The following is a 72,089-nucleotide window of genomic DNA, read 5'->3' as shown; positions in this document are numbered from 1 at the left end:
ATAATAATAATAATAATAATAATCTGGTCTGATCTGATTTGATCCGAACTTATTTTTTCTGATCTGATCTGATCTGAACTTATTTTTTCTGATCTGATCTGATCTGATCTGGTCTGATCTGATTAAATCTGAAATAAGTAATAAGGTCCTGAAATAAGGTGAACTAAACAGGGCCTAACACATGTCCGTACATGAGAAGAGATTGACCGCACATAAGTCTGACGGGGTTGTATCCTAAAACTAATTGGTGATAGGTAGAGTAGCCCACCAATATTATATGTTAGTCAATCTCTCTCTATTTCTTCCGGCCATGTGGGACAATTAGTCTCAACTCACATGTGAGCTCATCTGTTTCTCTTGCTATTTAGAAAGGTCACCACTTCCTAGCTTTGAGGTTAAATACCCCTACTTGTGGCAATCAGTTTTTTGTGGTTCTTGCTCCCAGCAGTTCTTAAAATCCTCTCCATCTTGCATGATTTAATTCACTGGGCGCTCTCTTCTTGGGTGTTGATAATAGGTCAGGAAGATCGGCTCTGATACCATGAAAAATAATGTGCAATCTCGTCTATTCTCATTATTTCTTAACGTATATATATATTACAAGGAAAGGCTAATTAGGTAACTCCGTATATCTAGAATATTACAATATTAACATAATATACTATCGTATACTTCGTATATGTTATCGTAACAGAATTGGTTGGTTTTATTAAGCAATAACATTAGTTGAGTGTTAATACAAAACACTATTGTACAACTAGTTGAGAAACCCTTTAATCCACTAAAATAAGTGTAACTTACAAAACAGTATATTATTGATGAGTTGATGACTAATTGATCTTGTGTTTACTTATTACTGTTGGATATTTGCTTCAAACTCGAGATAGGTTATTACTTCTAAAATGTCAACAACTTGTTAATGATTCAGATACACCTAAGAAATTTTGTTGAAACCTGTAGACACCTACTTTTGTCCCCATTCCCGAAAGGGAAGGTTCGATGATGAGAACGTAAATCTCCACTTGACAACGCATCTCCTATAAAATAACGAATCTCAATTCCCCTTTTCATTTCACCCGAAACCTGCTATTTATGGAAACCTGCTAAAAATAGTAACTGCCGTAATGGGCAGCTGTTAAAAGTGGCAAGTCATAAAAGATAGAAACCTGTCAGAATTAGGTGTTGCACTCCAACATAAATCCTAAATGAGATAGAAAAACTGCGAGAATCCTATTCCTAATATGATTCAAAAATAAGAGTTACGTATTAATTAAAATCCTAACGAGCCTAGAGTTCGTAACGGGGCCAGACGCATTCCGTCATGAAATTGATACGCACTAAATGACTCGATTAAGTCTCAAACACTACGGATTTCAGGAATCCGAATCTGACAAAGAAACGGCCCAAACAGCAATTTCAACGCCCAGCCCTGGGCGCTGAAATTGCCTGGATCATATTTTCAACGCCCAGAGCTGGGCGCCGAAATCTTTGACGCCCAGGCCTGGGCGCTGAAAATACTTGGGTACGTGTTTTTTCCTAATTCTTTGTGGATTAGAACTCTGCAATTCTATCTTTCCACGAACTCTTCCCTATAAATACAGCCCCAAATTCGACGTGAAAGAAACAACACACACAATTCATATTCTGAGTATTGACTCTAACCCTTAGCCTAAGCCTCACGCTGCGAAATTGTTCACGCGTTCTGTCGCAATCGATCCATAAATCGAACAGAACGTATCCTGTCCCATAATTTGAGATTCGTTAAATAAAAAGGAGAAATAGCAAAGTCAAAGTGGTTAGTTTTCTGAGAACCGTGACGCACCTCTCAAGGGTGCGTCGTAATGTGTCCCTTTTCGATGATTTAATTGCTTTCCTCGCCCTTTTTATGAACTGTTAAACTAACTAAATCTGATTGTTCTACCACGCCTAACGAATATAATATTTTTGGGAAATTGGATTATCATGCTAGGTCCCTTAATGCAATCTAAATCAGATAATCGCGATCGATCTAGTATTATATGTTGCATATTGCTAAAATCAACTCAGATTAGTTTAATAGTTAACGCATGTCCCTTCAATTATTTATGCTGAGCTAGTAAGGATATCCTGCCTCTGGAGTTATCGACGAGCGAAGTACTCCTCTCGGTAGTTACAGTCCCCCGAACCCTCAATCTCTACCTTGCGGGTGTATGTTGAGAGATCCCCACACCAGGGATCACAAGGGAACCTACGGCTGTCGTGGTCAAACATAATTGCACTCCCTTTATGTCACGATAACCGCGTTTTGTCAGTTTTTCTCATTGTTGTTAAAAACTGAATGTCGACTCCTATATTACTAGTCAATTGGGTGTAAACTCGCAGGAAATCCAATTACACTTGATTGAATAAAAAAGAAGCGTCACACCCACGAGGGACGAGGTCATGCATTAGCCTCGGGCTTTTTCGACCCCCTCACAGTGGCGACTCCACTGGGGATAGTGAAGGAAATACTTGTGCTTGTAGGTAATCAAAATAGCCGAAGGGTGAAACGATCCTACCCCGCGTTTATTTCCCCATCAAGTTGGGACGACCTGAAAATCAGCATATTAATGTGAACGGGCAGAACCGCATAACGAATCTCGGCTCCCTCGGGAGTTGGGACTAAGGATACCTTTTTTCGCCAATAGGGGGGTGCATACGCCGCGCATGTTGCCCACTCGGTACTTGTGCAGGTAGTACACCTATCCCGAACCCAATCGCTCGCTCATTAGGTCCCTCTCGCCTGCATGCCCCCTTGGCTTGCACTTGCGGGTTGGCCTCTTGGGCGAAATTCGTCTGTTGAAGACACTACCTCGACCGGGGCATGTGTTGGATCTACGATAGAAGCGGTACCAAGCCAGGCGCAAGTAACTACCCATAGAAGCCTATCATAAACTACATGACATGCTATTATCGCCTCATGATGAATGTTAGTTATGTGTAGCGAAATATGTGATTGTGTGTGACAAGCTATCCTAGAAAAAACCAACGACCTTAAAAATTGCCCAAACATTCATAGACTAATTTGCCAAAGAGTTATACCGAAATACGTGTTCTGCAAACCCGAATGATCGCCACAAAAAAAGCGACGCTCGGGATGGCCTGTAACGAATCCCACAAACGCTGCACAACGCGCAAAGGACGTTATTAGGCAAGCACGCAAATCGAAGTCGCATAAACAAAAGTAGACGCAAACAGAAAACGAGAACCAACCAGGGACGCATTTTCAACGCCCCTGGCTGGGCGCGAAATTTCTCACGCCAATAGCTAGGCGCTGAAGTTGCTGCCTGGCCTTTTGGTCAGGCACAGCAGCCTCGGTGCCCACACATGAAGAAAATACGTAGCAAAAAAAAAAGTTTTCGTGAAAAAAAATTGCTACGAGGGCGTATGAAAAAGCACTCGATTTCAAAAGCGACTTATAAAAAAAAATAATAATAACTCTTTGTGTCGTTGATAGGCTTCCTACGACGGCAATGTTCAGCTCCAAAACCGAGCACGGTAATTGAAATAACCTTGAATGTCACATGGGCAAAGTATTCAAAAAATAATGTTCAAATGAAGTTTTCAAGAAAAATAATGTTCGAAAAAAAATAAATCCGAGTCTAGACTAGGCTATGCCAAAGTACAATCTAAATCCTAAGTCTCAGTTGTCTTATCCATAGAATCGGTCCTGATGCTTGGTGTCATTCTGCAAAGTTAAAAGGTTAAACCATATTGAGTCTCCCTTCCTGACATTTAAATCAATGAGCACCCATATGTAATTGTCATCCCTTGCTAGGAATCCACGGCCTCAATACTCTCTCTCACCAATAAAAAGAATATATTATAGTATTCGCAAAATGGAAAACGGTCACATTCTGGAAATCATTCCCCCATAGTCGCACAACCCCCAAAGTGAACCTAAGGTGTTAATACCATTGGCAAAGCAAAAAATTAATGGCCTCAAGGCTTATGATCACATCGGGTCACGACTATCATAGTCCTCTCGAGCCACTCGCTCCTTGAAATACTACTAAGTACGGACTAAAAGATTTTCCATGAATGCAACATGACCAACCATGAAAATACCCAAATCGGCATGCCATAAGACTACCATTGGGGTAAAAGCAATACACACTAAGAGAGAAGCCGCACTAATGATTCTAGTCTTGCAAAAATGAAAATTCGATCTCCCCAATTAACTACCTTGCCAAATTTACACAAAATGGCGCATGACAAATGAACACCCAAGGGTTAAAATCTAAAGTGTCAACCAACGAAAGTTATGGTCCAATTAGCCTAAGTCTGAGAGTCGCTTGGTCAAGTATTATAGGCTTATGCCACGTCATTATTTTGAGTGTAGGCCACCTCCTTATACTCCTACACGGGTTATAATCAGAAAGATTAATGAAAGTTCGAGTCTAAATCACAACTTCCAATTAAATCCAGAAACTGGAATCTGAAAAGAAGCAAAAAAAGTTATTTTCGATGCAATTCTTTCGTCAAATTTCAATAAGGTAAAAACAAGGTTTCGAATCTACGCTATTTGCACACTTTAAGAAACGACTAAATACGCTTGCAAAGTAAGACAATTAAAAGGTCCACCCTAGGCCTATTAAAGCTAAAAGTCCACTATAGGCCTACCAAACGAGGCTCACTCAGTCTCGCCTCGTGACTCAAAGACCACAACCATCTACCTTTTAGCCTAAATAAAAAGGGGAGGGAAATCTCGAGCGAAAAAGAAAAAAAAAGAGAAAAAGAAAAGGGAGAGCGAAAAGAGCGAGCCATGGAATACTTATCCCATACCTCCCAAAGTGCAACATTTACCCGAGTAAACGAAGGAAAAGAACTGAGTCAACCAATCCAAATCATAAAATTCTACGATGTCTACCCTTTCCAATCCTTATGCTCTTAGACGCCTTCGCTCTGGGGTCCCTGTTCAGCTCATTTAACCCATCCATGTTCTCATTGCCATAACCCAAGAAACCATTACTTCAACTCTTGTTTCTGAACTTGTTATCAACTGCAAACCACGTACGGCCATTGACACGTGCGTCATACCCATTATTTCCAAAACCTGCTCTTACACCACCATTAGCATAATGACCATATAACTTGTGTGGATACATCCTGTTGATATACCCTTGAGCCGTCCCCATGCTACTCATTGGCCTTGGTTGATGTAAACTCATGACACTAGCTTGAGGCTGGAAATTGTGAGTCCTAGCAGATATAATCCTCGTGCTTACCTATACAAATTATCCTATCTTATTCAACCCATCTTTCAAACCGTCTTGAGTCACGAATAAAAAAGAAAACAAATGAAAAGTACACAAAATAATAAATAATAAAAAAGCCAACTTTGCAAAAGCGCCTCTAAAGTTAGTCTAAAAAGGAAAAGAAGCATTTAGCGCACCAAGAAAGATCCGCCCAGAAATAATTTTCAGCGCCCACAGCTGGGCGCCGAAATCTTTAGCACCCCAGCCTGGGCGCTGAATCTCTCTGCTTGCCAAATTTTGTCCAGAAGTGCTCGTCATTTTATCCGCACATGCACGGAAAAATAACGAACACTTGGAGGGGTACAACACGTATTCTGATATACGTACCACCAAAAAAATACATGTACTCAAAAAAAAATATAAAACAAATTTTTGGCTTACGGCAAAGCAACAGATTAAAATAATAATAAACTTCACTTATTCTACCGTTTCAAATAATATGTTTCCACCTCAGAACATACTTGTTTAAAATCGGCATTCTATGAAACCATATCCTAGGCTAAGAACTACGCAAGACCTGATTCCAAATTAAATCTATTTAAGGCTGATACGTAGGCAATCCATGATTCGGTCCAACCAATTTGCAAAAATATTAAAGCCTATAGAAAAACAAGAATAAAAAATAGAAGTCCCTTATTGAAATTTAATTACTTGCAATCCAAGTGGAAAGAAAAAATTTAAGTCAAAGGAAGAATCCAAGTCGTCAAGATGCCAAAATTAATGAGCACACATCGAAAAATAATAAGGGCACATACTCTTGCCAAGAAGGAGCACTCACACTCCTAGGCACTTAGCCAAGACTCAAAAGACCGCTTTGCCTCAATTGAATGGGGGCTAGCGCAGCGTCCATGACCTCTAAAGTACTCGACCTGACTTAAAGCGAACTAACTCACTTAAAGACCTCCTTTCACCACTAAGACACAGTCATAATCGCCAACAAGTAATAAAGGCAGTAAGCTTGCAATAAAGAGGATTATTCTACGGCGTCGCCCCATCGTTCCTTCGACCTCAGGGCACCCGTTCATGGTAATTCGAATGCTTGCTAATCTCCTTTGAAAAAAAATCAGACATTGTCAATAGGACTTGGCACTTAACCAAGGCTCACCCTACTCAGACATATGACACGGGCATCTAAAATCGAAATCTGAAAGCATCATTAATTAGAAGACATAACAGCAACTGGGGGCTAAAAATTGAAATGAAAGAGCTAGGGAAAGAACAAATATACCTTGACCTTTTGTACGGACATACACCAAGTAAATCTAAGTCAATTTGAAAGCGGTTTATATTCCGCAATTCTGGAAAAGATGGCCCTAAAAGCCTAAAGCATACGCCAAACGGGCACAAGTATATCTTCACGCCTGCACCCTGGCTTCCAGCAAATCCTTAGACAGCATTCCAAAAATCGTAACAGTATTTTGATTCATTCATGTAATCCTGTACGAAACCTTCTATAAGTCAACTTACTTAGGACACCTCGGACTGTACACAGTAGGATTCGGATTTTAAATAATTTTCAAATGATTTTCAAAGACTTCTTCGAACATAATAAAGTGTCGTTGGTTTAATTTAAGTATGCGTTTATCCCGATGTTGCAAGTGAGTCAAAAAGATTTCTAAATATGATTATGGGTAAAGCAAGGCACCTAACTTTTGGTCAAGGCACACTTCCACATGTTACTACCTTGACCATGGCAATGTCGCATAATACGACATTTACAAGAGAAGTAGCAGGTCACTACTCGAACGTACCTCGCACTAAACGAGTCTGGTTCAAACTATTCATGATCCATGTCACCATGAATGCATAAAGACGTATGAAAAGCATTATAGCACCAAGCCAATCCTGTAGCTACAATTGGGGGCTTGAGAAGAACACTCTAAAAGTGCTCGAAATGACGATTTTATCGCAAATTCTCGACGCTAATGCTATACATACATCATAGGGGCACAATCCTAAGCTTTGATCGTGTAAAACGAACCTTAGAATGGCTACAACCCCTCCCACATTCTAAAGCACTACTTAGAATATATAAAGTCACCCCACTATCAAGGGTAACTGAAAATCGCGAGTCACCAAAACTCCGATCAAACCACTGCACATAACGCTCGCCCTATAAAGCGCCCGTTACACAGTCTACATCGTTCCAAAGCAAAAAATCAAGGATAAGAACTGTCAAAATATACCCAGAAATCATTTTCAACCCCCAGAGCTGGGCTCCGATATCTTTCACGCCCCAACCTGGGCGCTGATTCTTTCTGCTAGCCAAGTTTTGCCCAGATATAAAAATAAGAAAAAAATACCTATGAATCCTCGCATCGAACGAAGTAATAAGCCGTGCATACCCACGCAGAAGGTGCTACACTTGTTCGAGCACCTGAACAAGGCGTGATAAAGTACTCCAATGCAAAAAATGATAATGATATCCCAACGCACGCCGTTAGGCCACACCAGCCTACGTCGCACCATAAGTTCAGCCATCCCACGGTGCAAGTCTAAAAAACGAGAGTAAGGCATATTGCACTAATGTAGGCACGACCAAGAGCACGTGTAAAATAGGCAAAGACTACTTATCACCCAAATTCAAAATGCAAGCCACACGACTTCTACATTAAGGATTAGAGTAGCAAAATATTACCTACCATGAAAGGGATAGCTCGCACCTACACGAGCGGAACCCCAGGGCATCTTTCTCGAAAGAACCTACAAAAATCGTACGCCAGAAGGAAGCATCCCAACATTCATACTTAGGGGCTCCAAGCTACGAAACAACCATAGAAAAATAAAAAACCTCGAAGCAAATGTTTGAACAATCAAAAGGGCACGATGTTTGAGCCCACTTCATGAATGGGCCTGAACCCTATCAAGCTTCTAAGCAAACTATTCAAAATCAGTCATTGCTCAAAAAAAAATGATTCAAGCAAACTGATTAATGGATTGCACGCAACGGTCATTCTATGAACGCTCGTTCACACATACATATCATCATTCACGAACACGATCAAAAAAAAAGAAGAGGAAAACGAATGAACAAGAAGCCAACTGTGTCATCAAAAGACCAGCCCAAACAACACTTTCAACGCCCCACCTGGGCGTGAATTATTTCAACGCCTAGGCCTGGGCGCCGAAAATGAACCAGGGCTCAAAAAAGGCCCTAACTTCTGTTGGGCCCTGCCGCATCCATTCGACTCAAAAATTACCGATTTCCTTACTGAAAGTCGCACCTCACGACTTTGTCAAGAATAGCACACCACTACAAAGATCGCTCGGACTTACGAGCACGATCCCAAAACACGATCAAGGACATTACAAAATGCGTATCCCCAAGGAACCTCTTTGACAAGAAATGACCGTCAAGCACGAATGCTTGGGGGCTCGAAAGAAAATATATATTTAAAAAAAAAGGTATGCAAAGTTAAAACAATATTCCCAGACTACGCTGTACAAAGTCCCGTGTTTGGATAATCTCAAAAGAAAAAGAACCGGTTTACGACCTCAAGACAAAGGTCGCCGTTGATACTTATACATGGTCCCCTAATCAAGGACCCAGGTAATGGCAAAATTGAGCCATAAAGACTAGCTCAAAAGCATGAAAGAAGATGACCACAAGACAATGGTCCGTTTAAGCATGTTGTCAACCCACATTCAGGTTGCAACTAAATTCGAGCATCCCTCGAAAGAATTCGCTCCTGCGAGAATGAATAAGAAAAGAAATTCTCAAAAGAAATCACAAGAAAAATGAAATAGGGACTTGCCCACCTCAATCGGGCAAGATCGCGGCACGCGAATCCCAAATCGAAAAAACGAATTCAGGGACGTCCACCCTCAGCGGACAGGGCTCGCCCACCCTCAGCAGGCGGGGTCTGCGTCACTAGCCGCGCAGGTCCTCAGTTTTTGAAAAATAGAATCTTCAAAAACAAAATGAAACAGGCTCGCCATCTTCAGCCGGCGGGGTCTACGTCACAAACCACGTAGGTCCTTATTTTCAAAAAAAACACAAAACAAATTTCAAAATAGATTCGTCCACTTCTATCGGACGGGGTGTCCATCCTTAGCGGACAGGTTCGCCATCTTTAGCCGGCGGGGTCTATGTCACAAGCCGCGTAGGTCCTTATAAACAAATTTCAAAATAGATTCGTCCACTTCTATCGGACGGGGTGTCCATCCTTAGCGGACAGGTTCGCCATCTTTAGCCGGCGGGGTCTACGTCACAAGCCGCGTAGGTCCTTATTTTCAAATTTCAAAATAGATTCGTTCACTTCTATCGGACGGGGTGTCCACCCTTAGCGGACAGGTTCGCCATCTTTAGCCGGCGGGGTCTACGTCAGAAGCCGCATAGGTCCTTATTTTCAAATATTCAAAAACAAGATTCGTCCACTTTTTCGGACGGGGCGTCCACCCTTAGCGGACAGGCTCGCCATCTTTAGCCGGCGGGGTCTACGTCGCAAGTTGCGTAGGTCCTTAGTCGCTGCAGCGATAACTTTTTCTGGTTTTCCCTTTTCCAAAAATTAAAAGGATTGGTTTTTCGTTTTTTCCAAAAAGAGCGATGTGCTGGATTTTCCTTTGTTTTAAGTCCCATAAAAACAAGGGGGTTTCTCGTTTAGCTAGCCCTGAAAATGAGAATCTTTAAAAATATTTTTACCTCGTGATTGGGCTTGGCCAGGCCCAATTACACTTTATAGCTTTGATTTCGAAAACATCTGTAGCTACTCCCAATGACAAAGTGAGAGAGTTTCTGCGCACCTTTAGATCCTTCCAATGACAAAGTGAGGAAATTTCTATGCTATTCTTTGACAAATCCCAATGACACGTGAGGGATATGTCGACACTTCAAAGTGATGACCCTTAAGTCAAATGTTATCACTCGGGGGCTCGTGAGACCCTCGCAAAAGCAGGTCACCATGACTTGTGTGACGCACTCCATCCAGTACTTTGACCATCGTCTCATCCCGAGACTCAGTCAAAGTGGGGGCTAACTGTAGACACCTACTTTTGTCCCCATTCCCGAAAGGGAAGGTTCGATGATGAGAACGTAAATCTCCACTTGACAACACATCTCCTATAAAATAACGAATCTCAATTCCCCTTTTCATTTCACCCGAAACCTGCTATTTATGGAAACCTGCTAAAAATAGTAACTGCCGTAATGGGCAGCTGTTAAAAGTGGCAAGTCGTAAAAGATAGAAACCTATCAGAATTAGGTGTTGCACTCCAACATAAATCCTAAATGAGATAGAAAAACTGCGAGAATCCTATTCCTAATATGATTCAGAAATAAGAGTTACGTATTAATTAAAATCCTAACGAGCCTAGAGTTCGTAACGGGCCCAGATGCATTCCGTCTTGAAATTGATACGCACTAAAAGACTCGATTAAGTCTCAAACACTACGGATTTCAGGAATCCGAATCTGACAAAGAAACGGCCCAAACAGCAATTTCAACGCCCAGCCCTGGGCGCTGAAATTGCCTGGATCATATTTTCAACGCCCAGAGCTGGGCGCCGAAATCTTTGACGCCCAGGCCTGGGCGCTGAAAATACTTGGGTACGTGTTTTTTCCTAATTCTTTGTGGATTAGAACTCTGCAATTCTATCTTTCCACGAACCCTTCCCTATAAATACAACCCCAAATTCGTCGTGAAAGAAACAACACACACAATTCATATTCTGAGTATTGACTCCAACCCTTAGCCTAAGCCTCACGCTGCGAAATTGTTCACGCGTTCTGTCGCAATCGATCCATAAATCGAACAGAACGTATCCTGTCCCATAATTTGAGATTCGTTAAATAAAAAGGAGAAATAGCAAAGTCAAAGTGGTTAGTTTTCTGAGAACCGTGACGCACCTCTCAAGGGTGCGTCGTAATGTGTCCCTTTTCGATGATTTAATTGCTTTCCTCGCCCTTTTTATGAACTGTTAAACTAACTAAATCTGATTGTTCTACCACGCCTAACGAATATAATATTTTTGGGAAATTGGATTATCATGCTAGGTCCCTTAATGCAATCTAAATCAGATAATCGCGATCGATCTAGTATTATATGTTGCATATTGCTAAAATCAACTCAGATTAGTTTAATAGTTAACGCATGTCCCTTCAATTATTTATGCTGAGCTAGTAAGGATATCCTGCCTCTGGAGTTATCGACGAGCGAAGTACTCCTCTCGGTAGTTACAGTCCCCCGAACCCTCAATCTCTACCTTGCGGGTGTATGTTGAGAGATCCCCACACCAGGGATCACAAGGGAACCTACGGCCGTCGTGGTCAAACATAATTGCACTCCCTTTATGTCACGATAACCGGGTTTTGTCAGTTTTTCTCATTGTTGTTAAAAACTAAATGGCGACTCCTATATTACCAGTCAATTGGGTGTAAACTCAAAGGAAATCCAATTACACTTGATTGAATAAAAAAGAAGCGTCACACCCACGAGGGACGAGGTCATGCATTAGCCTCGTGCTTTTTCGACCCCCTCACAAAACCAAATGTTAATCACATGCGAATTGTCTCACATTGGAAAAAAAAAGAGAAAATATCATCTTATAAGCTTGTGGAGTTCTCCAATTATTTCCAAATGATTTTAGTGTGTAATCTCCATTGGACTTATAAGTAGATTGAACTCCCCTTATCCTTATTGGGTTGCCTAGACGCATTTCATATATTTCTAAAATTTAAATTTTTTTAATCAACACTGGACGAAATTTCTAGAAATGGCTTTTGCCATTTACATATTGAGGAAAGGCTAGGAAAACACATGGTGTGCAAGGGCATCTTATACATCATCAAAAGTTTTTTGACACATCATCATCCCAATAAGAAATTGTAGGAAATTAGGCAATGAAAACACAAAAATAGGCGGGATGTTTTTCGACAAATTGCGCAATTATACACAATCAAGCAAGATTTATTTTTCCAAATTGTGCTTCCTTGTTAAGTGCCAAGTGAAATTTTAATTGTTCACCTTCCTTCATCTTCTTCCATATCCTTACATTTCTTCCATTGTTAAACAGAGAAACCTTGCCATTATTGTTCAGCAAAAAAATTAAGAAAAATTAGTTTTTTTGCAGGTCTCATCTTCCTTCATCATCTTTTACATAAATAATTTCGTTAAATACAACCATTGTTTAATCTACTTGATAAATTGGATGTTTCATATTTTTATTCGGCTTGATTAGCTAGTTCTTTTATTAAATAAACTTCCCTTTATAATGCATATAAGAGGTTTGATGAAATGCTTAATTGAATTATTAAATTTAATCCACCTTTTCTAAATAAGTTTCAGTTGCTGCAATTTAATGGGTGGAACAAAGTGTATAAGAGAACTATATATAGTAATGTTTTGTTCTTCAACAACATCCAAGGTTTGATCCTTTTTTGAATTTGATTTGTTTATCGCTAAGATACGTACGTTGAGGAAAATGACAATGGCTTTTTTGTAGTGACAACGATAACAAATTGTAATATACAATATGATTATAAATTATGTATTCTAATTCCATAAATCGTAACAAGAACCTATAACATAGAATAATAAATATGAAATAACAATTGCAAAAAAAAACACCATTCCACATTCAGAGGATCGCACACGGAGTACAATAGTAAAAGGATATATGGTCGAATAAGGGTCGTTATAACCAGTTTGGCAAGGAGTATTAACATATCTATTCGTGCTAGATTAAATGTTTAGTACATATGACAATAAAGATGAAGTTGATAATTAGTGTATAGTTAGATTTTATAATTCAATCATTCATGCTAAGCCAACCATTTTACAGGCTCATTTCACTCATTAAAAGATCAAAATATTGAAAGTTCTTTTACCTCTAACTATGATATTTTGGACACCCGTTGCCTCCATGGGGACTATCAGATAATAATTGTCGTCATTATCAAAAAGGAGTTGGTTGTAGGAAATATAAAATTGGTTTAATTTTTTAATTATATACTACTCACTCAATCTTTTTTTGTTCTTACGTTTTCCTTTTTGGGTGTCTCAAAATGTTCTGTACATATCCTTTTATATTATCACATAAATGTTTTAATATTCTATCAAAATTTATGTCCAATGATTATTTTAACCAATTAAATTCATTGGGTCATTTAATCTCTCACACTTTTCTATTGAGACATTACATTTTTCTCATTTTCCCAATATCAGAATTTCGATAAGAGTGAAAACATTATAAATAAACATCATTTTTCTTATTTAAATAAAAAAAAGATGAATCTCAATGCAAATTAATTAGTCGTTAATAAAAGTGCAAAAGACCAAACATAAAGAAAAAAAGAGACGGAGGGAGTATATATTTTTATAGTTACACAAGGGCTTAAAATATAACTTAAAGATACCTGAAAAGTTTACAGATCTCCAAATATTTTTTTTATTACCATATGTCTAAACCTGTAAAATAGTAATACTAATCTCTGTTAGGTTATGAAAAATATAAACAATATATTTCATGCGGAAAAACCATAAAGCCAGGCATCCAAATTAATTGCCACATAGTCAATTAGCATAATTTAGGATACATACATGTGATGCGTGCCTTCCCTAGCTGCTCCCGAACCGAACAAGAACAAGTTTAGGACTCCAAATGTCGCACCTCCGTAGATAGTCCACAACACGTTCGGATCCACCTTAGATTCAACCAACTAGAATATTCTCTAAGGTATTATATATGTTTATTCGGAAAGCTTAATTATTAATTTAGGCAAATTATTAAATTCTTACTTGAACTTAATCTATGTGAATACTTATTGAATTGTTGTGTAAATTGTGATTATCAACCACGTATTTATAGGGTGGAAATAACGGGCTTAGAATTCTACTAGGATTCCAATAACTAAATCCATTAGGATTCTAGTTAAATTAAATCAATAGAACTTAAGTTTTAATTAAACACCTAAGTGTTTCAGATTTAACAAAAACATTCAATTCGAGTAGAATTAGGAAATCGATAGCAAGCAATCCTAAACGACCAAGGACTTGGTCGTACGAAGCTTCGCAGCCACGCAGCCCACAAGGGCGCTGGTGCTCGGCTCGGCCCAAGGCTGGGCGCTGGCAGGACGCGGCCCATCGTTGGGCGCTGCTGCTGGGCCTGCCTCACTCGCTGGCGTGCTGGGCCTGCTTGCTGCTCTCTTGTGCGCGCGGGCTTCGCTAGGCGCTGAGCCAGGCTTCGTGCTCGACCTTGCCTCTAGCAAGCTCGTCCGACGATCATTTCGTACGTCGCGCTTCCGATTCGTTTTTCGATTCCGGAATTCATTTCCGATTCAAACAATATTTAATATTTCCGATTCCGGAATTTATTTCAGATCCGAACAAATATTTAATATTTCTGATTCCGGAATTTATTTCCAATTCCGACAATATTTCCGATTCCGGTAATATTTCCGATTCCGGCAATATTTCTATTTCCAATAATATTTTCTGATACGTACCATGATTCCGTTTCCTGTAACATCTACGAATTGGATAATATTTATATTTCCGTTATGATCCATATTTCCGTTTCCGACAATATCATCATTTCCGTAGTAATCATATTTTGCCTTTTGACGATTTCAGCTCCCACTGGAACCGAGATCCGCCGTTTCTGAATGTTCATAAATAGAGTATTTAATTCACTTAAATACTTGATCCGTTCACGTACAATTTGTGTGACCCTACGGGTTCAATCAAGAGTAAGTTGTGGATTAATATTATTAATTCCACTTGAACTGAAGCGGCCTCTAGCTAGGCATTCATCTCACTTGATCTCACTGAATTATTAACATGCATAATTAATTAATACTGAACCGCATTTATTAGACTTAGAATTGAATGCATACTTGGAACAAGGGCATTATTTCCTTCCGTCTCCCACTTGTCCTTAGGGACAAGTGTGCATTGCCTAATTCCTTTGTCGCTTGATACTTGCTCATGAACATAAGGTAAGAGTAGTCATCCTTATTATGTCCAGAGGTATTTCTCGGTTTCAGAGTTCAACTGATCAAATAAACAGATAATCATAGCCTATGATTCATCTGAGCACGGCCATTCGTTTTTCAGTTTCTAGCTCTCCGAGTGGCCTTGTACAACTTTCAGCATCTCATCCCGATTTATGGGAGGACAATCCAAATCTTGTGATCTTGAGGTTAGACTTCGTTTGATAGGTGATTGCCTGAGCGTTGCCGTTATAGTCTCCTTTTACGGTGCGACGGTTGACAATGTCAAAGTAACTAGTTCTCAAACAAGTAATCTCAAATCACTCAAGTATTGAGGATTCGTGTCTAATAATGTAATGAAATTTACTTATGACAGATTTTCATCTTTTACAGTAAAGTTTCACAGGTCTGTCCGATACTAGTCTTCTCAAAGTAAGTATCTATGCAAATGATTGCGACATTGCCATGTCCACATAGTTCAAGAAACAAACTACTAGCTAGTCATCTTGCATTCTAGTCGTCTAGCGTTTTCTATGCGTCCACCTTTGTAGAAAACTTCCGACCAGGGACCATTTTCAACTTTTGACATTCAAGTTCACTTGATAGACATTTCTTAGTCACAGGACTGGTCCTGACAGTCTATCTTGAATATATCGTCAAATTGAAAGGACTCATCATTTAATAAACCACAAAATTAAATGGAAAATGAATTCTATTCATTTATATGAATGGTTAACCAAAACGATTTACAAATTATTAAACTCTAAAACTTTAAAACATTTGTTAAGGATATCAAAGACATTCTCCAACATGCTTGATTCCCATGGTTGCAGTGTGCGAGTTGTGCTTCGCTTGCGGTAGAGGTTTAGTTAATGTATCTAAGATATTGTCGTCAGTTCCAATCTTGCTTATCTCGACTTCTTTTCTTTCAACGAACTCTCGTAGAAGGTGAAATCTATGAAGTACATGTTTGACTCTCTAGTGGTGTCTAGGCTCCTTTGCTTGTGCAATAGCTCCGTTATTGTCACAATATAGAGCTATTGGTCCTTTAATGGAGGGGACTACACCAAGTTCACCTATGAACTTCCTTAGCCAAATAGCTTCCTTTGCTGCTTCATGTGCAGCAGTGTACTCCGCTTCAGTTGTAGAATCCGCAATGGTGCTCTGATTAGCACTTTTCCAGCTTACTGCACCTCCGTTGAGGTAGAAGACAAACCCAGACTGTGATCTGAAATCATCCTTGTTGGTTTGGAAACTTGCGTCCGTATATCCTTTAACAATTAATTCATCATCTCCACCATAGACCAGGAAGTCATCTTTGTGCCTTTTCAGGTACTTTGGAATATTCTTGGCAGCAGTCCAATGTGCCTCTCCTGGGTCTCACTGATATCTGCTCGTAGCACTGAGTGCGTACGCAACATCCGGGCGTGTACATATCATAGCATACATTATTGAACCAATCAATGATGCATATGGAATCCCACTCATTCGTCTACGCTCATACAATGTTTTTGGGCACTGAGTCTTGCTTAGAGTAATTCCATGAGACATGCGTAGTGTTAGGTTATGACAAATATAAAGCATATATATTTCATGCAGAAAAACCATAAAGCCAGGAATCCAAATTAATTGCCACATAACAATTAGCATAATTTAGGATACATACCTTATGTAGCGTGCCCTCCCTAGCTGCTCCCGAACCGAACAAGAACAAGTTTAGGACTTCAAGTGTCGTCCCTCCGTAGATAGTCCACAACACGTTCGGATCCGCCTTAGATTTAATTAACTAGAATTCAACCTAAGGTTTTAAGTTATTCGAATATAATTTGTGGAAAATTATTAACTTTAGTTTTAACCTTAAAACTATATGAATACTTGAATTGATGTATTATAAATTGTGAATGCCGTCACCTATTTATAGGGTAGGATCATCGGAACTAGAAACCTACTAGGATTCAATTAATCTAATCTTATTAGAATTAAATACTAATTAAATCTATTAAGTTAATGTTTAATTCAACAACTGACTCTAGTAGTTTTAGGAAATCAATATTTAATTGAACTAATCCTAATCGCTTAAGGATTCGATGCATGCACGAACTCAACGCACACACACGCACAACCCACGAGGGGCGTCGGGCGCGCGCGCACGGAGTGCTCGGCCCAGCAGCGCTGCAGCCCACGCTTGGGCGTGCCAGCCTACTGGCCTCGCTGGGCCTGGATTTGCGCTTTGCTTGGCTGGGCCTTGCGGTGCTTGCAGGCTGCTTGCTGCCTTGCTGCGTGCGGGCTTTGCAAGGCGCAGGCCTGTTTTCGTGCTGGGCCTTGCGTCTAGCAAGCTCGTCCGATGTTCATTTCGTACGACGCGCTTCCGATTAATTTTCTGATTCGAACAATATTTAATATTTCCGATTCCGGAATTAATTTCCGTTTCGAACAAATATTTAATATTTCCGATTCCGGAATTATTTTTCGATTCCGATAATATTTTCGATTCCGACAATATTTCCGTTTCTGGTAATATTTCCGATTCCGGCAATATTTCTATTTCCGATAATATTTTCCGATACGTACCATGTTTCCGTTTCTGGCAACATCTACGACTTGGATAATATTTATATTTTCGATACGATCCATATTTCCGTTTCCGGCAATATCATCATTTCCGGAGTATTCATAATTTGCCCTTTGACGATTTCAGCTCCCACTGGAACCGAGATCCGTCGATTCCGAATATCCATAAATGGAGTATTTAATTCACTTAAATACTTGATCCTTTAACGTACTATTTGTGTGACCCTACTGGTTCAGTTAATAGTAAGCTGTGGATTAATATTATTAATTCTACTTGAACTGAATCGACCTCTAGCTAGGCATACAGTTCACTTGATCTCACTGAATTTTTAACTTGTATAGTTAATTAATACTGAACCACATTTATTAGACTCTATCATTGAATGCATACTTGGACCAAGGGCATTATTTCCTTCAGTCTACCACTTGTCCTTAGGAACAAGTGTGCATTTCCTAATTTCTTTGCCGTGTGATGCTTTCTCATGAACATAAGGTAAGAGTTGTCATCCTTATTATGTTCAGAGGTATTTCTCGGTTTCAGAGTTCAACTGATCAAATAAACAGATAATCATAGCCCGTGATTCATCAGAGCACGACCATGCATTTTACAGTTTCTAGCTCTCCGAGTGGCCTTGTATAACTTTCAGCATCTCATCCCGATTTATGGGAGGACAATCCCAATCTTGCGATCTTGATATTAGACTTCGTTTGATAGGTGATTACCCGAGCGTTGCCGTTATAGCCTCCTTTTACGGTGCGGCGATTGACAACGTCAAAGTAAGCAGTTCTCAAACAAGTAATCTCAAATCACTCAGGTATTGAGGATTAGTGTCTAATAATTTTAATGAAATTTACTTATGACAGATTTTCATCTCTTACAGTAAAGTTTCATAGGTATGTCCGATACTAGTATTTCCAAAGTAAGTATCTATGCAAATGATTGCGACATTGCCATGTCCACATAGTTCAAGAAACAGAACTACTAGTCATCTTGCATTCTAGTCGTCTAGCGTTTTCTATGCGTCCATCTTTATAGAAAACTCCGACCAGGGACCATTTTCAACTTTTGACATTCAAGTTCACTTGATTGACATTTCTTAGTCACATGACTGGTCCTGACAGTCTATCTTGAATATATCGTCAAATTGAAGGGACTCATCATTTAATAAAACACAAATTAAATGGAAAAATGAATTCTATTCATTTGTATGAATGGTTAACCAATAACGTTTTACAAAGTATTAAACTCTAAAACTTTAAAACATTAAATAAGGACATCAAAGCCATTCTCCAACATGCTTGATTCCGATAGCTGCAGTGTGCGAGTTGTGCTTTGCTTGCGGCAGAGGTTTAGTTAATGGATCTGAGATGTTGTCATCAGTTCCAATCTTGCTTGTCTCGACTTCTTTTCTTTCAACGAACTCTCGTAGAAGGTGAAATCGATGAAGTACATGCTTGACTCTCTGGTGGTGTCTAGGCTCCTTTGCCTGTGCAATAGCTCCGTTATTATCTCAATATATAGCTATTGGTCCTTTAATGGAGGGAACTACACCAAGTTCACCTATAAACTTCCTTAGCCAAATAGCTTCCTTTGCTGCTTTATGTGCAGCAATGTACTCCGCTTCAGTTGAAGAATCCGCAATGGTGCTTTGCTTAGCACTTTTCCAGCTTACTGCACCTCCGTTGAGGCAGAAGGCAAACCCAGACTGTGATCTGAAATCATCCTTGTCGGTTTGGAAACTTGCGTTCGTATAGCCTTTAACAATTAATTCATCATCTCTACCATAGACCAGGAAATCATCTTTGTGCCTTTTAAGGTACTTCAGAATATTCTTGGCAGCAGTCCAATGTGCCTCTCCTGGGTCTGACTGGTATCTGCTCGTAGCACTGAGTGCCTACGCAACATCCTGGCGTGTACATATCATAGCATACATTATTGAACCAATCAATGATGCATATGGAATCCCACTCATTCGTCTACGCTCATCTAGTGTTTTTGGGCATTGAGTCTTGCTTAGAGTCATTCCATGAGACATGGGTAGGTAGCATCGCTTGGAGTCTGCCATATTGAACCTTTCAATCACCTTATTGATATAAGTGCTTTGACTAAGTTAAATCATCTTTTTAGATCTATCTCTGTAAATCTTGATGCCTAGTATGTATTATGCTTCTCCTAGATCCTTCATCGAAAAACATTTCCCAAGCCAAATCTTGATAGAGTTCAACATAGGAATGTCATTTCCGATAAGTAATATGTCGTCGACATATAATACTAGAAAAGCAATTTTGCTCCCACTGACCTTCTTGTATACACAAGATTCGTCTGCGTTCTTGATGAAACCAAAGTTACTGACTGCTTCATCAAAACGTATATTCCAGCTCCTTGATGCTTGCTTCAATCCGTAGATTGATTTCTTAAGCTTGCATACCTTTTTAGCATTCTTTGGATCCTCAAAACCCTCAAGCTGTGTCATAAACACAGTTTCCGTTAAAACGCCGTTTAAGAAAGAGGTTTTGACATCCATCTGCCATATTTCGTAATCGTAATATGCAGCGATTGCTAACATTATCCGAATAGACTTTAGCATTACAACTGGTGAAAAGGTTTTATCGTAATCCACACCGTGGACTTGCCTGTAACCTTTTGCAACCAATCTAGCTTTGAAAACTTCTAGTTTCCATCCTTGTCCTTTTTCCAGTTTGAAAACCCATTTGCTTCCTATGGCTTGGTAGCCATCTGGCAAATCGACAAAATCCCAAACTTGGTTTTCAGACATGGAGTCTAATTCAGATTGCATGGCTTCTTGCCATTGCTTGGAGCTAGGGCTCGTCATAGCTTGTTTCAAAGTCGCAGGTTCATCACTTTCAAGTAATAGAACTTCATAGCTCTAGTTCGTCAAAATACCTAAGTACCTTTCCGGTTGAGGTCTATATCTCTGCGACCTACGCGGGGTTACATTTCTAGATGGTCCTTGATTCTCACCAGATACTTCTAAAGATCTCTGAGTTTCATCCTGAATGTCATTTTGAGCATTCTCTAGAGTTTGTTGTTCACTCGCATTTCTTCGAGGTCTACTTTTCTCCCACTTGTCATTTTGGAAATGTGATCTCTTTCGAAAAAGATACCATCTCGAGCAACAAATACCTTGTTCTCAGATGTATTGTAGAAGTAATACCCCTTTGTTTCCTTTGGATAGCCCACAAGGATACATTTGTCAGATTTTGGTTGAAGTTTGTCTGAAATTAATCGTTTGACGTATACTTCACAACCCCAAATCTTAAGAAAAGACACATTTGGAGGCTTTCCAAACCATAACTCATATGGAGTCCTTTAAACAGCTTTAGACGGAGCTCTATTTATAGTGAGTGCAGCTGTATTTAGTGCATGTCCCCAAAATTCTATTGGAAGTTCGGCCTGACCCATCATTGATCTAACCATGTCTAGCAAGGTTCTATTCCTCCGTTCTGACACACTGTTCCATTGAGGTGTTCCAGGAGGAGTCAATTCTGATAGAATTCCACATTCTTTCAGATGGTCATCAAATTCATAGCCCAGATATTCACCGCCTCTATCAGACCGCAGTGCCTTAATCTTCTTGCCTAATTGATTCTCTACTTCACTCTGAAATTCCTTGAATTTGTCAAAGGATTCAGACTTATGCTTCACCTACTGAAGTCATCAGTGAAAGTGATAAAGTAGCTGAAACTACCTCTAGCATTTGTACTCATTGGTCCACATACATCTGTATGGATTAAACCCAATAGTTTAGTTTCTCTTTCTCCAACTTTAGAGAAAGGTTGCTTTGTCATTTTGCCAAGTAAACATGATTCGCACTTACCATAATCCTCTAAGTCAAATGGTTCTAGAATTCCTTCCTTTTGAAGTCTTTCTCTGTGCTTTATGTTTATATGGCCTAATCGACAATGCCATAGATAGGTGAGATCTGAATCATTCTTTTTGGCCTTTTTGGTATTTATGTTATAAACTTGTTTGTCGTGATCTAATAAATAAAGTCCATTGACTAATCTAGCAGATCCATAAAACATCTCTTTAAAATAAAACGAGCAACTATTGTCTTTTATTAAAAAGGAAAATCCCTTAGCATCTAAGCAAGAAACAGAAATGATGTTTTTAGTAAGACTTGGAACATGGAAACATTCTTCCAGTTCCAAAACTAGCCCAAAGGGCGACTACAAATAATAAGTTCCTACAACTAATGCAGCAATTTGTGCTCCATTTCCCACTAGTAGGTCGACTTCACCCTTGCTTAACCTTCTACTTCTTCTTAGTCCCTGCGAATTGGAACATAAGTGTGGGCCACAACCTGTATCTAATACCCAAGAAGTTGAATTAGCAAGTATACAGTCTATAACGAAAATACCTGAAGATGGAACGACTGTTCCGTTCTTCTGATCTTCCTTAAGCTTCAGACATTCTCTCTTGTAACTTAATGTGGACTTGTCCTGCTTTGTCTTCTTTCTTGACTCATCATTGCCCTTGGACTTTCCACTTTTCTTGAAGGGTCTCCCTTTAGCCCTGAGTAAATCCCTAGTTTCACAGTCGAGTTATCTCATCCTTTTTTACCAGGTGAACAAACTCTGCAACTGTTTCTTCTCTTGGTTCACTTAGGTATAGTTGCTTAAAGCGACCAAACCCACTGTGCCGTGAATTGAGCAAGATAGAGACTGCCATCCTTTCACTTATTGGTGTTCCTAGAAGACTTAAGCGATCAAACAATGAAAGCATATGGTCTACATGGAACCTTAGTGGAACGCCCACCCTTTGCTTAGTGCGAAGGACCTGAACATGTGTTTCTTGGACATCCATCCTAAAACATCTGTTATGAGAACTAACCTTCAGCCCTGACAATGATTCAATCAACTCATGGACATTTAGGTCTCTGTCCTCCGTGTTTCCATGACAGATATCCCTCAGGTTCTTGATGAGCATAAAAGGTTCGTAAGCTACAAACCTCCTAGCCCATTCATCAGGGATATTGTTCAGCATGAGACTCATAACCATTTTGAGATCCGCATCCCAGACGACATGTCTTTCAGGGGTTATGTCTGTGGCATAGTAGCTTGGCATTGGATTGAACAATACATACTCAAATCCATTGAGTCTGACTACTTCAACTAGCTTAGCTTCCCATTCAAGAAAATTTGTTATGTTCAGCTTGACCATAAGCTCAGAACCCAAGATGATGTTTTGATTGTTGTTTGCCATAGTAAAAACTACAATTGAAAAAGAATAAACAAATAAATAACCATTCACAGTTTCTCTTAATAAACTTAAATTCTAGCATACATGCATAATTTATCATTTATTAAGCATTTTATTCAAGTTATGTGTTCCGGAAGGTGTGTATAAAATGATTCCAAGATCCTTAAATCATTGATGAAGCACATTATGTATTTAGACTCAATTCTAAAATATTTTATGTAAGCAAAGCCTTTGCTAATAGTCTAGAAACTACTCTTGGTTGATAGGTACGTCTAAGAACTTATTAGGTAAACCTATCTCATTTTCCACGACATAAAAGGACTCCTTACTTATATCGTTGAGTTTCACCAAAACTAACATGTACTCACAATTATTTGTGTACCTTACCCCTTTAGGATTAATAAGTAACACCTCGCTTAGGCGGAAAACTATTACTAAGATTGATGTAAAGGTTATCCAAGTAAGTGTTATTTTGGCATGGCACCTTTTAACTCGATTTTTAAAGTTTGGAACTTAAGGCTCTTACTATGTTGGTTAGATTTTAAGTGAACTAGAATCCTTAGTCATGCAACATAATCAAGCCACAATCTCATGCATAATTAAGACATATTTAAAGCAATAAATAACTTAAAGCATGCATAGGACATAATTGTGATCTAGTGTGGCCCGACTTCATCTTGAAGCTTCAACTTCAAACTCCAACTTGAAAATGGATTGGAAACTCCGTCTTTAATTTCACCATGGGAGGCGCCATTTTCTCCAAATAGGATAAGCTATAATTTAAACTAGTTACAACTATTTGATGGTACGCAAACCATATTTGAAATAATAAAACTTTGGTACTTTAGACCAATATTACATTCAAATTGATGGTACGCATACCATATTTTTTATCCTATTTGGGCCATACTAGTCACTTTCCATACCTGCAGAACAGTACATTTACAATATACCATTCACCCATTAATTTATTAATGAATGGCCCACATAGCTGGTTAGTAGAACATATTATGCATCACATAAATATTTGCATCAATTAATCAAGGCTTCCAATAATCTACCAATTATTCAATCCTTATTAATTCTAATCGAGTTGTTTTAACCTTAAAGGAATGTAGACCTAATCAAGAGTTTATGACTAAAACGCTCCCACTTAAACCAAGAAATTTACATGCTTTACTAATTTTAAACATAAAATTGTATTTCCTAGTCTAACTGGAAACATACAAATTTAATTAAAATTTAAAGCTCATATATATTATTATTTGAATTCTTTAATTTATTTTCAGTTTATTAAATTAATTTAAATTTAATCAAGGTTTTAATTTTAGTAAAATAATTAGTATAAATAAAATTTATAATGATTAAATTATTCAAAATTAAATTCCGAGAAAAAAATTAAATTACGAATTTTAAATTTAATTAAAATCGTTTTTCCAATTGAAAATCAAAATTAAATTAAAACGAATCAATCGAGTCAAGACGAGGCCATGGGCTTGCGCCCATTCCCCGTCGAGTCCACGAGGCAGCAACGCCCCACTCGACTGATCGCACAGCAAGGCACAAGCAGCCACGCGCAAACGTAGCAAGCCAAGCAAGCCACGCTTGCGCGCAACAGCTTGCTCGCTGTGTGATGAGCGACATTTATGTCGCTCCTAGGATAGGATTTCATGTTAGTTTGTTATGTCTTTTTATAGTTTTTATAGCTTTTTGTGTGATTTTTATAAATTCTTTCCATCTTGTGCTTTATAGGTGATTATGATGAAAAGTGATGGAAAACAAGTAGAATTGAGCCCAAACAGGGCTTGTGCGATCGAGTTGTTACTTGTGCGCCCGAATAGAGGAGGGCTGATGGCATCAAGGAATCTGCAATTTTGTGCGACCGAACGTTCCTTCTTGTTCGGTCGCACAAAATGGATTTTTGGAGACAGAATACCCCAAAATTGGTAAACGACCGCATAGGTTATTGTGTTCGACCGCACAAGATTTGTGCGCCCACACAAGTTTTTCTGTTCGACCAAATCAAAGCTCAAAGGAGACAAGGCCAAGAAAACACCATTCGACCGAACAGGATTTCTCGTTCGGTCGCACATGACGAAGAAATTGATCTTCGCTGCGTTTGCTCGCACAGGGCTTAATGTTTGCTCGAATAGGTTTCTTATGTTCGGTCGCACAGAGGGTATGTGCGACCGAAGGGATGCGCGGGCTGCTTATTTTTGATTTTCAAATTCTATTTTGGGAAACTTATAAATAGATTTTTCGTTTTTTATTTTATTGTAGAATTTTAGTTTAACATTTTAGAATCCAAAAATAGATTTTCATCATTTCTGGAGAGAGAAACTCTCCTCCATTGAAGTATCAAGTTGTAATTTCTTAAAGTCTTCTTCTAATTTCTTGCAATTCAATTCAATTTCTTACTTCTTGCTCTGGTTATGATTGTTGATTGTTCTTGAATTCCTTTAATTCTTGAATTTTCTTTGCCTTGACTTTAGTTACTTTGATTCTTAATTTTCTAGTTGATTGTTCAATTGATTGTTCTACTCTTTGATTCTCTCTTTCTAATCATTCAATTTCATGCTTGCTAGCCTACAATTGATGGATTTCTTAATTTCTAGAATGATTAGTGAGTAGAATTAGGTTAGAGAAAGGGGAGAATCTAGGGGCTTAATTAGGGGAAATTGATGATTGATTGTTGATTGATTAATGTGATTAAATGTGATTTGGTGATAGGATATCCATGTCTAATTGAGTGGTAGTTGCAAATGCTATTCGATTAGATTCAATTGGAAGCATAGGTTAGGTTTGGCGAGAGATTGTGAGCCTATCTTGTGTAAGCAAATAGTTGCGCCTATTATATGCAAGTTTGTTTAGTCTAGGATTAGGCAAAACCTCTTCCGTAGATTGGACGCTTAGCGTACCCATCCGAGAGGTGGCGGATTCGTCATTTGATGCTATTTTCCTATTTGCCAAGTCGTTGCATGATCATCATTGCTAGATAGTTTAGTTCATTTCCCCCGATTTCCCTAGCCTATCCCCGACTCCCTTACGTTTCCCTATCTTGATTCAATTTCGCTTAATTGGTACTTTTAGTTTCTTAGTGATAATTCAAACCAATTCTTGTTCGAACTAGCTTAATATCTCAACTCGATAACCACCGTTTCTATGGGACGATCCCTATACTTGCCGCTATAGTCCATATAGCCGGTTAGTTTAGTGGTTTTATAATTTTTTTTGGTGAGGTGAATTTCTATTCAACGACGGAAAAACACCCTATCAAAATGGTGTTAGGTTATGATACGTATGAAAAACATAAATCATGCGGAAAAACCTTAATTCCATGAAACAAATTATTTACACATAATCAGTTAGCATAATTCAGAAGCATACACTTTGTAGCGTGCCCTCCCTAGCTGTGCCCGAACCGAACAAGAACAAGTCTTTAGGACTCCAAGTGTCGTTCCTCCATAGATAGTCCACAGCACGTCCGGATCCGCCATAAGATTGACTAACTAGAATCGCCCTTAAGGTACTATTATTTTCGGCTAATATGGGCAAGTAATGTGACTGATTTTCTGCTCAAAATCACAGCTTTTATTGTATGAATACTTGTTGAAAAAACTCGTGTATAAATTTATGACCTTAGGCATATATTTATAGAACCATGGAAAAGGATTTCGAATCCTGTTAGAATACTAATTAATTAATTAGAATCCTTTTAGAACTCTAAATAATTAATTTTATCTTTTAGGATTAGGATTTAATCATAGCACGAATTCCGATAGCTTTAGGATTCGTATAGCACGCACACGAGCACCGCACGAGCACCGCACAGCACGCGCGCATGCCTCGCGGCCCACGTGAACTGCACGGCGCTTGGCCCATGCTCGCAGCCCACCTGATCCGTGGGCGCGCGCCAAGCCTTTGCTGGGCCTGGCCTTGCGCTGGGCCTGTCGAGGCTTTGGCGTGTGTTGATGCGTGTGGCTTGCTAGGTGACGGCCTGGCTTCGTGCTGGGCCTTCGTCTAGCAAGCCTCGTCCGATGCTAATTCGTACAATACGCTTCCGATTAAATTCCCGATTCCGGAATTCATTTCCGATACGAACAATATTTAACATTTCCGATTCCGGAATTAATTTCCGTTTCGAACAAATATTTAATATTTCCGTTTCCGGAATTATTTTTCGATTCCGATAATATTTCCGATTATGACAATATTTCCATTTCCAGCAATATTTCCGATTCCGGCAATATTTCCATTTCCGATAATATTTTCCGATACGTACCATGTTTCCGTTTCCGGCAACATCTACGACTTGGATAATATTTATATTTCCGATACGATCCATATATCCGTTTCCGGCAATATCATCGTTTCCGGAGTATTCATTTACTTGCCTTTGACGATCTTAGCTCCCACTGAAACCAAGATCCGTCGATTCCGAATATCCATAGATGGAGTATTTAATGCCATTAAATACTTGAGCCGTTTATGTACTATTTGTGTGACCCTACGGGCTCAGTCAAGAGTAAGCTGTGGATTAATATCATTAATTCCACTTGAACTGAAGCGGCCTCTAGCTAGGCATTCAACTCACTTGATCTCACTGAATTATTAACTTGTTAATTAATACTGAACCGCATTTATTAGACTTATCATTAAATGCATACTTGGACCAAGGGCATTATTTCCTTCAGTCTCCCACTTGTCCTTAGGGACAAGTGTGCATTTCCTAATTCCTTTGTCGCTCGATGCTTTCTCTTGAACATAAGGTAAGAGTTGTCATCCTTATTATGTCCAGAGGTGTTTCTTGGTTTCAGAGTTCAACTGATCAAATAAACAGATAATCATACCCTATGATTCATCTGAGCACGGCCATGCATTTTACAGTTTCTAGCTCTCCGAGTGGCCTTGTACAACTTTTCAGCATCTCATCCCGATTTATGGGAGGACAATCCCAATATTGCGATCTTGAGATTAGACTTAGTTTGATAGGTGATTACCTGAGCGTTGCCTTTATAACCTCCTTTTACGGTGCGACGGTTGACAACGTCAAAGTAAGCAGTTCTCAAACAAGTAATCTCAAATCACTCAGGTATTGAGGATTAGTGTCTAATAATTTTAATGAAATTTACTTATGACAGATTTTCATCTCTTACAGTAAAGTTTCATAGGTCTGTCCGATACTAGTCTTCCCAAAGTAAGTATCTATGCAAATGATTACGACGTTGCCATGTCCACATAGTTCAAGAAACATAACTACTAGTCATCTTGCATTCTAGTCGTCTAACGTTTTCTATCCGTCCATCTTTATAGAAAACTCCGACCAGGGACCATTTTCAACTTTTGACATTCAAGTTCACTTGATTGACATTTCTTAGTCACAGGACTGGTCCTGACAGTCTATCTTTAATATATCGTCAATTTGAAGGGACTCATCATTTAAGAAACCATAAATTAAATGGAATATGAAAATACATTTCATATATGATAAATGTTCAACCCTAATGTTTTACAACCATGAGCCTCGAACCCATCTTTAAAACAATTAATGGAATTCAAAGTTATGCTTGATTTCGAGTGCTACAATGTGAGTGTTGCTTCTCACTTGTTGCATAGTTTTAGTTATCATGCTTTGCCAATCTTAATATCCTTTTCATCGAATGTTCTTCGAGATATGATGATAAGATCTTTTGAGTTTGTTTATTATGTGATCTAGTCTTTCTTACTTCGATAGTGGTTCTACGCATTTTGCAATGAAGAACCATCAAGTCAGCAGACATGTGATCCACCCAAGTTCAGTGAAGAACTTTTTAACATAAACAACCCTGTTTCATTGCTTCTTAGGCAATAATTATTTTTACTTCAACTATTTAGGTTGCTAGTGATGCTTTGTTTGGATTTACTTATCCAAGCAGTTCACAGATATGCGGAAGACTTTCCAACTATATCTTAGAATATAGAAATTATTATTTTAATTTCCCACGCAACAACTCATGGTCTCCAATCCATGTTGCCATTTCAAAACACGATGCTCTTTAGCTCGTCCTTGACAATGGTTAACTCCAAAGGGATCTTGCTTGATCCTTTGCCAGTATTTATGCGTGTAGCATCAATATTCATCATATCTTTATTTCCTTGAATCAAGAACTATTCTTATGTGCCTTTTCAAGTACCATAAGTATTCTTGATGTCAATGTAGTTGATCTTCACTTATATCAATAGAGATTGGTATATGTTCGTTATGCCTAAAGCCATACGATACGTTTTTGGCGATCCTCATATTATATCATACATGATAAATTATTTTGCAGAATAATTCCCAATTGAATTCTATTCATGTAACTTTAGCTCATTCTAGTTTCAGTATATACTAAATCCAGCTAAATTCTTTGACATATAATATAGGTTAAGAATCTCACTTAGATCCTTTGATGTTTAACTTAGTAAATGCTTACTTAGATTTATTCACATGGGTCGAATATCTCCAATGGAGTATTTCGTGTTTGATTTAGTAAATTCCATTACTTAATCTAAAACAATATCATAAGATCTTTGTAAAAAGATCTTAAGACCCAGTATGTACTAAGTTTCGCCATGGTCCATCATAGAAGAATAATTTCAAATCTAAGTCATCAGCATTTGAATGTTATTTAACAATAGAGAGATATGTGTGTGATACACATAGGACCAATTAAGTTTTACGTACTCCCACTAAACTTCTTATATATCTATAAGAGCCATGTACATTTTATGAAACTAAAATACTTTAGCTTTACTAAAATACATTTCTAATTCCCAATTGCTTGCTTAAATCTGTACTTAGGTTTTATAAGCTAGCTTTCATTTTCAAGCATTTATTTGGATCCACAAATCCTACGACATACCATGTACATAGTTTCTTCCAACATTTGATTGAGGAAGATGTTTTGTCATCCTATTTCCATATGTATCAATATGCAATCATTGCTTGAATTATAGACTTGAGCATTACGATTATGCATGAGGTTTCAATACAATCTACACCATGAATTTTCTTGTAACCTTTAGCAACTAATCTAGCTTTGTGTGTGAACACAATTCCATGTTTGATGGTTTTTATCCTTAAAACCAATTTGCAACCAATAAGTGTTTAATCTATTCTTGCAAATCAACAAAATTTCAATTTTGTCATCAAAACATTGGTTATGTTTTATGGCCTTTAACCGTCTAAAACATTGAGTCTATATATGGCCTCTAACCATTTTAGGGAATCTATATTTCGTCATAGCTTTCTTACAAATCACAAACTCATTAATCTACATGATAATAGTTTGACTGTAAGTTGTAGGTTTCTTCACTATATAATAGAAGAATCTCATAGTTTCAGTGATTTGAACTCTATGCCTATTTGGGATAAGAACATCAAACAATAGAATATCAATAGCCACTTGAAAGTCCTTTGAATATTCTGTTCTTCTTGAAGCACTTGTAAAGTCTTCTAAGAGATGTCTATTCTTTAAAGCCACTTCTAAAGTCCTTAAGAATATGTGTTCGGATTTTCTGAAGAACTTCGAAAGGCCTCCGGAATGTCCGTTTATGTTTGTTGTTCGCCTTGAAGACTTTCGAGGTCTATTTTCTCCCAGTTGTCATTTTGGATAGGAATCTCCAAAAGGACATTATTTCGAGCAAACAAACATTATGTTCTCAAAAATTCGTGGTAGAAACAATACCCTTGTGTCTCATTTGAAGAAATCACAATGAAACATATATCTATATTTGGGCCTTAGTTTGTTGCATAACAAACACTAAGCTCCCACTGAGTTTAGGAACTCTTTAGATATATTATGAAAAGATATTCTGAAATTACTTTTCAATAGCTTTGACGAATTTGGTTTAGTTTGGTTGTAGTTGAGCATTTTGTTTAGAATTTATAGGAAAATTCTTTATGATTCATCATTGATCGAATCAAGTACTAATTGACTTTGATCATTCCAACTTAGATATGCCATATCTTATGGAGCTAGATTGTGAATTTACTACACACAATTATTGATGATCATTCTTGACTTAAGTAATCATCAACATGATCTAACCTAGATCTTTATGGTTTTTTTGCCAAGTGGGATTTATACTTCTGAATCTTTGAACAAGCCAAACAGATTCAAACTTATATCACTTTGAGTAAATAAACCTATATTCACTCAAATCCGTGTGAAATAATAAAGTCATAAAACCTTTCTTTTAGCTTTGAACTCCATTGTCTAGGCGTTCTAACAATAGTTCATATCTTTTGTTACTTTCAACATGTAAGACTAACTCGTCTCGAATGATATAGAACTCAATCAAGTTTCAAAAGTCCATCAAAATAGAGCTTTTGAATGTTAACTTGTTGATATGGTCTAAGAAACAATGCCAAAGATTAGTGGAACTCAAATCAAGGGGTTGATTTGAACCTAGTAAAGTTTTTGTTGTTAAAGAGTTGTTTGTTTTAATCAAGCATATTGACTCAACCTGTAAATGACCATTTCATTCAAATAAACAAACAAACATCGTTTTTGTTTTTCTTGAATGTGAGTCTTTCTGTGTTTGAAGCAGAAATTTAGGTATGCTGATTATGGAACAAAATAGACATTAAATTCCAGCCTTGAAAAGACTTAAAAACAAAGTAGATATCTATAACTAATTTTTATTTACACATAATCAGTTAGCATAATTCAGATAATTCAGATAAGCCAGGAAACATATTATTTACACATAATCAGTTAGCATAATTCAGATGCATACACTTTGTAGTGTGCCCTCCCTAGCTGCGCCCGAACCGAACAAGAACAAGTCTTTAAGACTCCAAGTGTCGTCCCTCCGTAGATAGTCCACAGCACGTCCAGATCCGCCTTAAGATTGACCAACTAGAATCGCCCTTAAGGTACTATTATTTTCGGCTAATATGGGCAAGTAATGTGACTGTTTTTTCTGCTCAAAATCACAGCTTTTATTGTATGAATACTTGTTGAAAAAACTCGTGTATAAATTTATGACCCTAGGCATATATTTATAGAACCATGGAAAAGGATTTCGAATCCTGTTAGAATACTAATTAATTAATTAGAATCCTTTTAGAACTCTAAATAATTAATTTTATCTTTTAGGATTAGGATTTAATCATAGCACGAATCCCGATAGCTTTAGGATTCGTATAGCACGCACACGAGCACCCCACGTGCACCGCACAGCCAGCGCGCATGCCTCGCAGCCCACGCGAACTGCACGACGCATGGCCCATGCTCGCAGCCCACCTGATCCGTGCGTGCGCGCGCGCCAAGCCTTTGTTGGGCCTGGCCTTGCGCTGGGCCTGGCGAAGCTTTGGCGTGTGTTGATGCGTGTGGCTTGCTGGGCGACGGCCTGCCTTCGTGCTGGGCCTTCGTCTAGCAAGCCTCGTCCGATGCTAATTCGTACAATACGCTTCCGATTAAATTCCCGATTCCGGAATTCATTTCCGATACGAACAATATTTAACATTTCCGATTCCGGAATTAATTTCCGTTTCGAACAAATATTTAATATTTCCGTTTCCGGAATTATTTTCCGATTCCGATAATATTTCCGATTCTGACAATATTTCCGTTTCCGGCAATATTTCCGATTCCGGCAATATTTCCATTTCCGATAATATTTTCCGATACGTACCATGTTTCTGTTTCCGGCAACATCTACGACTTGGATAATATTTATATTTCCGATACGATCCATATTTCCGTTTCCGGCAATATCATCGTTTCCGGAGTATTCATTTACTTGCCTTTGACGATCTTAGCTCCCACTGAAACCAAGATCCTTCGATTCCGAATATCCATAGATGGAGTATTTAATGCCATTAAATACTTGATCCGTTTACGTACTATTTGTGTCACCCTACGGGTTCAGTCAAGAGTAAGCTGTGGATTAATATCATTAATTCCACTTGAACTGAAGCGACCTCTAGCTAGGAATTCAGCTCACTTGATCTCACTGAATTATAAACTTGTTAATTAATACTGAACCGCATTTATTAGTCTTATCATTAAATGCATACTTGTGTTAGGTTATGATACATATGATATTACATAAATCATGCGGAAACAACCATTAACCCAGGAATACATATTATTTACACATAATCATATAGCATAATTTAGATGCATACTCTTTGTTGCGTGCCCTCCCTAGCTGCGCCCGAACCGAGCAAGAACAAGTCTTTAGGACTCCAAGTGTCGTCCCTCCGTAGATAGTCCACAGCACGTCCGGATCCGCCTTAAGATTGACCAACTAGAATCGCCCTTAAGGTACTAGAATTTTCGGCACTTTTGAGCAAGGAATGTGGCTGAATTTTTCTCTCAAAAATTGTGAACCCAGGCCACATATTTATAGGCGTATGGAAAGAGAATTGGAATCCTATTAGGATACGAATTAATTAAACTTAGAATCCTACAAGAACTCTAATTAATTAATTTATCAAATAGAATTAGGAATTTAATCATTAACCGAACTCTGCACGTTTTAGGAATCATGAACACAAACACTTACGCACACACACACGGCAGCCACGATGGGCCGCCCATGCGCGTGCGTGCGAGCAGCAGCCCACGCAGCGAGGCCTACGCGAGCTACAAGCCCACGCAGGCACCTGCGCGCGCTGCGCGCGCTGTGCGCGCTTGCCACGGCCTGCTGGGCCTGGCCTTGCGCTGGGCCTGGCGTGGCCTTGGCTATTCGTGTGGCGCGCTTGGCTTGCTGGGCGATGGCCTGGCTTCGTGCTGGGCCCTCGTCCGGCAGGCCTCGTCCGATGCTTATTTGTACGATACGCTTCCGATTAAATTTCCGATTCCGGAATTCATTTCCGATACGAACAATATTTAACATTTCCGATTCCGGAATTAATTTCCGTTTCAAACAAATATTTAATATTTCCGTTTCCGGAATTATTTTCCGATTCCGATAATATTTCCGATTCTGACAATATTTCCGTTTCCGGAAATATTTCCGATTCTGGCAATATTTCCATTTCCGATAATATTTTCCGATACGTACCATGTTTCTGTTTCCGGCAACATCTACGACTTGGATAATATTTATATTTCCGATACGATCCATATTTCCGTTTCCGGCAATATCATCGTTTCCGGAGTATTCATTTCTTGCTTGTGACGATCTCAGCTCCCACTGAAACCAAGATCCGTCGATTCCGAATATTCATAGATGGAGTATTTAATGCCATTAAATACTTGATCCGTTTACGTACTATTTGTGTGACCCTACGGGTTCAGTCAAGAGTAAGCTGTGGATTAATATCATTAATTCCACTTGAACTGAAGCGGCCTCTAGCTAGGCATTCAGCTGACTTGATCTCACTGAATTATTAACTTGTTAATTAATACTGAACCGCATTTATTAGACTTATCATAGAATGCATACTTGGACCAAGGGCATTATTTCCTTCAACTTGGACCAAGGGCATTATTTCCTTCAAATGGCGCCGTTGCCGGGGAACGGTCGTTGTTATTGAGTTTTGTTGAGACTAGTTTATCATTAGAAAATACAAAAACATTGCATTCTTGCTTAGCTTTCTTTTCCTTGGCAATACTCACGGTTTTCTTGAGTTTGTATCCTTGTTAGGGGTTGTGCTCGTCAAAGGACCCTCCATCCTCTTGACCTTGAATTGGAGAGGACACTTAGGAGACTAAGGCGTGTTCGGTCTAGCTCATCAAGCCACAACAGATTCGAATCGTTGAGTGTAGGCGTAGAGCAAAAAGAGAGTGAGCAAGCTTTTGATACTATGGCGCTCCCGGTTAAGAACTTGGGAATACCGGGGGCATTTGAAGCAACATGTGGTATCCAAGCACCCACAACTAGTGCTAACAACTTTGGGATCAAGCCCGCCTTGATCAATTTGGTTCAAAGCCACCCCTTTTGTGGGAAGAGCAACGAATCACCTCACGAGCACCTCAAACAATTCGAGCACTATTGTGACACAATCAAGCACAATGGTGTCACATCGGACTATGTGAGGTTGGCATTGTGTCGTTTCTCTCTCCTTAGGCGACCTAGTGATTGGCTTGACAAGGAGGTCAAGCCCAACTCACTTCGCACTTGGAACGAGGTGACTAGTGCATTTTTGAGCAAGTTTTACTCGCATGGGAAGACGGCGGAATATCGCCACAAAATCCAATCCTTTGAGCAAAGGCGAGACGAGTCACTTTTCGAAGCTTGGGATCGTTTTAAGGAGTACCAAAGGGAATGCCCTCACCATGGGATCCCTAAGTGGTTGTTGCTTCAAACCTTCTACTTGGGGTTGAGCCCAAGTTCAAAGATAAGCCTTGATGCGGGCGTGGGAGGTCCCATCATGAACAAGACCGAAGATGAAATTGAGGAGATAATTGAGGTTGTAGTCCAAAATTATCAAGCTTGGCATGTTGGTGCAAGGGACTATGATGGCAAGGGAAGGAATGATGATGGTAAAGGATTGTTTTATGCTATGGAGCAAGCTAGGATCATTGAGAAGCTTAGCTCGAGGTTGGAGAAACTTGAAAGCACGCCAAGCCAACCACCATCTCCATTTGCGGGAAGAGCAACAAGCCAACCACCATCACCATCTACAATTCCACCACCTTCGGCCACCCTTCTCACTAAGGGGAGAGCAAGGTTAGTTCCTAGGACACTATGCCTCCGGGCACTTCTTTTTGTGATAATTGCCAAGATTTTGGTCACTTCCCCAATGCATACCCCTTGGTTCATAATGTGTCTTTTGTGGATTATGGTCCTTCGTATCAAGGTGATTTTCATATGGAATATTCTCATGCCTTGACTCAGAGGTCTAGAAATGATAACCCCAACAATCAAAATTTTTCTAGGCAACCTAGAGGCCCCCCCATTTATGGTTCCCCAAGTACGCGAAGTTGAGTGCCCCAACCTACAAAAGATTGACATTGGAGTTCCTCTCCTCGGCCCGGAAGAATATTATAGAGGGTGAGGACGGTGATCGTGTGATAGAATTGAGCTTCCAAGTCTTCGGCCGCCAACACAAATTGACTAACAATCAAATCAATGCCATTTTCTCCATCGACTCGGAGTATGGGCTCATCATGAACCCAAGGTCCGAATGTGCGAACGACTATGATGAAAATAATTGGTGGAGAGCGCTCACCGGAGACGACGGGGATTTCTTCTCCGCCTCGGCCAAATCTTCCACATTCCATCATCCGGCCATCCGCATCATGAGCCGCCTCCTCATCTACGCCCTTTTCTCTAAGGGTGCTACCGGTGCCTTGTCGGGCACGAAACTTGGTGGTTCGTGGTTGACCACACAAGAGAAGCAAGGGGTCCTTGATTTTGGACAATTGCTCATCTCCCGGATCATCGAAGTTCGGGATTGTCACTTGAACAAATCCGACATCCTCCTTGGTGGCATGCTCACTCTTCTCGTTCGGTTTCTACCGAACAACCCTCATGCCAAGGAGATGAATGCTTTGACTCCCGTTCCCGGTGGTGAGTTCTTGAACATCCGGGCGATGTACCATGAAACTTGGCTCCATTACACGGTCAATGAGGGGCAATTTATTTGGCAAGTGAAGAAATCCGATTGGTGCTATCTTCTGCACTCGTTCATTACTTCGTGGTCCTCTAGTGTCCGTTTCTTGCTTTCCCGGCATCAGAAATTTGTCGCCACCACCATTACCACCACCACTACCGCGCCTACCGGTCCTTCCACTCAAGCTCCTCCTCGGTCTCCTAGTCCTCCTCCCCCGAATGCGGGTAATATACCTCTCTCCTCTCCTTTTGACTTGACGGGTTTGCAATCCACCCTTGTGACTATCTTGCAAGGGCAAGAGGACCAAGCTCGCACCTTGGCTTCTCTTGCTCCTAAAGGGAGCCGCACGGGAGATTCTTTTCCCGATTTTGACTCTTCCTACTACGGTAGGCGGGTGTACGACTACCATGTTGACAAAGGGGACTTTGCCCCAAATGTCAACTATCCTTACCACCCTCCCCAACAAGGGCCCGTCCCTAGTTGGAATGAGGAGCGTACACCCACTTACCCGTATTGGACGGGCCCCTCCCAACCTGGTGTCACTCCCCCCTCCTTTCCTCCCTATGACTATACTATGATGGGAGGGAGCGACTACCGTGGTGATCCAATGTATCCTACTCCCCCACCGGTTGATCGGCCTGATGGTTGGCCCGAGGATTTCACCGGGTGGCCCAAGGATTATGTTGGAGGTTGGAATGGGCCCCGAGGAGAGCCTCCCCAAGGCAACGACCTCCTTAAACCCGAGTATGCTTGGCCCCCCTATACCGAAGCTTCGGGTCCCGATGTGGACCCCACCTACAATTTCACCCATTTTACGGACGAAGAGGCTCAAGCTCATCGTCTTAAAATGGATGAATATTGGAGGCTTTGTGATCTTGAGCATCGTGGAGAGGGCCCAAGCACCTCTTAGGGTCCCTCCACTTCTCCCCCATCTTATTGTGATGGTATGCTTGTATTTAGCTTGGGGGGAGAAGTGTGACGTGGGGGTTTTCTATGAGGATTTTTTGATGCTTGTTGGTGTTGATCTTCTTGCCACTTCATGTGCTTGTATATATGATGATGAGTTTATGATTGTTTTGGTTTGTTTTGGCCATTTGGCCTTGTCTACTAACATTTTTCTTGATTGTTTTTGAGTGTTCCTTTTGGTATGGTTTCATTGCGGTGGGTTCATGCTTTCAACCGATGCCTTGTTCGTCGATATTTTGGTGAGTTTGTTCGGTTTTTACCGGTTCTTTGCGGGACTTGCTCCCATGACATATCCGGTAACATCCTTCTATCTCACATGCATTCTTTGGGATGGGCATATCTTGCATATGGGGCATTGGTTGGATGGGTAGCTGTGCCCCTCCTTGTTTAGTTGTAGGCCTAGAGGACATGGCCTAATTCTAGCTTGGGGGGAGTTTTGTTGTGTAGTTGCCTACTTGTGATGCTCATGTCTTGAAAACAATACCATTATGTGCACTTGTATATGTTAGTTTCTTTGTTTTTAGTTTGATTTAGTTTGATTTTAGTTCCTTTTCTTTTCGTTTGTTTCGTGTGTTTCTTTTTGTTTTCCTTTTGGTGTGATTTCTTATTTTCTTCTTTTTCTTTCTTTTTCTTTTCCTTTTGTCAAGGCAAGTTTTTCTAGGTTTTCTTAGGCAATATTCTTGATTTGGGCAAATAAAATTGGAACTTGTAGACTAGAATGCTTTTATTCCTAATTGGTAGATGTTTACACGGTTTTTAATGTCTTGGGTCGAATTTAGGATTTAGGTGTTAAGAAAGTTGGTTGAACTTTGGGTAGCATGCGTCTTGAACCCTTGGCTTGTGGTAAGATGGTGCTCTAGTGACTTGAAACCGGAGAGAGTGGTATTTGCTCCATTGTAAGGTTCATGTTCAAATTAGCCCAAACACATATACATATATTGAGTGGCATGGATCCTTGGCATTGACTTTCTTATCTCTCGAATTTGACTATTTCCTTCCCGAGACCGCGATCGAACTACTTTAGGGGACGATAGAGGCATTTCTTTCGGTGACTATTTTTCTTTTTAGTCTAGGACTTTATTTTCTATTTTCCATATATTTTTGTTTGCATTTTCCCCCTTGCTAGCCATTTGAGCCTTGCCCCTTCATTTCTTATGAGCACATTTCAAGCCTAATAGCCTTTGTTTTATTTTCACCCTTAGAAGTGATAGCGAAGCTTTGTGTTATGATGCTTGTTGGTTTTGAATGAATATGCAAAGTTGAGAAATGATTGTTATTGGTATGAATGACAAAGTTTGGGAAGTATGTCGTACATAGTGAATAAATGATGCAAAAGTAAAAAGAGAGTAAAGTTTTGAAAAAGCCAAAAATAGAGAAGAACAAGGCATGAGGAAAGTTTCAATTGAAACACACAAAAAAAAAAAATCAAATCAAGAAAAGTGCAAAAAGAGTTGTAGTTTAGAATTGTTGTTGAATAAGCTTGGGGGTACCCCAAATAAGTGGTATGAGTTTGTTTTTGGTTCGGTTTGCTTGAGTTGAGTTCTTTCATTGCGCTTCACTTTAGGTATAAGCACCAATTACAAAATCTGTTCCACACCTTACCCCTAGCCTACGTTACACCCTAAAAAGTCCTCTTGACCCTTTTGAGTTGAGTCATTGTCAGTGGAGGGAGGATTTGGTAAAGTTTATGGAATGGGATTGTCATGCTAAGATGTCGGGTAGCCTATCTTGTTTTCTCCGGCGCCTTCGCGGTGTCTCGAGACGCTATTCTCAAGGGTGGAAAGGATCTAGAGATTTGACGTGGTATGCTCGGTTGAAGGGGAATTGATTAGTGCTTGCCTTTAGTTCTCTTTGCTTGACGCTTGAATCTTTCACTCGATTTAGGACATTATATAGCGTGTATTCATTTTTTTTGATTGGTAATATTAGTGTTCTTTTGTACTCGTTCCATAATAAAGGACCCCATCTTGGATTTTGTAGTTTAATTTTACTTTCTTTTCTTTTCCTTTTTCATTCTTTTCTTTTTCTTTTCTATCTTTCTTTTATTGGTTTATTTCTCTTTAGGTCTTGCCTTGATTAGATTTGCTATATTTAGTTTTCTGTAGATTTTTGGAATTTGAGTGGTTGCTCATGTCTTTTTATAGTTTTTATAGCTTTTTGTGTGATTTTTATAAGTTTCTTTCCATCTTGTGCTTTATAGGTGATTATGATGAAAAGTGATGGAAAACAAGTAGAATTGAGCCCAAACAGGGCTTGTGCGATCGAGTTGTTACTTGTGCGCCCGAACAGAGGAGGGCTGATGGCATCAAGGAATCTGCAATTTTGTGCGACCGAACGTTCCTTCTTGTTCGGTCGCACAAAATGGATTTTTGGAGACAGAATGCCCCAAATTGGTAAATGACCGCACAGGTTATTGTGTTCGACCGCACAAGAGTTGTGGGCCCACACAGGTTTTTCTGTTCGACCAAATCAAAGCTCAAAGGAGACAAGCCCAAGAAAACACCATTCGACCGAACAGGATTTCTCGTTCGGTCGCACATGACGAAGAAATTGTTCTTCGCTGCGTTTGCTCGCACAAGGCTTAATGTTTGCTCGAATGGGTTTCTTATGTTCGGTCGCACAAAGGGTATGTGCGATCGAATGGCTGTGCATGCTGCATATTTTGGAATTTCGGCTTCTATTTGGGGAAACTTATAAAAAGATTTTTCGTTTTTTATTTTATTGTAGAATTTTAGTTTAACATTTTAGAGTCCAAAATAGATTTTCAGCATTTCTAGAGAGAGAAACTCTCCTCCATTGAAGCATCAAGTTGTAATTTCTTAAACTCTTCTTCTAATTTCTTGCAATTCAATTCAATTTCTTACTTCTTGCTCTTGTTATGATTATTGATTGTTCTTGAATTCCTTTAATTCTTGAATTCTTGTTTGCCTTGACTTTAGTTACTTTGATTCTTAATTTTCTAGTTGATTGTTCAATTGGTTGTTCTACTCTTTGATTCTCTCTTTCTAATCTTTCAATTTCATGCTTGCTAGCCTAGAATTGATGGATTTCTTAATTTCTAGAATGATTAGTGAGTAGAATTAGGTTAGGGAAAGGAGAGAATCTAGGGGCTTAATTAGGGGAAATTGATGATTGATTGTTGATTGATTAATGTGATTAAATGTGATTTGGTGATAGGATATCCATGCCTAATTGAGTGGTAGTTGCAAATGCTATTCGATTAGATTCAATTGGAAGCATAGGTTAGGTTTGGCGAGAGATCGTGAGCCTATCTTGTGTAAGCAAATAGTTGTGCCTATTATATGCAAGTTTGTTTAGTCTAGGATTAGGCTAAACCTCTTCCGTAGATTGGACGCTTAGCGTACCCATCCGAGAGGTGGCGGGTTCGTCATTTGACGTTATTTGCCAATTTGCTAAGTCGTTGCATGATCATCATTGCTAGATAGTTTAGTTCATTTCCCCTGATTTCCCTAGCCTATCCCCGACTCCCTAACGTTTCCCTATCTTGATTCAATTTCTCTTAATTGGTAGTTTTAGTTTCTTAGTGATAATTCAAACCAATTCTTGTTCGAACTAGCTTAATATCTCAACTCGATAACCACCGTTTCTATGGGATGATCCCTATTCTTGCCGCTATAGTCCATATAGCCGGTTAGTTTAGTGGTTTTATAAATTTTGTTTGGTGAGGTGAATTTCTATTCAACGACGGCAAAACACCCTATCACTGTGGCGTAGCATTGCTCGCTGGGCGAGGCAGCGCTCGCTGGTGCGGGGCAGCGCTTGCTGGTCGAGCCAGTTCTCGTTCCCTGCGCGCGCGCGCCTCGTCTCGCATGGTGCCTTGCCTCTCGCCCCATCCGCCCAATCGTCGCAGCACTCGACGCAAGGCAAGGCTGCTGGCTTGTGCTCTCGTGCCACGCGCTTGCTTGCTGCATATGTACCGCATGGGCGACGAGCTCCCTTGCTCGTCGTCGCATGCCCGCACTATACAACATCCCTTAAGGGTAACACTTAGCTCCATTTCTTTGTGCGTGCAAGATTGGTGAACGAATTTTATAAAAATCAAAACTTTTCAATTTAAATTTATAGACGAATTAATAAATCATTTTAATTTCATAAATTTAGGGCGAAAAATCGAAAATTTATTATTCAAAATAATTTCTGATCAAGTTTATTTTCCTCGATTCAAATCTAGGTCATAAAATTTTAAAATTTTCCAAATTTAACAAATTTTATGGTGGTTTTTAATCATGGATTCCTAATTAAATTGTCAATTAATTATGAAAATCAAATCAAATTTTAAATTATTCGAATTTCAACAAATTAATTACAATTACAAATTAGGTTGTATAATTAACAAGCTTAGGCATTAAAATTGTTAAACATATACAGTAGGTCAATCATAGATTCAAGATTTACAAACAAGAATTGCAAATATTTAATGTAACATCTTAAAATTTACAAATTTTGCGTTCGAAAAACTAAAACCTCCGAAAAGTTATAGTTAGGCTTCAGATTTGGGAATTCTGGGTTCGGCATCAAATCTTTGATTTTACTCAAAATTTTAAAACGCCGTTTACATGCGAAATTCACTATAAAATTATACGATTCCGACCATTATTGACTAAACTGCCGAAAATTCTGCGAACATATAATTAAATAATCGCACGAATTTGCAATTAATTACAAAAAATGAAATTAAGCACCCCTTTAATTCATTGCAAATTTATAAAATTTAACCATGTTAACTATAATTGATTATGGAATCAATTAGAGGCTCGTGATACGACTGTTAGGTTATGACAAATATAAAGCATATATATTTCATGCGGAAAAACCATAAATCCAGGAATCCAAATTAATTGCCACATAACAATTAACATAATTTAGGATACATACTTATGTAGCGTGCCCTCCCTAGCTGCTCCCGAAGACAAGAACAAGTTTAGGACTTCAAGTGTCGTCCCTTCGTAGATAGTCCACAACACGTTCGGATCCGCCTTAGATTTTATTAACTAGAATTCAACCTAAGGTTTTAAGTTATTCGAATATAATTTGTGGCAAATTATTCACTTTAGTTTTAACCTTAAAACTATATGAATACTTGAATTGATGTATTATAAATTGTTAATGCCATCACCTATTTATAGGGTAGGATCATCGAAACTAGAAACCTACTAGGATTCAATTAATCTAATCTCATTAGAATTAGATACTAATTAAATCTATTAAGTTAATGTTTAATTCAACAACTAACTCTAGTAGTTTTAGGAAATTAATTTTTAATTGAACTAATCCTAATCGCTTAAGGATTCGATGCATGCACGAACTCAACGCACACACACGCACAACCCACGAGGGGCGCTGGGCGCACGCGCGCGGAGTGCTCGGCCTAGCAGCGCTGCAGCCCACGCTTGGGCGTGCCAGCCTGCTGGCCTCGCTAGGCCTGGCCTTGCGCTTTGCTTGGCTGGGCCTTGCGGTGCTTGCGGGCTGCTTGCTGCCTTGCTGCGCGCAGGCTTTGCTAGGCACATGCCTCGCTTCGTGCTGGGCCTTGCGTCTAGCAAGCTCGCCCGATGTTCATTTCGTACGACGCGCTTCCGATTAATTTTTCTATTCCGGAATTCATTTCCGATTCGAACAATTTTTAATATTTCCGATTCCGGAATTAATATCCGTTTCGAACAAATATTTAATATTTCCGATTCAGATAATATTTCCGATTCCGACAATATTTCCGTTTCAGGTAATATTTCCGATTCCGGCAATATTTCCATTTCCGATAATATTTTCCGATACGTACCATGTTTCCGTTTCCTGCAACATCTACGACTTGGATAATATTTATATTTCCGATAAAATCCATATTTCCGTTTCCGGCAATATCATCGTTTCCGGAGTATTCATAATTTTCCTTTTGATGATTTCAACTCCCACTGGAACCGAGATCCGTCGATTCAGAATATCCATAAATGGAGTATTTAATTTACTTAAATACTTGATCCGTTCACGTACTATTTGTGTGACCCTACGGGTTCAGTCAAGAGTAAGCCGTGGATTAATATTATTAATTCCACTTGAACTGAAGCGGCCTCTAGCTAGGCATACAGTTCACTTGATCTCACTGAATTTTTAACTTGTATAATTAATTAATACTGAACCGCATTTATTAGACTCTATCATTGAATGCATACTTGGACCAAGGGCATTATTTCCTTCACGTAGGTAGCCTCGCTTGGAGTCTGCCATCTTGAACCTTTCAAGCACCCTATTGATATAAGTGCTTTGAATAAGTCCAATCATCCTTTTAGATTTATCTCTGTAAATCTTGATGCCCAGCATGTACTGTGCTTCTCTTAGATCCTTCATCGAAAAATATTTCCCAAGCCAAATCTTGACAGAGTTCAACATAGGAATATCATTTCCGATAAATAATATGTCGTCGACATATAATACTAGAAAAGCAGTTTTGCTCATACTGACCTTCTTTTATATAAAAGATTCGTCTCCGTTCTTGACGAAGCCAAAGTCACTGACTACTTCATCAAAACGTATATTCCAGCTCCTTGATGCTTGCTTCAATCCCTAAATGGATTTTTTAAGCTTGCATACCTTTTTAGCATTCTTTGGATCCTCAAAACCCTCAGGTTGTGTCATAAACACAATTATTGTTAAAACGCCGTTTAAGAAAGAGATTTTGACATCCATCTGCCATATTTCGTAATCGTAATATGCAGCGATTGCTAACATTATCCGAATAGACTTTAGCATTGCAACTGGTGATAAAGTTTCATGGTAATCCACACCGTGGACTTGCCTGTAACCTTTTGCAACCAATCTAGCTTTGAAAACTTCTAGTTTCCCATCCTTGTCCTTTTTCAGTTTGAAAACCCATTTGCTTCCTATGGCTTGGTAGCTATTTGGAAAATCGACTAAATCCCAAACTTGGTTTTCAGACATGGAGTCTAATTCAGATTGCATGGCTTCTTGCCACTGCTTGGAGCTAGGGCTCGTCATAGCTTGTTTGTAAGTTGCAGGTTCATCGCTTTCCAACAATAGAATTTCATGGCTCTCGTTCATCAAAATACATATGTATCTTTCCGGTTGAGACCTATATCTCTGCGATCTACGCAGGGTTACATTTCTAGTTGGTTCTTGATTCTCACCAGATACTTCTAAAGATCTCTGAGTTTCAACATGAATGTCATCTTGAGCGTTCTCTAGAGTTTGTTGTTCGACTCGAATTTCTTCGAGGTCTACTTTTCTCCCACTTGTCATTTTGGAAATGTGATCTCTTTCCAAAAAGATACCATCTCGAGCAACAAACACTTTGTTCTCAGATGTATTGTAGAAGTAATACCCCTTTGTTTCCTTTGGGTATCCCACAAGGACACATTTGTCAGATTTGGTTGAAGTTTGTCTAAAGTTAATCGTTTTACGTATACTTCACAATCCCAAATCTTAAGAAAAGACACATTAAAGTATTAAGGCTAGCAAAGTGCAAAATCAAGTCTATAGTATCTGTGATATGAATGGGAATTGGAAACATACAGCTGAAGAGGTGTCCGAAGCCTTTTTAGATTATTACAGAATGCTATTAGGTAGCACTCATGATCATAGAACTCCTGTTCTTAAACATATTGTTCAGTAAGGACCTGTGTGTCAGAATCATCACAAAAATATTCTCAATGCCCCATATACTGCTGATGAGGTGAAGAATGCTCTCTTCTCTATTCCAGGAACTAAAGCTCCTGGACCAGATGGTTTTGGTTCTTATTTTTATAAAGATGCTTGGCATATTGTTGGAGATGAGGTAATTGCAGCAATTCTAGACATGTTACAGAATGGGAAACTCTTGAAGGAAGTAAACCATACTGCTATCACTCTCATCCCCAAGACTAAGTGTCCAAAGGATGTGAGTGAATTCAGACCAATATCCTGCTGTAACACTATTTATAAATGCATTACAAAGGTTCTCTGTGGGAGATTAAGACAAGTGTTACCTGACCTTATTCTGGAAAATCAAGGAGGATTTGTTCATGGAAGGTTCATAGTGCATAACATAATGGTTGTGCAAGACTTGGTGAAGCATTATGGTAGGAAGGGAGTTAAACCTAGCTGCCTCATGAACATTGATCTTCAGAAGGCATATGATACAGTTGATTAGAAATTTTTGCAAGAAATGCTCACATATTTGGATTTCCCTTGTTCTTTTGTGACTATAGTCATGCAGTGTTTTACTACTCCCATGTTCTCCTTGATGTTGAATGGAAGCATGCATGGTTTCATTATATCCAAGAGGGGGTTGAGGCAGGGGGATCCTATTTCCCCCCTATTGTTTGTCATATGTATGGAATATTTGTCTAGGATTCTGAACAGAATGTGTGCATTACCTAAATTCCAGTTTCACCCAAGATGCAAGGAGATCAAGCTCACTCATCTTTGTTTTGCTGATGCTTTCATACTTTGTAGCAAGGGTGATTATCAATCCATTCTTCTTATTTTGCAAGCTTTTAAACTCTTCTCCAACTCAGCTGGTCTAAAGGAAAACCAGCAGAATTCTTCTGTGTACTGTCATGGTATGCCAGAGATTGATGTCCAAAGAGTGGTTGATGTTTATGGATTTTCTAGAAGTTCTTTACCTTTTAAGTATCTGGGTGTGCCCATATATTCTAAGAAGATTATTGTGGCTCAATGTGGGCATCTAGTGGATAAAATAATCACTAGGATCAAGATCTGGAGCTCAAGAAATCTCTCTTACACTGCTAGAATGCAACTCATCAATTCAGTTTTGCTCAGTTTGCATATGTATTGGGCTCAGATCTATGTCATTCCTAAAAGTGTTCTGCAGGATATTGTGAAGTTGATATGCAGAGCTTTTCTATGGAGTGGGCAAACATTCAGCCAGAAACCAAGTAATATAGCTTGGGATAAGATATGTTGTGCCAAGCAGAATGGAGGTTTGGGTTTTAGAGATGTTGTTGTGGAATATTGCATTCATGGGGAAGTATGTTTGGGCTCTTGTCAATAAACAAGATAATATCTGGATCAGATGGGTCACATCAGTCCATCTCAAAGATGGGGAATGGTGGGATTACCAACCTGGCTCATCTTCTAATTGGTACTGGTGGCAAATTTGTGTTACCAAGGAGAGATTAAAGCAGTGTTTTACTTTGGCAGAACTGGAGAACATGGCACATTACTCAGTGAAGCAAGTTTATGAGAAATTGGTGGGTGTGAAACCTAGAGTGCATTGGGATAGATTGGTTTGGAACAGATTGATCACCCCTAAGCACAAGTTTATCTGTTGGCTAGCTGTTCAATGCAGGCTTCAGACCACAACTAAGTTGGCTAGAATTGGCATTAGCAAATCTGCTCTCTACTTAATTTGTGGTTTACAGGATGAAGATCATAATCACTTATTCTTTCAGTGTCAGTTTAGCAATCAGATAATTCAGGCTGTGCAGCAATGGTTGGGTAGTTCTATGAATGGTAGCCTGCATTAGTTGGTAAGCAAGACTAGTCATAGCAGAGTTTCTAAGTTCAGGAAGCAAGTGATCCTTGCTGCTATTGGTTCTGCTGTGTACCTGATTTGGATGAGTAGGAATGCCAATTTCTAGGATCATCAAATTCTCACAATTAGTCACATTGTGGAGAAGTTAAAGCAGCTGGTTAGGAGTAGAATTCAAGTAATCCTGCCAAAATCTGAGAGCAAGAGAGATTATGATTGGTTTATAGCTTTGTAATGGGCTTGTTGGCTTGTTTGTTCTGTTTTGTGTTGTCTTGTATAGCTTTGGTTTGCTGATTCCTTGTTGATAGGGTCCAACCTAGTTGGTTTGTATCTCTTGGAATTAGCTTAAGTTGTAATGTTTGCTTCATTAATATATCTTTCTCTCTTGCTTAGCAAAAAAAAAAAGACACATTTGAAGGCTTTCCAAACCATAACTCATATGGAGTCATTTTGACAGCTTTAGACGGATCTATATTTAGTGTGAGTGCAGCTATGTTTAGTGCATGTCCCCAAAATTCTATTGGAAGTTCGGCCAGAACCATCATTGATCGAACCATGTCTAGCAAGGTCCTGTTCCTCCGTTCTGACACACCGTTCCATTGAGGTGTTCCCGGAGGAGTCAATTCTGACAAGATTCCACATTCTTTTAGATGGTCATCAAATTCATAGCTCAGATATTCACCGCCTCTATCAGACCGCAATACTTTAATCTTCTTGCCTAATTTGATATTCTACTTCACTATGAAATTCCTTGAATTTGTCAAAGGATTCAGACTTATGCTTCATTAGGTAGACATAACCATATCTACTGAAGTCATCAGTGAAACTGATAAAGTAGCTAAAACCACCTCTAGAATTTGAACTCATTGGTCCACATACATCTGTATGGATTAAACCCAATAGATCAGTTGCTCTTTCTCCAACTTAAGAGAAAGGTTGCTTTGTCATTTTTCCATGTAAGCATGATTGGCATTTACCATAATCCTCTAAGTCAAATTGTTCTAGAATTCCTTCCTTTTGAAGTCTTTCTATGCGCTTCATGTTAATATGGCCTAATCGACAATGCCACAAATAGGTGATATCTGAATCATTCTTTTTGGCCTTTTTGGTATTTATGTTATAAACTTGTTTGTCGTGATCTAGCACATAAAGTCCATTGACTAATCTAGCAGATCCATAAAACATCTCTTTAAAATAAAGCGAGCAACTATTGTCTTTTATTAAAAAGCTAAATCCCTTAGCATCTAAGCAAGAAACAGAAATGATGTTTTTAGTAAGACTTCGAACATGGAAACACTCTTCCAGTTCCAAAACTAGCGCAAAGGGCAACAACAAATAATAAGTTCCTACAGCTAATGCAGCATTCCTTGCTCCATTTCCCACTCGTAGGTCGACTTCACCCTTGCTTAACCTTCTACTTCTTCTTAGTCCCTGTGAATTAGAACATAAGTGTGAGCCAAAACATGTATCTAATACCCAAGAAGTTGAATTTGCAAGTATACAGTCTATAACGAAAATACCTGAAGATGGAACGACAATTCCGTTCTTCTGATCTTCCTTAAGCTTCAAGCAATCTCTCTTTCAATGCCCCTTCTTCTTACAGTAGAAGCATTCAGATTCAGAAGTGGGTTGGCTTGTAGGGGAATGCAGTTAAACATAATAACATGTGTGGAAACAATCCCCAAAGCCAGGAAACATGTATAAAGCACACATTAAGCATACTTACATTCGAAGCGTATTTCCCTAGTAATCTATCAACGAACACGAACTTAGAACTCCACTTGTCGTTCCTCTACTTGGTTCCTCTACTTGGTACAAGATCAGATCCGTCTTGATAACCGTAGCTTAGACAATTAATCAAGAGTGTTTGCTTTTTAGGAAGAACTCACTTTGGAGGTAAAGAGAGAATTAGGGTTCTCTGAGTGTCTAGAATTAGAGTGTGATTGAATTGTGTAATGGAAAACTTGGGTGTGTAGGTTATTAGAATAACCTTACTAACCGGCCAAACCAAAACGCCATGATCGGCCAGCAAGCCCACGCGACACTCGACAAGCGAGCACGCAGCCAGCTGGGCCATGGGCCGCGCGCTGCTGCTGTTGTTGCGTCGTCGCCTTTGGCCCGCGCGCGCACAAGCTGCCGCTCGGCTTTGGGCCAGCGCTGCTGTGTTATGTTGCTGCGCACCATGCGCCCATGGGCCTCGAATGCTTCGTGCATTCGGCTCGTGGGTTTCTCTTTGTATTCACGACTAATATCGTTCCGAATATTATTTATCGTTTTGTATACAACGACTCACCGTCGTACAATACGATTTATTCGTTTCGCCCAGCTTACGAATATTTGCGATACGATATACGATTCCGATGCAAGGTCGTATCGTATAATACGTTTTCCAAAACTAATTCCCGAAAAGCTATTAAATGAATTTCCGATTCATTTAATCCGGTGATCTGTTACGTGCCATTGGTGTGACCTTGTAGGTTCAGTCAAGAGTAAGTTGTGAGCTTAATATTCATTAGAACTCACTGATCGGAAGCATTGCTCCAGCTAGCTGTTCCGATCACTTGATCTCACTGAATTAATTGTTCGCAATTAATCTGAACCTTGGTATTAGACATAATGAACCTTGGGTGAAGGACATATTTCCTTAAGTCTCCCACTTGTCATTCAGAAAAGTGTGCATTCACATTCCTTTGTCACTTAGTGTTACTTACTGAACATAAGGTAAGATCCAAGCCATCCTTATTAGGTCCAGAAGTGTTTCTCGGATTACAGAGCTCAACTGTTCAACTTTTACAAAAGGTTAAGCCTTAACCATTCTGAGCACGACCATGCATTTTACATTATCTAACTCTCCGAGAGGCCTTGTTACACAACAACACCATATCCTATCAAAGATAGGAGGACAATCCATTCTTGAAATCTATGAACACTCACTTTGATTCATAGTACGCCCAATAACTGCTTTTATAGCCTCCTTTTACGGTGCGACGTTTAGCTAGCATCAAAGCGAACTAATTCTCAAACGAGCAGACATAATCGCTCATATTCCGAGGAACGGTTTCTAATCACCATTAATGAGAACTACCTATGACATGACTTTAATCTCTTAAATTGTTCTCATGGTCAACCCGATACAAGATCCAATAAGTATCTATGCAAAAGATTCTAACATCCAGTCACTCTAGTTCAAGAAACAGAACTAAAAAATCTACTTGCAATCTAATCTTCATTAGTCATTGGTCGTCCACCTTTCAATGACCTGGATTAGGGATCCTTTGTGACTTCAATATTCAAGTTTACTTATGGGTGTTTCTTTGTCGAAGAATCCATCTTGATATCCCATTTGAATGATTTGAATCACATGGACTTATCATTTAATACTAAACCAAAATTAAATGAATATGAAATAATAAATTTCATAAATATGAAATGGTTAAACCAATTGTTTTAAACATAGATCTAACAAATGTTCTAAAACAATACTTAGAAAATCAAAGCCATTCTCCAACATGCTTGATTCCCATGGTTGTTACATGTGCGTTGTGTTTCACTTGTGGCAACGGTTTAGTCAATGGATCCGCGACGTTATCGTCAGTTCCAACCTTGCAAATCTCGATTTCCTTTCTTTCAACGATCTCTCGAAGTATATGAAATCGCCGCAGTACGTGCTTGGACTTCTTGTGGCTCCTAGGCTCCTTTTCCCGGGCAATGGCTCCGCTATTGTCGCAATACAAAGCCATTGGTCCTTTAATGGAGGGGAAAACCCCAAGTTCTGCGATGAACTTCCAAATCCAAACAGCTTCCTTTGCTTCTTCTGAGGCAGCAATGTACTCGGCTTCAGTTGTAGAATCCGCAATAGTGCTTTGCTTAGCACTTTTCCAGCTTACTGCTCCGCCATTGAGGCAGAACACAAACCCAGACTGTGATCTGAAATCATCTCTGTCGGTTTGAAATCTTTCGTCCGTATAGCCCTTAACAATCAACTCATCTGTACCACCATAAACCAGAAACTGATCCTTAGTCCTTTTCAGGTACTTTAGGATGTTCTTGGCAGCAGTCCAATGTGCCTCACCTGGTTCTGACTGGTACCTGCTCGTTGCACTGAGTGCGAACGAAACATCCGGCCTTGTACAAATCATAGCATACATGATGGATCCAATAGCCGAAGCGTATGGAATTCCACTCATCTTTCTACGCTCATCAGATGTTCTAGGAAACTGATTCTTGCTTAGATATGTGCCATGTGACATGGGTAGATGGCCTCTCTTGGCTTCCATCATGTTGAACCTAGCTAGCACTTTGTCAATGTAAGTGCTTTGGCTTAGTCCAATCATACTCTTAGATCTATCCCTATAGATCTTGATGCCCAATATGTACTGTGCCTCTCCTAAGTCCTTCATTGAGAAACACTTTCCAAGCCAAGTCTTTACAGACTCCAACATAGGAATGTCGTTTCCAATAACCAGTATGTCATCAACATACAAGACTAGGAATGCAATTTTACTCCCACTGACCTTCTTGTATACACAAGTGTAGACACCTAATTTGTGTCTCCCCTTTGGGATGATGACGATACCATATCCTTGTTAGGCGATTGGAGTAACTCCAAGCGGAAATCCCAATTGCTAAGAACACCTCCAAAATCCAAGGTCCAAAATCCAATCCCCGAGACCGTTCCCCTCCCGGAACTCGGTACAAAATACAACTTCCAAAATTCAATTTCAAAATCCAAGTTCAATATCAATTAGTGGACCATCCCATTGGTCTTACTAGGCCTTTTCCACTCAAAATCATATAAGGCAAGTCAAATTCGGGCGCCGACCCACAAAACCGAGCATGCCGGGCCCCGTCCCGTAAAACCGGAATTCAAAAACCCGAGAAAGGCTTGTTTTTAGACGCAAATTCAAGTCTTAACCTCCAAGAAAACACTACACGCCAAACATCGTACTATTCGTACGAAGGTACACCCATACAAGACAAATCAAGGACGACATCTTTCCGTCCTTTTTGGCGACATTCAGGCCACGTCAGCAGCGCCCAGCGCTGGCCTGGCACCAGGCGCTGGCGTGTGCTGGCGTTTTGCACCATTGCCCTCCTATAAATACCCCTCATTTTCATCGAAGAAGGGGGAGCACAGCACATACAACATCGTAATTTCGACATTACTCCTCACAATACAAACTCAAAAACTCCTCAAAAACACATACAAAATTCCTAAATTCAAGAGCAATTAGGAGCTCGTGCCTAAGCCTAACTAGGTAAATGCGAATCCCATTTCAATCAATCATGCTATTTTGATTTCAAATGATTAGCAAGTTGGTGTTTTTTGCCATAAAAAACACCACTTGCAACAATCATACATGCTTTTTCAAAAATACAAACTTTTTCAAAATACAAAATACAAACTTTCAAGATTCAAGGATGTTCAAAGTTGCTTACATTCATCTCTTTGAACTAGAATCACCTTCAAGTGTGGAGTAATCAAAGATGACACCTTTTAGCATTTAAAGGTTTAGTCTTTTGAGATTCAAGACTCCATTTTTCAATATACAAGTTCAATTTTCAAATTTCAAGATCCCACCATGTTTAGGGTTGTTCACAACTACCTCTCTAAACTAGGATTATTTCAAGTTCAAATTTCAATCATTTCAAGTTCAAACCTTTCAATATTCAAGCTTTCAATTTCAAGTTCAATATGCAAAATCTAGGACATTTGGGTTGAGCAACCTCTCCCAAGTTGAGATTTTTGGCTTTGAATTCGTGTCGGGCGCACTTATTTTTAAGGAGCCGCTTGGCGTTCGAATCTCATGTTCCCAAGTACAAATTTCAATTATGCACCTTTCAATATCGCAATTTCAATATCGCACCTTTCAATATCGCACTTTCAATACCGCAATTTCAATTTCGCACTTTCAATTCCGCACCTTTACTTGCCTAGTCCATTTCTAGGCAATGTGGACCTACTCCCTAGTCCTTTTCTAGGGGGTCTTGTATTTACTAATTCCGCACTTTATTTAGTATTGTGATGTTGCTTAATGTGCTTTATCGCTTTCATCACCAACATGCCAAATACAACAAAATGCAAAGGTTACATCACTCTTAACAAAGATATTTTTGGACAAACCGGCCTTAGGTTCCTTAAATCAATCTTTAAAGCAAAGTGACCACCATATAATTAGAAATTCTATTTTGCTCTAAATTTCAAACATACATAGTCTAATCTTAGGGTTTATTTTCGAAATAATTTTGTGCCAACGTACTTGAATATTTCTAAAGCTAGCCGAATAAGCATTTCCGTTCCCGAGCCTGGATCTCACCCATCCGTTTCAAGGTTTGAAGGCCTTATCCAAAAATAGAGTCATTTTGCGGTCTTCCTAAACGGGACCTAAAATAAAGTTTGGTGGCGACTCCTTCGAGGTGCAAAAACAATTCAACGGTTCTCTAAACGAACCGCCGCGTGCCAACCCCCCTTGTAGGAAACGGGAAAAAACACCCCCTGCAATTCTGGTGACTCTGCTGGGGATTTTTCTAATTTCAATTTCGAAAATGAGAGCAGATATCGAGCAACCAGCCACTGATCTGCCGAAGTACTGGATGCCAGCATTGGCGCCAGGCGCAGCCCCTGCACCCAACGCCACTGCCTGCATCCAGGACAGTGGCTCACAATGGCTTGTCGCCCACTTTTGCTCAACTTTTCGTGTTGGGAGTTAGTCTGTTTTTTGCATCTGGAAGGACGCTCCCAAGCCTCGTAAACGAGTGCCGAAAAACGGGCTTTACAAATACAAATTCAAGTACGATTTCAATTTCAATTTCTAGGCATTTCATGCATTTTTCGAAAACCATATTGTGCAAAATGAATTTCTACCTTTGCCCAAACGGATGTGTTCTACATTCGGGCTAGCCCCGGGGGCAACGAAATGGTGACTCTCCATACGGTTCCCGACCAAAGTGTGTGACCATTTTCGCGCCTACCGAAACTTGGCATTTGCTTGACATTCCCGATGTCAAGTATGGAGGCCGTCTGCCGACACACACTTCCCTTAGGCGGATGTGAATGCTTGTCGGCGGATCCGTCTCTTAGCCGAGTACCTTTTTGACACCCAAAGCCGACCACTTGCATCATACAAAACTTAGACCGACCTTAGGTTAAGAACTTTTCATGTCGCATTCATATTCATGATTAGTGTGACAACGTGCTACTTGTGCATTGTGTGGGCGTCTTTGCACGCGTGAATGGCTAACCTCGAGTTCTAGCTTGCCAAAACCAATTAGCCTCCAACTAGGAAACCAAACCCCTAGGAGCATCATTCAAACCTCATGCATCTAAATCTCCGATTTAGGGTCTTTAGGAGTGTCACTCCATTTGATTCAAAACCCTTAAACACGCCTAACGCACAAATGACAAATTCAAGTTCAATCCAACGGCGTCATACTCCCGGATTTTCAAGTCCAAATTCCAAGCTACAAAATCAAAATCAATCCAACGGCGTCATAATTCCGGAATTTCGAGTCCAAATTCTAAGCTACAAATTCAAAATCAATCCAACGACGTCATAATACCGGATTTTCGAGTCAAAATTCCAAGTTCCAAGTTCCAAGTTCCAAATGCAATCCAACGGCGTCATAATGCCGGATTTTCTATTTTCAAAACCTCAAGTTTCCAAGTCAAGTCAAAACCCAATGGCGTCATAATGCCGGATTTTCTAGTCCAAATTCCGAGTTTCAAGTTCAATTCAAATTTTCTAGTCCAAAACCTCAATTTTCAAGTCCAAATCTAACGACGCCATAATGCCAGATTTTCTAGTTCAAATTTCGAGTTTCAAGTCAAAACTCAATCCAACGGCGTCATAATGCCGGGTCTTCAATTCCCAATTTCAAGCTTCCCGTTCAAAACCCAATTTCCTAGTCCAAAACCTCAATTGTCAAGTCGAAATCCAACGACGTCATAATGCCGGATTTTCTAGTTCAAGTTTCGAATTTCAAAGTTTCAATTCAAAACCCAAATCCAACGGCTTCATAATGCCGGATTCTCTAGCCAAATTTCAAGATCAAATCCAATGGCGTCATGCCGGATTCCCTATTTCAAACGTTCAAGTCTTCAAACCTCAAACTCAAGTTGCTAACTCCAATCTCAAAACCTCAAGTTCAAATATCCAAACTCATTGCCGGCACAATGCCGAATTTTCAACTCAAACCTCAAGTTTTATGCTCAACCTTTCGAACCTCAAGTCCTATACTTGAAAATTCCAAGTCCACGGCGGCATAAGGCCGGACTTTCCAATTTCCCAATTCAATCCCTCAACTCCATGGCGGCATAATACCGGAGTTTTCAAAATACAAAGCCTCATCCTCTACATACAAAGTGCGTCTTTTCCATTTCAAAATTCAAACTTCAAGTCAAACTCAAACTTCAAGCTCATCTTCAAATTACGAAAAATCCTTGCCTTCCCAATACAAAAGTCAAAATACTTCCAACGGGTTGAAAATCCCCAGAAATAATACAAGTCCAATTGTTCAATCGGGTTGAAAATCCCCAGAAATAATACAAGCCCAATTATTAAATCGGGTTGAAAATCCCTAGAAATAATACAAGTTCAAAATTCCATCTACGGGTTGAAAATCCCCTGAAATAATACAAATTCCAATGGGTTGAAATTCCCTTCAAATACTCCAATTCCAATGGGTTGAAACTCCCCTAAAATATTGACGGGTTGAAATTCCCTTTAAATAATATAAAATCAATCCCTTTCAATCGGGTTTAAATTCCCTTTTAAAGAATACAAAACCAGTTCTCTTTCAATCGGGTTGAAATTCCCTTCAAATATTCCAAGTCCAATGGGTCGAAATTCCCTTGAAAGTTCAATTTCCTCATACAAGTCCAATTTCCAAATCCTAGAGCGGGTTGAAATCCCTTTCAAATAAGTCCAATTTCCAATAGGTCGAAATATTCCTTTTCGATTTCCTAAATTCTAGTACAAAGAGTCAACTTTCACAAAAGAATGAAGGCTCCTCTCAAACATTTCCAACGGGTTGCAAATCCCGAATACAAGTACAAAATCCAAAATCCCGAATTTCGGAGTGACACTTAGAGTCAAGTCTAGGTCTCATTCATTGCATGCATATCATATCATGTGTCGGGTAGTTCAAGTTCTAAAGTTCAAAATCATGTCCAAACTAGGTGCTCAGATTCCTCTTCTCAAGATCCTACTCAAGATGACTTCACAAGCAGCAGCTGTAGCAGAGCTCTATGAACGTGTTGAGAAAGCTGAGGCTCGCATAAGGGCTCTCGAAGACAATCAAGAAGCTCTTTTACATGCTATGGGCCCATTCGAGGTAGAGGGAATATTTTGTAATCAAGGGTCTGTACCACACTTTGTGCAGCCAAGTGAAACTCGGAATATGGGTTACCTCAAGGAGACATTTGCGGGATCTGGGCCAGCGATGATGAAGACACATATCAGGACCCTCCTGTTGAAAACATCTCTGACGATGAATGCCGAGAAATGGTAAGCGCCGGCTGGTATTTGGACCCTAAGGCAGAAAACAGTGTTCAAGTCATGACTAGGTCTGATCGAATTCAAGAGCCAACCAACAGAACGGCACCAGCAACAAATGTTCCTCTACCCACCGAGGAGAACCCTCTAATCAAGCAATTGAAGCGCACTAAGGCAAAGGTTAATATTTGGCAACTCATGGCTTCCTCTGTGGAGCACCGCACTGCTCTTATCAACGCTCTGGTCAAACTGAATGTCACCCCAGAAGTCACTCCTGACGAATTATTCGGGTTGCTTACAAATCTGGAAGAAGGAATCACCTTTACTAATGAAGACCTCCCGCCAGAGGGGGCGGGCCATCACAAGCTTCTCTATCTGACTGTTGAATACAAAGACAAGATCATCCCCATGACTCTGGTGGACAATGGATCGGCCATCAATGTGTGTCCTCTCCGCACTGCCGAAAATCTGGGTTTCACCCCTAGTGACTTTTCTAGTTCCTCCCAAGGTGTTCGTGCCTATGAAAACACTCGTCGGGAAGCAATGGGAACTCTCACTCTACTACTCCGCACAGGGCCAATCGAGCGGAAAGTGAGCTTTCAAGTGCTCAACATCAAAGCCAGTTTCAATCTCTTACTGGGAAGACCTTGGATTCATGACCTCAAAGCAGTGCCATCTTCACTTCACCAGAAAGTCCGAATGGAGGTCCAAGAAAATATCATTACCCTGCACGCGTCTTATCCAAGGACCAAGATAGCCGACAAGGCTCTGATATTAATCGAACATGATGACAGGGACGAAGTACTCTGGGGATTCAGTGCTGAAGTTGGAGCCATCGTATCCCGAATGAATCCCATGGCAAAACGCATGATGATCAAGCGTGGGCGTTTCCTGGGCACTACTCTGCCACCATCCACCGAATCTCCCTTCAAAGCCCAAGGAGAGACCAACTGTTGCGGACTAAGTTCGACGACAAGCAGCAAAAGGCTAAGCTAAAGGCCCGTCGAGCTGGCAAAGATCAATTCAAAATACCTCCTCATTAACTCACACTCAATGGGCAATTCGTGAAAGAAGGAGAGGATGACTTATACTTCGACTTCCCAGAACCATTCCATGAATCTTCAACGGGGGTTCTCTACCCCAGATTCGAGATCTTTCAAGACTGTCACTTTCTAGAGGATGCTCCTCCAATACAAGACAAGGCCTCCCCTGAATGCCTTGATTCATCAGCTTTCGATCTATTGTTTGGCCAGGAGATGACCCCAACCATTTCCGAAGACACTATGGTTCAAATGATCACTCAAATCGAAGACTTCGACCCATCTAAGCTGAGTACTCCGAGTGAGAAGATGGTCAATGGCTGGAGAAAGTCTCTCAAGATAACAACTCCAAATTACTGTGGGCGAAGGGTCTATGATGAGCAAGTCCGAGTCGGAGGATGAGTCTGGATCTGAGTCTAGCAATGAGTCTAAGTGTCTAGAACTAGAGTTTGCATCAATCAAGTGCCTCTAAAGGCCGAACTATAAGTCAAAACAGTCGATGTAATGATTGCTGATTTCAATAACACTTCAATTTCAACTTACTCTTCGAGTCCTAATTCAAAATCAAATCCTAATCCACACAACTTTGCTTCACAAGAAACTGACTTTGAATTTCTAAAAGCTATCGAAAATCATGAAAACAGGACGCCCATAATTGAGGAAACAGAAAAAATCAACCTTTCTAACAGCAGTGATTCAAAACTAGTTCAGATTGGTTTAACGCTTTCTTCATCAGAGCGGGACGATCTTATCAAGCTACTTTCAGAGTATGTAGACGTCTTCGCATGGTCCTATCATGATATGCCAGGGGTTGATCCAAGCATCGGTCAGCATACAATTCCCCTTATTCCAGGGTCAAAGCCCATCAAGCAGAAGCTCCGTCGCATGAAACCGGATGTTTCCCTCAAAATTCAAGAAGAGGTCTCCAAGCAGTTAGAGGCCGGGTTTATTCGAAAAGCAAAATATCCAGAATGGATCGCAAATGTCGTCCCAGTTCCAAAGAAAGACGGCAAAGTACGAATGTGTGTGGACTACAGGGATCTTAACAGGGCCAGCCCTGAAGACGGTTTTCCATTGCCTCACATTGACATCTTGGTCGACAACACCGCAAATCATGCCTTACTCTCTTTTATGGACGGGTACGCAGGCTACAATCAGATTCCCATGGCAGAGGAAGACATGGAGAAAACAACCTTCATCACTCAGTGGGGTACATATTGCTATACAGTTATGCCGTTTGGACTAAAGAACGCAGGAGCAACCTACCAAAGAACAGCAACAGCTATCATGAGCGATATGATTCACAGGGAAATCGAGGTATATGTCGACGACATGATTGTCAAATCCAAAGAACGGCACGAGCATACCTCAGTACTTCGAAAGTTTTTCGACAGGCTCAGACAATACAATATGAGGCTCAATCCTCAAAAGTGCGCATTCGGGGTAACGTCAGGCAAGTTGCTCGGATATGTCATCAGCTCTCGAGGCATAGAGGCTGCCCTTCAAATATCAAGGCAATTCTCGAGATGCAACCACCAACGAATGAAAAGGAAATTCGTGGTTTTCTCGGCAGACTACAATATATCAGCAGGTTCATTTCAAGACTCACAATGATCTGTGAACCAGTATTTCGAAAGCTCCGAAAAAGCGAGCCCAAAGTGTGGGATGACGATTGTCAGCATGCATTCTAAACAATCAAAAGCTACCTTTCCAACCCACGAGTACTAAAACCAGCAATGCCAGGGATTCCCCTCAGGCTCTACCTCACAACAACAGATTCGGCAGTGGGGGCTATGCTTGCTCAAGAAATTGAAGGCAAGGAGAATGCCGTATACTACATAAGCAAAAAACTGATCGAGTACGAGACCAAATACACTCAGCTCGAGAAACTCAGCATCGCCTTGGTTTGGGCCACAAGGAAGATTACGACTTACCCGACGAGCAAATCTTAATGACCAGTGATGACAGTTGGTCAATGCATTTTGACGGTGCTTCCAATCAAAACGAATATGGTGTTGGAGTATTTCTAGGAGCCCCAGACGGCACACACATTCCTATATCAGCAAAACTGCAATTCAACGTCACAAACAATGCGGCAGAATATGAAGCATGCATCATGGGCCTGGAAGCCGCCTTAGCCCTAGGTGTCCAGAAACTTCGAGTATACGGGGATTCCTCCCTAATCATCAATCAAATTTCCGGGAAATGGAAAGTAAGGAGCGAGAACCTGGTCCCATACCAGTCTTACCTTGAGCAGTTGTCCGAACAAATAGAAGAGCTCCGCTATACATACCTCCCGAGGGAGGAGAATCAATTCGCCGATGCACTGGCAAAACTGGCCTCAATGATCAACATTCCTAGCGGTATGGCTGAAATGCCACTTACAATTGAAACACGTCAAGAAGCAGCATATGTCCATGCTATTGACAACGTCGAGCAAGACGAAGATGAACCTTGGTTTACAGACATCCAAAGGTATCTACAAAGTTCGGAGTATCCCCCACACTTTTCAAGCAAGAATCGAAGGGCTCTTCGACTACAATCAGCCAATTTCGTCATAGAAGGCGGCATTCTATACAAAAGGTCCCTTAACGGTCCTAACCTCCGATGTGTTGACAAGCACGAAGCTCAAAGAGTCATGGACAACATACATGCAGGAGTCTGTGGCACCCACATGAATGGGAAAATGCTAGCTCTCAAGATCGTCAGGGCACGATACTACTGGACTTCCCTCGAACGGGATTGCTACTTCTTTGTCAAGAAATGTCCCACATGTCAAAAGTGTGCGAATCTGTAGCACATTCCTCCATCACTACTATACTCTCAATCATCACCGTGGCCATTCTCAGCCTGGGGTATCGACGTCATCGGTAAAGTCACTCCAACAAGCACCGTGTGTCATGAGTTCATACTGGTCGCCATCGACTATTTCACCAAATGGGTCGAAGCCAGATCATTCAAAGTATTGGGTTCCAAGCAAGTGGCCCAGTTCATACAAGAAAACATTATATGCAGATATGGCGTTCCTCACGAGTTCATCAGCGACCAGGGAACCCACTTTCAAGGAGAGTGTGAAGATCTATTCACCGAATACAAGATTCAACATCATCGCTCTTCACCTTATCGCCCACAAACCAATGGGGCAGTCGAAGCAGCCAACAAGAATGTCAAGACCATCATCATGAAAATGACTACCAATTACAAGGACTGGCCCCAAAAGCTGCATTTCACATTGTGGGGATATCGAACTTCAATTCGCACTTCAACTGGTGCAACTCCGTTCTCATTGGTCTATGGAATGGAAGCAGTACAACCTATCGAACTGGAGATACCTTCTCTAAGGATAGTCCTAGAAAGCAAAATCCCAGAAGCTGCATGGGTACAAGTAAGGTATGACGAGCTAGTCATGCTCGATGAGCGACGGATTCAAGCGGCTCACCATGTACAAGTCTATCAGCGCTGAGAGGCCAGACATTTCAACAAAAGGGTCAAAACCCGAAACATCAAGGAAGGCGAGCTTGTCCTGAAAGCCCTTCGCAAAAGCATCATGGACCCAAGGGGAAAATTCTAACCCAACTGGGCAGGCCCATACATCGTCAAGAAGATCCTCTCCGGGGGAGCAGTTAAACTAACAGACATCGACGGAACAGAATTTAGATCTCTTAGCAACCTCGATCAACTCAAGAAGTTCTATGTCTAAGTTCCATGTTCAAGTTCAAGAATCCAAATTCAGGTCTTGTAAGGTAGTTAGAACTACGTCCGGCCTGATTCCCTAACGGGACACGTAGGCAACCTCATTTCGAGGCCCGGCCACTTTAATACAAAAAAAAAATATTTCAAAATTTCCTCGATTAAGGGCATCCTAAAAATCAAATCAAATTTCAAAGTTCAATTGTTGTTATTCCAAATGTGCCAATTCAAAGCAAAGCATATTCAAGCGGAATTTAACACAACAACTCTTTATTTGGGCCCTAAGGCCTTCAAAGCTAATTCAAATACAAAGTCAGGATCAAGTGAAGCAAAGTTCAAAAGCCTTTTCATTTCCTAAACACATTTTCCAAACACATCTTTCTAGACACATCTTCCAAACACATTCTAAACACAATGCCTTCAAATAAAATTTCAAACACACTTAGCCTACAAAGATCTGGGGTCGGGCGACTATGCTCTCGAGTCTTGGCACCTTGAGTACTATCCCCTGGCTCCTCCCGCAATCAATCATCAATCTTCCCCTTGCCCAAGCGGCAGGAGAAGGAACTTGCAAACCTTCCAAGACGGGAGGACGACGAACCTCCTTTGGATTCCGAACGGTCAAGCACCGGATGGGCCACACTCCCGTCACCTTCCTCATAGTCAGTTGATGCAAGACGTCTAGCTCTAGAACCTCGGACTCTAGCTGGTCCTGAGAAAGAAACGTCCCTCTAGCTTAGGCCACTCATCCATACAATGTACCCCGCAGACAGAGTAACTGGCTCAGGTGGGAACTGGATATTCAAGAATGGTTTGGCGATCCAATACCGCCTCCAAACTCCAAGTCGATTTGCATTCAGCGCAACATGTCTCGGGTTCTCTTCAATACAAACCGGGATCTCCTGTTTCAAGCCATATTGTCTCATCACTCGAGCATGCGAGTAGAAGACCAGCATTGTGAGGCTTGGCACCCTCAAAGCAGTAGAACAAGGGGCATGTCTCATAGCAGCAATTCCCCACCAAGGAACTACCCACCTTATACAAGATTCAATCCCAGAGAGTGCGCATCTCCACTCATCCAATGAAAGCCGGCCATACACCATGGGCCGCACTGTGAATCCTCTTCTATTGTAGCTCGCCATGTTCTCCGGTGGTGCCACCAACATGAGCCTCTCCATAAGCCAAACCTTGGGGAGTATACAAGAAACACAATTCAACATTCAAAATTCAAATACAAGTACAAGTTCAACAACACAAAGAAGGCTCCAGATCCTTACTTGGAGTAATACCGGACTTCCCGACGGCAATGAAGAGGGGTCCGACTTCAGCATATCAAGACCCATCAATGTTTCGCCAATCACGAACGGCATTGGGTCCCGACCATTAGCAAACTGCTCTACAATCTCAATTAGGGAGGCATCGCCATTGCCAAACCCCTGCTTCGAAAAGAGGAAGCGAGTAAATATACAAAAACTCAAGGCTCTCAAGCGGAAAACTTTGGGAACATCAAGCCCAGCAAAGTAGGTGACAAAGGGGGACAAATCCACCCCTCTGCCATACACAACAGCACTCAAAAGTGGGGGCTTCAAGCCCAAATACCTTTCAAAACTCGAGAAAAAGTGTTGTTCAACACTAGGCATGCATGGCTCCAGCATCTAGGGCCACCCCAATATGGCACTAAATTCCTCAGGGAGGGGACATACCTCATTATTTCCAAAGCGGAAGACATGATGATTCGGGTCCCAAGCCTCCAGAGCAGCAAGAATGAAGTGCAAATCCAATTTTACAAACCGAAAAGAGACGAGCACCCCAAGATGCATGCCATCAAGCTCCCTTTTCTCCAACTTGTCTAGGGAACCAAGCCACGAGTTCAAGGCACTTTCAAAAGACACGGCCATATTTCCTTTTCGAGAGGAAGCAGTATGCAATGATAGCAGGGAAGGATTGATACAAGAAATCATCCGAAATGCTACCTATTTATACAAGAATTGGCTTGCCCGACAGCTCACAGGCGCCAGGCGTCAAGCCCGCGCCAGACGCCGGGAGCCTGCATCAAAGGACGAGGCCACCGTCCTCTCTTATGACTCTAAGTACACACTCTTTAGTGTTTCGGACAGCAGAGTACAACCTCCATTATTCAAGATTCCAAAGTCGCAAGCCGTGCAATTTCAAGCAGTCCGGATCAACGCTTCGGGCAGATTTCGGGTCGATTTTTCATAATTCAAGCATTCTAGTCCTAGATCGGCGTCCTAAGTCGAGTCTGCATGTGCATAAGCAAGAGTTGAATATACTTTGACTTGCGCTTTTTCTAACCAAAAAACCTCAGTCAAAGTGGGGGCTTATAGTGGGTACATACACCCGAAAATGGGCAAATTTTTTCAAAAATTTTCCCAAAATTGTCATGCATGCATATAGCTACAAAATTTCAAGGCACACACAACGCATACAATTTCAAGCATTCAAACATACAAAATCCAATCTTCAAATTTTACAAACCATACAAAAATTCAAGTTCAAAACCATACAAACCATACAAAAATTCAAGTTTCAAGCCATACAAACACAATACAATCTAGCCTATACAAAATCAACCCAGGCAAGCTGGAACTCGCTACCATGCAGGGTCAGTCTGAGTCATCATCAGCGGTGATGTCAACCACAGGCCCCTTGTCCCGGTTGCGCCTCCACAGGCGCCCAACTCCCTACGGACCCAAGCTCCGGGAAAGTCAGTCGAAGTTCAAATTTTAAGGGCCAGTAAAAAGCTCTTATCCCCAGCAAAGCACATCCCAACGGATTAACTCCGGGTGTTAAATTTCAAAATTCAAGATTCAAAAATTCAAATTTTCGATGCCAAGCTCCGTCCTGAACTGAAGGCGGAAAAGTACAAGTACAAATCGGAGTCATCACCAACCGCACCGAGGTAGACTCTATCCTTTTTCTAACGCCTGTTTTATGCAGGTACCGGCGTACAAAGAGTGGTCTCGATTGCAGAACATCTTAACCATTCTCCGTCCCTTTTGAAATACTTTGACTTGCGCTTTCCTAACCGAACGCTCAGTCAAAGTGGGGGCTTCAGTAGACACCTAATTTGTGTCTCCCCTTTGGGATGATGACGATACCATTATCCTTGTGAGGCGATTGGAGTAACTCCAGGCGGAAATCCCAATTGCTAAGAACACCTCCAAAATCGAAGGTCCAAAATCCAATCCCCGAGACCGTTCCCCTCCCGGAACTCGGTACAAAATACAACTTCCAAAATCCAATTTCAAAATCTAAGTTCAATCTCAAGTAGTGGACCATCCCATTGGTCTAAATAGACCTTTTCCACTGAAAATCATATAAGACAAGTCGAATTCGGGCGCGGACCCACAAAACCGAGCATTTCGGGCCCCGTCCCGTCAAACCGGAATTCAAAAACCCGAGAAAGGCTTGTTTTTAGAGGCAAATTCAAGTCTTAACCTCCAAGAAAACACTACACGCCAAACATCATACTATTTGTACGAAGGTACACCCATACAAGACAAATCAAGGACGGCATATTTCCGTCCTTTTTGGCGGCATTCAGGCCACGTCAGCAGCGCCCAGCGCTGGCCTGGCACCAGGCGCTGGCGTGTGCTGGCGTTTTGCACCATTTCCCTCCTATAAATACCCCTCATTTTCATCGAAGAAGGGGGAGCACAGCACATACAACATCGTAATTTCGACATTACTCCTCACAATACAAACTCAAAAACTCCTCAAAAACACATACAAAATTCCTAAATTCAAGAGCAATTAGGAGCTCGTGCCTAAGCCTAACTAGGTAAATCCGAATCCCATTTCAATCAATCATGCTATTTTGATTTCAAATGATTAGCAAGTTGGTGTTTTTTGCCATAAAAAACACCACTTGCAACAATCATACATGCTTTTTCAAAAATACAAACTTTTTCAAAATACAAAATACAAACTTTCAAGATTCAAGGATGTTCAAAGTTGCTTACATTCATCTCTTTGAACTAGAATCACCTTCAAGTGTGGAGTAATCAAAGATGACACCTTTTAGCATTTAAAGGTTTAGTCTTTTGAGATTTAAGACTCCATTTTTCAATATACAAGTTCAAGTATTCAAATTTCAAGATCCCATCATGTATAGGGTTGTTCACAACTACCTCTCTAAACTAGGATTATTTCAAGTTCAAATTTCAAACATTTCAAGTTCAAATTTCAATCATTTCAAGTTGAAACCTTTCAATATTCCAGCTTTCAATTTCAAGTTCAATATGAAAAATCTAGGACATTTTGGTTGAGCAACCTCTCCCAAGTTGAGATTTTTGGCACTTATTTTTAAGGATCCGCTTGGCGTTCGAATCTCATGTGCCCAAGTACAAATTTCAATTATGCACCTTTCAATATCGCACCTTTCAATATTGCACTTTCAATATCGCACTTTCAATATCGCACTTTCAATACCGCAATTTCAATACCGCAATTTCAATTTTGCACTTTCAATTCCGCACCTTTACTTGCCTAGTCCATTTCTAGGCAATGTGGACCTACTCCCTAGTCCTTTTCTAGGGGGTCTTGTATTTACTAATTCCGCACTTTATTTAGTATTGTGATATTCCTTTATGTTCTTTATCGCTTTCATCACCAACATGCTAAATACAACAAAATGCAAAGGTTACATCACGCTTAACAAAGATATTTTGGACAAACCGGCCTTAGGTTCCTTGAATCAATATTTAAAGCAAAGTGACCACCGTACAATTAGAAATTCTATTTTGCCTAAATTTCAAACCCACATAGTCTAATCTTAGGGTTTATTTACCAAATAATGTTGTGCCAACGTACTTGAATATTTCTAAAGCTCGCCGAATAAACATTTTCGATCCCGAGCCCGGATCTCACCCATCCGTTTCAAGGATTCAAGGCCTTATCCAAAAATAGAGTCATTTTGCGGTCTTCCCAAACGGGACCTAAAATAAAGTTTGGTGGCGACTCCTTCGAGGTGCAAAAACAATTCAACGGTTCTCTAAACGAACCGCCGCGTACGTGCCAACCCCCCTTGTAGGAAAAGGGAGAAAACACCCCCTTGTAGCCAAACTTATTGATTGCTTCATCAAATCGTTTATTCCAACTCCTTGATGCCTGCTTTAGTCTGTAGATGGACTTCTTAAGCTTGCATACCATTCCTTGGTTCTTTTGATCGACAAAACCCTCCGGCTGCGTCATAAACACAGTCTCTTCAAGAACACCATTCAAGAAGGCAGTTTTGACATCCATTTTCCATATTTCATAGTCATGAAACGCGGCAATCGCAAGGATTATCCGAATAGAATTAAGCATCGCGACTAGAGAAAAGGTTTCATCATAGTCAACGCCGTGAACTTGCCTGTAACCTTTTGCTACCAATCTAGCCTTGTATATGTATACAATTCCATCTTTGTCTTTCTTCAACTTGAAGACCCATTTGCATCCGATAGGTGTAAACCCATCCGACAAATCAACCAAATCCCAGACTTGATTTTCAGACATGGAGTCTATTTCAGATTTCATGGACTCTAACCGTTTAGTGGAGCTTGGGCTCTTCTTAGCTTGCTTGTAAGTCATAGGTTAATCACTATCTAAGATCATCTCCAATGGTTGTAGCTAGGGACTAGCTTGAAATTTATAAAAGTTTCAAGCTAATAGCTAGACCATTGGAGTGAAAATAACAAATTAGCTTTGCCAAGCAAATTAGCTTAAACAAGCTAATTTGCTTGACAACTAGCTCTCAAAATTGCCAAATAATTAATTGACAAGTGGACAAGTGGAATAAATTTAAATAACAAGCTAGTTGCTAGCCATTGAGGCACAAATTAGCTAGACAATAAAATAGCTTGAAATCTTATGTGGCATAATAAGCTAATTGTCAAATTAGCTTACCATTGTGGATGCTCTAATATGAGAACCTCTAAGTTTCAGTCAAGAGGACACCTGTCCATCTGTCCGGCTGAAATATAGTTCTACTTGACTTACGAGGGGAACCAACGTTTTGAGGAACTACTCCCACTTGCTCTTCTAAAGACCTTGGAGGTTCATGATAGGGCTATTTTCCTTCGTTGAAAAGAAAACCACCCGACCAATCAAAATTTATAAACTCCTAACTAACCGGCTATATTGACTATAGCGGCAAGCATAGGGATCGTCCCAAGAGAATGAATATGTTTGACTTTTCAATCTAATACGTTCAAAAGCTAGTTCGGATGGAAAATGAGTTTTTGAATTAATCTAATGAAAGCAAGAAAAGCACGAAATGCAGACAAATAAAGAGATTCTAGAGACTTTGGGAATCGGCAATGGAAATTGAATCAAAGGAAGAACAAGGTCAAAACAATCATGATTATGCAACGACTCAGTGTATAGGGGAATATAATCGAATGACGTGCTAGCCACCTCTCGGATGGAGCACGCGAAGCATCTAATCTATGGAAGAGCTTTCACCTAATCCTAAACTAGACAACTTGATTATAATAGGAACTACTATTCACTTGCATAAAATAGGCTCACAATGTCTTGCCAAACCTAAACTATGCATTCCAATCAAATCCTAATCAATTAGTATTTGCAACTACTACTCAATTAGTCATGGATATCCTATCACCAAATCACATTTAATCACAACATCAATCATGAATTTCCCTAAAATTTCCCAAATTCAATCCCAAGGCTTCAACCCTAACCTATAGACTGAACTACTCAATTAGCATGATTAACATCAAAATTAAACTAACATTAATCCTAATCATGAAACTGATTGAATTAATGAAACTAATTGAATCAATAAAATTCAGAAAATTCAAATATCAAAATTGGGGGAAAAATCAAGAACATTCAAAATTTGAAACTAATTCTAGAATTCAACAATGAAATCAAAGCATAAACGAAATTAATGAATCAATTAAAGAACTAAAGAATAAATCAAAAAGAAAAGTAGAATTATACCTTGAATTGTAGAAATTGCGTCAAACTTGAAGAACAAAATTGAAGAACAAAACTCAAATGAAAGAGAAAAGAAATCTGAAATTTGATGATTGAATTCAACTAAGAATCAAGAATTTGAAGCTAAAAATCCTAATCCTAATCTCTAATATAAGACCTAAACTAATTCTCTCTCTAGAATTCTAAGCTAATCCTAAAGTATGAAAACTAAAAATGAAATTACGTAATGAGAGCTTAATGAAACAATGCTGCGATTTTTCTATTTATATTAGCAATATCGCGTAGCCGTGTGTTCGCACGAAAGAAGCTGTGCGTTCGCACCAAATGCCACTTAGCCACTGCATCAATTTTTTAGATTTGTGTGCTTGCACGGGCAGAGTTGTGTGCTCGCAGAGAAGCTGCTCGATCGCACATCAGACTAGCTCGATCGCACAGACCATGGCAGTTATTCTGATTGCGCTATTTTGCTGCACTGCTTGGCTGCTGTTCTTAATTCGCTGCAATGCTTGGCTGCCTGCATTGCGATGTTGTTGTGCTTCTTGCTGCAAGGCCTCGATCAAGGCACTTCAAGTGAGGTTGCTCGAGTGCTAATGGTTGCAACAAAACCGAGTGCACAGCTGCTGTAATTGCGGTGCTGTTGCTGCACTTTTCTGCTCGTGTACTTTTTTTTGTATAGCGTGTTGCTGTGGAAAAGCTGCCATGATGCTCGTGTGTTGTGGCTAGGTTGTGGCTGCTTGTGCATAGCTGCTGTCCACTCAAATGCCCATAGCTCGCTTCGTTGCTGCACAAATAAATCGTAGAGCACATTATTAAAATCGAAAATCAAAATATTAATTCGTTTAACATTTTTACAAATCGTAAAACATATAACTCGTCGACAAGCATAATGACACATTATTAACACGTTAATACTCAAAATGACTCTTACGCAATGAGAATGCGCACAAAAGGCATATTTAGAGCAAAAACGACTAAAATATACGCAAGACGAGAAAATGTTACGATAAATGCAAAAATGTAATAAACGAACAAAAAACGATAAAAATAAGCAAAAATAATAATAAAATGCTAATGAAATGAATTAAAATCCTAAGCTAAGAGAGACATAAATGTCGCTCATCAAACTCCCCCAAGCTAAACCTTTGCTTGTCCTCAAGCAAAGCTAGAATGAGAAACGGGGAGGAGAATGAGCTTATTTATTAAAAATAAAAATTACGAAAATAAGAACTACAAGAATGCACACTAACTCACTTTCGTAGGAATCACGGTTGCATTTAAGCGCATGCAACAAGCTCTTTAAACCCCACAATCGCTCATGAGGGCGAGTGGGATCTCGCAAGGGTTTCCAAAGAGAAACACCCATAACTCTTCCAAAAATCAAGGCAAGACCTAAAAATGAAAATCAAACCAAGAAAAAGGAATAAAAGAAAAAGAAAGAAAAGAAAAAGAAAGAAAGGAAAAGAAAATAAAAAAGAGAGAAAAATGAAACTACAAAATTCAAGATAAGGGCCTTTATTATGGAACGAGTACGAGAGAATGCTAATATTACTAACCAAATACACAAATGCTCGGTAACCAATGTCCTAAGTCGAGTGAAGATTCTAGTGCCAAGCAAAGAGAACTAATGGTTCGAACTTATATATTCCCCTTCAACCGAGCATACCACGTCAAATCTCTAGATCCCATCCACCCTTAAGAATAGTTTCTCATGACTCCGTGAAGGCGCCGGAAGACAAGAATTGCAAGGGAGAAGAGAAGGTTACCCGACATCTTAACATGACAATCTCATTCCATAAATTTGACCAAATCCTCCCTCCACCGACAAAGACTCAACTCAAAAGGGTCAAGAGGACTTTTTAGGGTGTAACGTAGGCTAGGGGTAAGGTGTGGAACAAATTTGGTAATTGGTGCTCATACCTAAAGTGAAGCGCAATGAATGAACTCAACTCAAGCAAATCGAACCAAAAGAAACTCATACCACTTATTTGGGGTACCCCCAAGCTTATTCAACAACAAAACTAAACTAAAACTCTTTTTGAACTTTTCTTGATTTGATATTGTCTTTTTTTTGTGTTTCAAATGAAACTTTTCTCATTGCCTTGTTTTTCTCTATTTTTGCCTTTTCCAAACATTCCTTTCTCTTTTTTGTTTTGCTTATTTTTTCACTATATACAACATAATTCCTAAACTTTGCCATTCATACCAATATCAATCATTTCTCAACATTGCATAATCATTCAAAACCAACAAGCATCATAACTCAAAGCTTCACTATCACTTCTAAGGGTGAAAATAAAACAAAGGCTATTAGGCTTGTAATGTTCTTATAAAATGAAGGGGCAAGGCTCAAATGGCTAGCAAAGGGGTAAATGCAAACAAAAATATATGGAAAATAGAAAATAAATTCCTAACTAAAAAGAAAAATTGTCACCGAAAGGAAATGCCTCTATCGTCCCCTAAAGTAGTTCGGTCGCGGTCTCGGGAAGGAAATAGTCAAACTCGGGAGATAAGAAAGTCAATGCCAAGGATCCATGCCACTCAATATGTGTAAACAATGTGTTTGTGCTAATGTGAACATGATCCTCATATGGGAGCAAATACTACTCTCTCCGGTTTCAAGTCATTAGAGAGATCGACACCATCTTACCACAAGCCAAGGGTTCAAGACGCATGCTACCCAAAGTTCTAACCGACTTTCTTAACACCTAAATCCTAGATTCGACCCAAGACATTGAAAACTGTGCAAACATCTACCAATTAGGAATAAAAGCATTCTAACCTACAAGTTCCAATTTTTTCCCAAATCAAGAATAATGCCTAAGAAACCTAGAAAATCTTGCCTTGATATAGATCAAAAAGGAAAAAGAAAGAAAAGAAATGAAAAAGAAAATAAGGAAAAGAAAATGAAGAAGAAAGAAAAAGAAAAATAAAGAAAATCAATGAAACTAATCAAGAAATATGCACAAAATCCAAAATATTCACAAAATCAAGCAATCCATCACACTGAGATCAAAGTAGAAATCTAAACAATAAAATCTCCCCCCAATCTTGAATTAGGCCATGTCCTCAAGGCCTAAAACGAAACTAGGAGGGGCACAGCTACCCATCCAACCAATGCCCCGCATGAAATATGTCTGACCCAAAGAATGCATGTGAGTTAGAATGATATTACCGGAAATGTCGTGGGAGCAAGTCCCGCACAGAACCGTAATAACGAACGAACTCACCAATAGGAATAACCGGACATGGCAAAGATGGATGCAAAGATTTCCACATCAAGAAAGCTTGAGGCACAAAAACTTCAAAATTCAAGAAAAATTAGTATACATGGGCCAAATGGCCAACACCCACGGGTTGCCTCCCGAGAAGCGCTCTTTTTACGTCATTAGCTTGACGACTTTTACCTCTAGTAAGTACCCCAACAACGATCGCAATAGTTTGTCATATGCAATGGCAAACATATCCAATAGTAATAAGTAGGAAAGAGTCAAATGAGATGCAAGCACAAAGTAGAATGCAACTCTATGCCTTCGGGGTGTGGGGAACCAAAAATAAGAAAAATCAAAATGAAAACCAAAAGAAATACTCCCTTCTTCATGCTCCTTTGGGGAAGGAGAATCATTAGGATCAATAAAGGAAAAAGAATCCTCAAGCGGTGGGAGATGGGACAAAAAGGGAAAAGAGATGGGAAATGAAGGATAAATGCTGAGTTTCTTCTTTCGGAATGGGGAATGAGGGAAGGTAGTGGGAACAAAAGATTCACAAACAACTTCACTCACATCACAAAGAGCACAAGAAATCTCAACATAAGACCCTTCATTCACTTCTAAAAGTTTTTGGTTGGCACACTCACTTTTTTCCTCAATTTGAATCGATTTAAGCACTTCAAGGCAAAA

At 40.0% G+C, this 72,089-nt stretch overlaps 2 protein-coding genes and 1 non-coding gene across 3 annotated transcripts; 2 read left to right on the top strand and 1 right to left on the bottom strand.

Moving 5' to 3' along the window:
- Positions 1-35,159: 35,159 nt before the first annotated feature.
- On the bottom strand, positions 35,160-35,262 carry LOC130462250 (small nucleolar RNA R71). The gene has a single exon (XR_008922353.1). It is a non-coding gene; the product is annotated as a small nucleolar RNA R71 (small nucleolar RNA).
- A 2,214-nt stretch (positions 35,263-37,476) lies between these two features.
- LOC130461576 (uncharacterized) lies at positions 37,477-45,662 on the top strand. Its single transcript, XM_056829728.1, has 2 exons — positions 37,477-37,614; positions 45,162-45,662. Exons 1-2 carry the CDS (start codon positions 37,477-37,479, stop codon positions 45,660-45,662), a joined length of 639 nt encoding a protein of 212 aa, XP_056685706.1.
- Positions 45,663-45,875: 213 nt separating this feature from the next.
- LOC110804898 (uncharacterized) lies at positions 45,876-47,001 on the top strand. The gene is made up of 2 exons (XM_056829727.1): positions 45,876-46,502; positions 46,645-47,001. The coding sequence occupies exons 1-2, from the start codon at positions 45,876-45,878 to the stop codon at positions 46,999-47,001; spliced, it is 984 nt and encodes a 327-aa protein (XP_056685705.1).
- The last annotated feature ends 25,088 nt before the right edge of the window (positions 47,002-72,089 follow it).

This window comes from Spinacia oleracea, chromosome 5, assembly GCF_020520425.1.
Source record: "Spinacia oleracea cultivar Varoflay chromosome 5, BTI_SOV_V1, whole genome shotgun sequence".
Classification (NCBI taxonomy): Eukaryota; Viridiplantae; Streptophyta; class Magnoliopsida; order Caryophyllales; family Amaranthaceae; genus Spinacia; species Spinacia oleracea.
Note: the sequence above shows the minus strand (reverse complement) of the source record. Positions and strands in the feature narration are given on the sequence as shown.

What these genes read in the sequence shown, in the direction of transcription:
- LOC130461576 (XM_056829728.1), top strand. Translation starts at nt 37,477, where the DNA reads ATGGTATGCTTGTATTTAGCTTGGGGGGAGAAGTGTGACGTGGGGGTT. An exon ending in ATGAGTTTATGATTGTTTTG is followed by an intron (nt 37,615 to 45,161) that starts GTTTGTTTTGGC and finishes CCTGTGTGTCAG; the next exon opens with AATCATCACAAAAATATTCT.
- LOC110804898 (XM_056829727.1), top strand. Translation starts at nt 45,876, where the DNA reads ATGTGTGCATTACCTAAATTCCAGTTTCACCCAAGATGCAAGGAGATC. An exon ending in AATATTGCATTCATGGGGAA is followed by an intron (nt 46,503 to 46,644) that starts GTATGTTTGGGC and finishes TGTGTTACCAAG; the next exon opens with GAGAGATTAAAGCAGTGTTT.